The sequence below is a fragment of the Oncorhynchus masou genome, chromosome 10 (assembly GCF_036934945.1).
Source record: "Oncorhynchus masou masou isolate Uvic2021 chromosome 10, UVic_Omas_1.1, whole genome shotgun sequence".
NCBI classification, from domain to species: domain Eukaryota; kingdom Metazoa; phylum Chordata; class Actinopteri; order Salmoniformes; family Salmonidae; genus Oncorhynchus; species Oncorhynchus masou.
In genome coordinates this window covers 14009109-14081197 of record NC_088221.1, presented here as the reverse complement: position 1 = coordinate 14081197, position 72089 = coordinate 14009109, and the positions used below count along the sequence as shown (strand labels likewise).

The 72089-nt window shown below is 42.1% G+C and overlaps 1 protein-coding gene across 2 annotated transcripts; it reads left to right on the top strand.

Moving 5' to 3' along the window:
• The first annotated feature begins 23412 nt into the window (after nucleotides 1-23412).
• On the top strand, nucleotides 23413-71644 carry LOC135547183 (potassium voltage-gated channel subfamily H member 7-like). Of its 2 annotated transcripts, XM_064975941.1 has the most exons (15): nucleotides 23413-23780; nucleotides 24229-24459; nucleotides 34446-34601; nucleotides 38049-38504; nucleotides 39251-39465; nucleotides 42281-42706; nucleotides 56452-56851; nucleotides 56988-57187; nucleotides 58246-58498; nucleotides 63971-64176; nucleotides 66095-66191; nucleotides 66340-66564; nucleotides 67955-68111; nucleotides 69583-69819; nucleotides 69974-71644. In XM_064975941.1, the coding sequence occupies exons 1-15, from the start codon at nucleotides 23705-23707 to the stop codon at nucleotides 70230-70232; spliced, it is 3594 nt and encodes a 1197-aa protein (XP_064832013.1). In that variant the 5' UTR covers nucleotides 23413-23704; the 3' UTR covers nucleotides 70233-71644. The 2 variants fall into 2 exon arrangements, with proteins under 2 accessions (XP_064832013.1, XP_064832012.1); XM_064975940.1 differs by lacking the exons at nucleotides 58246-58498; nucleotides 63971-64176; nucleotides 66095-66191; ... (2 more) ...; nucleotides 69583-69819; nucleotides 69974-71644 and adding an exon at nucleotides 57337-57390.
• Nucleotides 71645-72089: the final 445 nt, after the last annotated feature.

Below are 72089 nucleotides of genomic sequence, written 5' to 3'. Positions count from 1 at the left end.
GCTTTACGTTTTTATTGCTAACCTGTCTCACAAAATCCTGGGGCTCCTTGAGCATCCTAACAATTCACTACAGTCTGAAGCTACTGATCTGCACACCAATGTCAAAGTTGTCTGCAGCATGTATTGGTGTGTTGAACAACTGTTATAAGTGATGCTGAATTCGAAAAGCTTTGGGAGGCATGTCAGGAGCTAGGCCACGAGCATACCAGCCAAAATGCAAGTATGTAGCACAGTGGGTCAGCATGATGGTGGACACTGAGAGGGAGTGTAAACATGTTTTTCAGCACTTTGGATGCGATACTGGGGAAATGTCATCACAATTTAGCGAAGGAAATAATAAACTGGAGGAAGCTCTGTGTGCCATGGATCCCGAGAGCCCAAACTCTTTTGGATGTGAACAAGGTTAAGTCATTGTTGGATCTACCCAAAACGTAACCAGGGAAAGCAGGAGTTCATTGTGGCTTGCAAACGGAATCACATGGACCTCACTCATTGTTCTTCGATGGTTACGGTGTGTGCTGTTGTAATGAGTGCATCTTGGCCTTCTTCGTGGAGCTTCTCTTCAACGTGGTGTGCTTTCTTGTGCATATAATGACAGTTGTGTATATGACTGCGTTTCAAGTTGGCCTACATTTTTGTACATTCTGTATGTCGCAGTAGTATCAGACCAATACAATGTGTAGCCTACTAAAAGAAGAAGTAGGCAAATGTTCATTCTTATCATTCATTTGCATTCACACACAGTCATAATGTGATGTCAATACTATGAAAATGACACAGCCTATTTTTTGGCCCCTCCCTGCTCTCTTGCTATTGTGTGTTGGTGTGTGCGTGTGTGGCGTGCGTGCGTGCGTTGCTCTCTGAATGGTCGTTTTCTTTCATTCGCAACAGATTCAAATTGGTAATGTAGAACATAGAATATGCACTTAGTTTGATTGTTTGCTTTTCTGAAAGTCTCCCACGGAAAATATTGCACACCTGGAGAAGTGGTGGCTTGGCGTACTGTAGGTTACGCTCATTAAGGAGTGTCAAACATTGGACAGAAATGTAGCTTATGGACTGGGGAAGCCAGAAAAAAAAGGTCATATTACAACCTGTGTTGTGATAATTGTCTTGTTTGCTCTATAACCTGTTAGTTCATATGCCTTGACAAAGTGATATACAGGCCTAAGGCCAAGACAATAAGAAGACACAGTGGCAGAAGAAATTCAACCACACCTTTGTTTCATCACAAAACCGGAGAGCATCCTCTGTCTGGTGGAGTTCACAAACCATATTGCATGTAACAAACAGTTACATGACCTACAGCATGGTCAAGCAAGTTAATGTTTCCAACATTTTCGGACCACTAAACAACTATTGATTTTAGAACCACAGAGAGTTATCGCATGTCACAAAGAAAACAGGAGCTTCCTCCACTGTTCCAGCACCATTTCAACTTCAACATTTCAACATCATCAAATCACCTCGTCTTAGTCTAATACAGTGTCAACAAAAATATATCAAAAACAATTTTAGTCCAATCAGAGTAAACTATATATGATGTGGCTGTCCATGGTTCTAACTTCTGTGTGTGTGTTTGTATGCACACACGTTCGTGCAACTGGAAAAAACATCTGGACTCACCCTACTTGTAGAGAAATGCCAATGCCATCCTCCTTTCTTTCATGTTGATGGAACAGTCTATCACTCTGTCATACAGTACACACGTTTATTTTTTGTTTTCCTACGCTACCTGGATAAAAATGCTTGCTTGCTAGCCTAACTTCCATTCATGGGCAACGTTAGCTAGTTAACATTAGCCTTCTACATCTTGCTACATATTGGACTTCCATCCTCTCAGGGCAGGGGCACAACAATGTATAAATGAATGGTTAGATCAGAAACGGAGTTATAATCATTGGCCAGTACGGAGAATTAAAAAAAAATCCAAATCTCATCTCCTTCCATGGCTAATTTAGTAAATGGACAATTTTAGCTTTCTTGCTAGCCACCGGAGGACAACGACACAACGAGATGCAACAATTAAAGTTGTTTCTGTCAATGATGTACAGTATGCTCTTGATGCGATTTGATAGGATTGATGCCAAATCCAAACTGCCTTCCCTTGACAGCTTTTTTTGGTGTGCCAGGACCACTCACAGTTGATCTGACTCAGTTTAGCTCAACACTGATTGTCTATAATTTTACACTTTTCTTTATCAAGGTTGGCCAAATGCTTGCAGGCTTCCCTTGCATTCAATGCAACTGGCAGCAACAATGTCATATTCGCTAGGACCAGACAGCATCAGATAGATGGCCTACACATACAGTGCATTCGGGAAAGTGACTTTTTTTTTGTTTGTTTTTTTGTGTGACTTTTTCCACATTTTGTTACATTACAGCCCTATTCTAAAATTAATTTCAAAAAACTTTTTTTTATTTATATTTGGCACATTTACAGTATGTCTCGTGGTGCACATATCTATCATTTACATTTAAGTCATTTAGCAGACGCTCTTATCCAGAGCGACTTACAAATTGGATCTGGTTTTATTATACACGATATGATCAAAAGTATGTGGACTCCTGCTCATTAATATGGAATTGGTCCTCCCTTTGCTGCTAACAGCCTCCACTCTTCTGGAAAGGATTTCCACTAGATGCTGGAATATTGCTGCGGGGACTTGCTTCCATTCAGCCACAAGTGCCTTAGTGTGGTTGGCACGGATGTTAGGCAATTAGGCCTGGCTCGCAGTCATCGTTCCAATTCATCCCAAAGCTGTTTGATGGGGTTGAGGTCAGGACTCTGTGCAGACCACTCAAGTTCTTCCACACAATCTCAACACACCATTTCTGTATGGACCTCACTTTGTTTCACACTGGCATTGTCATGCTGAAACAAAAAAGGGCCTTCCCCTAACTTTTGCCACAATGTTGAATGCACAGAATTGTCTAGAATGTCATTGTATGTCATTGTATGCTGTAGCATTAAGATTTCCCTTCACTGGAACTAAGGAGCCTAACCCGAACAATGAAAAATAGCCCCAGGCCATTATTCATCCTCCACCAAACTTTACAGTTGGCACTATGCATTGTGTGGGTAATATTCTCCTGGCATCCACCAAACCTAGATTTGTCCGCAGGACTGACTGATGGTAAAGCGAGATTCATCACTCCTGAGAATGTGTTTCCACTGCTCCAGAGTCTAATGGCGGCAAGCTTTACACCAACCCACCCGATGCTTGTCATTGCGCCATGGAAACCAATTTCATGAAAATCCCGACAAACAGTTATTGTGCTGCCGTTGCTTCCAGAGGCATTTTGGAACTCGGTAGTTAGTGTTGCAACAGTGGACAGATCATTTTTAGCACTCGGCCGGCCTGTTCTGTGAGCTTGTGTGTGGCCTACCACTTCGCGGCTGAGCCGTTGTTGCTCCTCGTCGTTTCCACTTCCCAATAACAGCATTTACAGTTGACCGGGGCAGCTCTAGCAGGGGAGAAATGTGACAAATTGACTTGGAAAGGTGGGATCCTATGACGGTGCCACGTTGGAAGTCACTGAGCTCTTCATTAAGGCCATTCTACTGCCAATGTTTGTCTATGGAGATTGGATGGCTGTGATCTCAATTTTATACACCTGTCAGCAACGGGTGTGGCTGAAATGGACTTCCCTTTAAATTTGTGGTTTTGGCTATCTAGTTTTATACAGTGCCTTGCGAAAGTATTCGGCCTCCTTGAACTTTGCGACCTTTTGCCACATTTCAGGCTTCAAACATTAAGATATAAAACTGTATTTTTTTTGTGAAGAATCAACAACAAGTGGGACACATTCATGAAGTGGAACGACAGTAATTGGATATTTCAAACTTTTTTAACAAATCAAAAACTGAAAAATTGGGCGTGCAAAATTATTCAGCCCTTTACTTTCAGTGCAGCAAACTCTCTCCAGAAGATCAGTGAGGATCTCTGAATGATCCAATGTTGACCTAAATGACTAATGATGATAAATACAATCCACCTGTGTGTAATCAAGTCTCCGTAAAAATGCACCTGCACTGTGATAGTCTCAGAGGTCCGTTAAAGCGCAGAGAGCATCATGAAGAACAAGGAACACACCAGGCAGGTCCGAGATACTGTTGTAAAGAAGTTTAAAGCCGGATTTGGATACAAAAAGATTTCCCAAGCTTTAAACATCCCAAGGAGCACTGTGCAAGCGATAATATTGAAATGGAAGGAGTATCAGACCACTGCAAATCTACCACGACCTGGCCGTCCCTCTAAACTTTCAGCTCATACAAGGAGAAGACTAATCAGAGATGCAGCCAAGTGGCCCATGATCACTCTGGATGAACTGCAGAGATCTACAGCTGAGGTGGGAGACTCTGTCCATAGGACAACAATCAGTCGTATATTGCACAAATCTGGCCTTTATGGAAGAGTGGCAAGAAGAAAGCCATTTCTTAAAGATATCCATAAAAAGTGGAAGATATCCAAACATGTGGAAGAAGGTGCTCTGGTCAGATGAAACCAAAATTGAACTTTTTGGCAACAATGCAAAACGTTATGTTTGGCGTAAAAGCAACACAGCTCATCACCCTGACCACACCATCCCCACTGTCAAACATGGTGGTGGCAGCATCATGGTTTGGGCCTGCTTTTCTTCAGCAGGGACAGGGAAGATGGTTAAAATTGATGAGAAGATGGATGGAGCCAAATACAGGACCATTCTGGAAGAATACCTGATGGAGTCTGCAAAAGACCTGAGACTGGGACGGAGATTAGTCTTCCAACAAGACAATGATCCAAAACATAAAGCAAAATCTACAATGGAATGGTTCAAAAATAAACATATCCAGGTGTTAGAATGGCCAAGTCAAAGTCCAGACCTGAATCCAATCGAAAATCTGTGGAAAGAACTGAAAACTGCTGTTCACAAATGCTCTCCATCCAACCTCACTGAGCTCGAGCTGTTTTGCAAGGAGGAATGGGAAAAAATTTCAGTCTCTCGATGTGCAAAACTGATAGAGACATACCCCAAGCGACTTACAGCTGTAATCGCAGCAAAAGGTGGCGCTACAAAGTATTAACTTAAGAGGGCTGAATAATTTTGCAGGGCCAATTTTTCAGTTTTTGATTTGTTAAAAAAGTTTGAAACATCCAATAAATGTCGTTCCACTTCATGATTGTGTCCCATTTGTTGTTGATTCTTCACAAAAAAATACAGTTTTATATCTTTATGTTTGAAGCCTGAAATGTGGCAAAAGGTCGCAAAGTTCAAGGGGGCTAGCACTGGAGTAATGTGATCAAATGTTTTGGTTCTAGTCAGGATTCTAGCAGCCATATTTAGCACTAACTGAAGTTTATTTAGTGCTTTATCCGGGTAGCCAGAAAATAGAGCATTGCAGTAGTCTAACCTAGAAGTAACAAAGCATGGATGAATTTTTCTGCATTTTTGGACAGAAAATGTCAGAATTTTGCAATGTTACATAAATGGAAAAAAGCTGTCCTTGAAATGGTCTTGATATGTTCGTCAAAAGAGAGATCAGGGTCCAGAGTAAAGCTTAGGTCCTTCACAGTTGAGTCAACTGTACAACCATCAAGATTAATTGTCAGATTCAACAGATCTCTTTGTTTCTTGGGACCTAGAACAAGCATCTCTGTTTTGTCCGAGTTTAAGTAGAAAGTTTGCAGCCATCCACTTCCTGATGTAACACAGGCTTCCAGCGAGGGCAATTTTGGGGCTTCACCATGTTTCATTGAAATGTACAGCTGTGTGTCATCCACATAGCAGTGAACGTTAACATTATGTTTTCGAATTACATCCCTAAGAGGTAAAATATATAGTGAAAACAATAGTGGTCCTGAAATGGAACCGTGAGGAACACCAACATTTGCAGTTGATTTGTCAGAGGACAAACCATCCACAGAGACAAACTGATATCTTTCCGGCAGATAAGATCTAAACCAGGCCAGAACTTGCCCGTGTAGACCAATTTGGGTTTGCAATCTCTCCAAAAGAATGTGGTGATCGATGGTATCAAAAGCAGCACTAAGGTCTAGGAGCACGAGGACAGATGCAGAGCCTCGGTCTGACGCCATTAAAGGGTAATTTACCACCTTCACAAGTGCAGTCTCAGTGCTATGATGGGGTCTGAAACCAGACTGAAGGCAGTGAGTTGCTGCGCAATAGCTTTTTCTACAACTTTTGATAGGAATGGGAGATTCGATATCGGCCGATAGTTTTTTTTATATTTTCTGGGTCAGGGTTTGGCTTTTTCAAGAGAGGCTTTATAACTACCACTTTTAGTGGGTTTGCTACACATCCGGTGGATAGAGAGCCATTTATTATGTTCAACAAAGGAGGGCCAAGCACAGGAAGCAGCTCTTTCAGTAGTTTAGTTGGAATAGGGTCCAGTATGCAGCTTGAAGGTTTAGAGGCCATGATTATTTTCATCATTGTGTCAAGAGATAGAGTACTAAAACACTTGAGTGGCTCCCTTGATCCTAGGTGTCACGAATCTCGCCGAAGATGGTGCCTCTTCCTGTTCGGGTGGCGCTCGGCGGTCGTCGTCGCCGGCCTATTAGCTGCCATCGATTCCCTTTCGGTTTGTTTCTGTTTATTGGGTACACCTGTTTTGAGTTAGTGTTTGTTTGTAGGCTATTTAAGGGCGCTGGGCCCGCTGGGTATTTCCTGTTATCTGGTGTATGAGTGTAATCAGTATTTTTCCGGACAGTTTTAGTCCGTTGTATTTTGGGACTTCATGCGCCCTGGTGTTTTGCATGTCGTGGCTCCACAGTCTATGGAATAAATAAAATATCCACGAACTGAATGCTCTCTGCGCTTGACTCCTCCACTCACCACTGTTAGAAGTTGTAACACTAGGTCCTGGCAGAGTTGTGCAGACTCGGGACAACTGAGCTTTGGAGGAATACACAGATTTAAAGAAGAGCCTGTAATTTGCTTTCTAATGATTATGATCTTTTCCTCAAAGAAGTTCATGAATGTATTACTGCTGAAGTGAAAGCCATCCTCTCTTGGGGAATGCTGCTTTTTAGTTAGCTTTGCGACAGTATCAAAAATAAATGTAGGATTGTTCTTATCTTCCTCAATTAAGTTGGAAAAATAGGATGATCGAGCAGCAGTGAGGGCTCTTCGCTACTGCACGGTACTGTCTTTCCACGCTAGTCGGAAAACATCCAGTTTGGTGTGGCACCATTTCCATTCCAATTTTCTTGAAGCTTGCTTCCGAGCTCGGGTATTTTCTGTATACCAGGAAGCTAGTTTCTTATGACAAATGTTTTTCGTTTTTAGGGGTGCAACTGCATCTAGGGTATTGCGCAAGGTTAAATTGAGTTCCTCAGTTAGGTGGTTAACTGATTTTCTTTCCTCTGATGTCCTTGGGTAGGCAGTGGGTGTCTGGAAGGGCATCAAGGAATCTTTGGGTTGTCTGAGAATTTATAGCATGACTTTTGATGTTTCTTGGCTGGGGTCTGAGCAGATTATTTGTTGCGATTGCAGATGTAATAAAATGGTGGTCCGATAGTCCAGGATTATGAGGAAAAACATTAAGATCCACAACATTTATTCCATGGGACAAAACGAGGTCCAGAGTATGACTGTGGCAGTGAGTAGGTCCAGAGTATGACTGTGGCAGTGAGTAGGTCCAGAGTATGACTGTGGCAGTGAGTAGGTCCGGAGACATGTAGATCCGGAGACATGTTGGACAAAACCCACTGAGTCTGATGGCTCGAAAGCCTTTTGGAGTGGATCTGTGGACTTTCCATGTGAATATTGAAGTCTCCAAAAATGTGAATATTATCTGCTGACAAGGCCTGACAGGAATTCAGGGAACTCAGTGAGGAATGCTGTATATGGCCCAGGAGGCCTGTAAACAGTAGCTATAAAAAGTAATTGAGTAGGCTGCATAGATTTCATGACTAGAAGCTCAAAAGACAAACGTTTTTGTTTTTTTTGTAAATTGAAATTTGCCTTCGTAAATGTTAGCAACACCTCCGCCTTTGCGGGATGCGCGGGGGATATGGTTACTAGTGTAACCAGGAGGTGAGGCCTCATTTAACACAGTAAATTCATCAGGCTTAAGCCATGTTTCAGTCAGGCCAATCATATCAAGATTATGATCAGTGATTAGTTCATTGACTATAATTGCCTTTGAAGTGAGGGATCTAACATTAAGTAGCTCTATTTTGAGATGTGAGGTATCCCGATCTCTTTCAATAATGGCAGGAATGGAGGAGGTCTTTATCCTAGTGAGATTGCTAAGGCGAACACCGCCATGTTTAGTTTTGACCAACCTAGGTCGAGGCACAGACACGGTCTCAATAGGGATAGCTGAGCTGACTGCACTAACTGTGCGAGTGGCAGACTCCACTAAGCTGGCAGGCTGGCTGGCTAACAGTCTATTTCATTGTGGAGCTAGGGGAGTTAGAGCCCTGTCTATGTTCGTAGATAAGATGAGAGCACCCGTCCAGATAGGATAGAGTCCGTCACTCCTCAACAGGCCAGGCTTGGTCCTGTTTGTGGGTGAGTCCCCAGAAAGAGGGCCAATTATCTACAAATTCTATCTTTTGGGAGGGACAGAAAACAGTTTTCAACCAGCGATTGAATTACTCGATGCTGACACATCTTTCTAGCTGATTTACACGGTGAAGCTATGTTGAGCTTGGTGACCTCTGACTGTTTCATCCTAACATTGTTGGTGCCGACATGGATAACAATCTCCCTATACTCTCTACACTCGCCAGTTTTAGCTTTAGCCAGCACCATCTTCAGATTAGCCTTAACGTCGGTAGCCCTGCTCCCTGGTAAACAGTGGATTATCGCTGGATGATTAGTTTTAAGTCTAATACTGCGGGTAATGGAGTCGCCAATGACTAGGGTTTTCAATTTGTCAGAGCTAATGGTGGGAGGCTTTGGCATATCAGACCCCGTAACGGGAGGAGCAGAGACCAGAGAAGGCTCGGCCTCTGATTCTGGGTTGGCGCCCCCCCCCCCCCTTGGGTTGTGCCGTGGCGGAGATCTTTGTGGGCTGTACTCAGCCTTGTCTCAGGATGGTAAGATGGTGGTTGAAGATATCCCTCTAGTGGTGTGGGGGCTGTGCTTTGGAAAAGTGGGTGGGGTTATATCCTTCCTGTTTGGCTCTGGCCGGGGGTGTCCTCAGATGGGGCCACAGTGTCTCCTGACCCCTCCTGTCTCAGCCTCCAGTATTTATGCTGCAGTAGTTTATGTGTCGGGGGGCTAGGGTCCGTTTGTTATATCTGGAGTACTTTTCCTGTCCTATTCAGTGTCCTGTGTGAATTTAAGTGTGCTCTCTCTAATTCTCTCTTTCTCTCTTTCTTTCTCTCTCTCGGAGGACCTGAGCCCTAGGACCATGCCTCAGGACTACCTGACATGATGACTCCTTGCTTTCCCCAGTCCACCTGGCCGTGCTGCTGCTCCAGTTTCAACTGTTCTGCCTTATTATTGTTGGACCATGCTGGTCATTTATGAATATTTGAACATCTTGGCCATGTTCTGTTATAATCTCGACCCGGCACAGCCAGAAGAGGACTGGCCACCCCACATAGCCTGGTTCCTCTGTAGGTTTCTTCCTAGGTTTTGGCCTTTCTAGGGAGTTTTTCCTAGCCACCGTGCTTCTACACCTGCATTGCTTGCTGTTTGAGGTTTTAGGCTGGGTCTCTGTACAGCACTTTGAGATATCAGCTGATGTACGAAGGGCTATATAAATACATTTGATTTGATTTGACTCACTGCCCAATGGGGAGAACCGGTTGAAAGTTTCTGTCATGAATGAGCGACACCGGTTGAGCATTCCTACCGCATTTCCCTCCAGAAGCCATGAGAAAGTTGTCCGGCTGCGGGGACCGTGCGACGGGATTTATTCAACTATCTGTACTTACTGGTGGCACAGACGCTGTTTCATCCTTTCCTACACTGAAATGACCCTTGCCTAATGATTGCGTCTGAAGCTGGGCTTGCTGCACAGCTATCCTCGCCGTAAGTGTATCGTTCTCCTGTATATTATGAGTACAGCGACTGCAATTAGAAGGCATCATGTTAATGTTACTACTTAGCTTCGACGAACCATGTCCAGATAAAGCGTCCGGAGTGAAAAAGTTGAATGAAAAAAAGTTGAGTGAGGGGAAAAACTAAAAATATAAACGTAATTAAAAAGTAAAAACCGTAAAGTTGTCAGGTAGCTAAGTAAGGTTAGCAACACAACGCACATCGGCACGTTAACAAGTCTGCTTCAGAATGCTGCAGAATGCTTTGGTAGCCATGCTGGTTAAGTGTCTTTGAATTCTAAATAAATCACAGACAGTGTCACCAGCAAAACACCACCACACCTCCTCCTCCTCCATGATTCACAGTGGGAACCACACATGCAGAAATCATCCGTTCACCTACTCTGTCTCAACAAGATACGGTGGTTGGAACCAAACATCTCAAATTTGGACTCACCAGACCAAAGGACAGATTTCCACCGGTCTAATGTCCATTGCTCGTGTTTCTTGGCCCAAGCAAGTCTCTTCTTATTATTTGTGTCCTTTAGTAGTGGTTTCTTTGCAGGATTCGTCCATGAAGGCCTGATTCATGCATTCTCCTCTGAGCAGTTGATGTTGAGATGTGTCTGTTACTCGTGAACTCTGTGAAGCATTTATTTGGGCTGCAATTTCTGAGGCTGGTAACTCTAAAGCAGAGGTACCTCTGGGTCTTCCTTTCCTGTAGCAATCCTCATGAGAGCTAGTGTCATCATAGAGCTTAATGGTTTTTGTGACTGAAATTTTCCGCATTGACTGACCTTCATGTCTTAAAGTAATGATGGACTGTTGTTTCTCTTTGCTTATTTGAGCTGTTCTTGCCATAATATGGACTTGGTATTTTACCAAATAGGGCTATCTTCTTTATACCACCCCTACCTTGTCACAACACAACTGATTTGCTCAAACACATTAAGAAGGAAAGAAATTCCACAAATGAACTTTTAACAAGGCACACTTGTTAACTGAAATGCACTCCAGGTGACTACCTCATGAACCTAGTTGAGAGAATGGCTAGAGGGTGCAAAGCTGTCATCAATGCAAAGGGTGGCTACTTTGGTAACTTTCAAATATGTTTTTTTAATACTTATTTGGTTTCTTCCCCATGTCAGCATTAATGTCATTGTTTTTCATGTCCAGATGCTGCCCTGTCCTGTTTCATGTATGTTTATTAATTAAATGTTCACTCCCTGTACTTGTGTTCACTCCCTGTGCTTCTCGTCTCCAAGAATCTGCCCTTAAAATTTCTTGTGGATCAAATCCCGTTAGCGGGATCGATTTGACAACATCCAGTGAAATGGCAGAGCGCTAAATTAAAAAAAAATATATATTCTAAATATTTTGCTTTCATACATTCAGAAGTGCAATACACCAAATTAAAGCTTAACTTCTTGTTAATGTCAGATTTCAAAAAGGCTTTACGGCGAAATCAAACCACGCGATTATCTGAGGACAGCACCCCATCAAACAAACACATGACAATCATATTTCAACCCGCCAGGTGCGACAGAAAACTAAAAAATAACGATATAATTCATGCCTTACCTTTGAAGAGCTTCTTCTGTTGGCACTCCAATATGTCCCATAAACATCACAACTGGTCCTTTTGTTTGATTAATTCCGTCGGTTATATCCCCAAAATGTCCATTTATTTGGCTTGTTTGATTCAGAAAAACACTGGTTCCAACTCACCCAACATGACAGCACATTATCTAATAAGTTACCTGTAATCTTGATCCAAACATTTCAAACAACATTCCTAATACAACTTTAGGTATTTTATACCGTAAATAATCGATCAAATTTAAGACGGAATAAACCGTGTTCAATAGCGGATAAAATGAAAGGCTCTTATGCCTCAGTCGGCTCGATGGGCTTCTACGCTAGGTGGGATGCCGGATGGTGCCCTTGGAGAGAGGGGGGGGGGGGCGTAATGTCACGCCTGCTCCCACTCCCTCTCCCTGCCAGGCTGCCCATCATTACAGACACCTGTCACATTCATTATGCGCATCAGCGCTTAATTGAACTCACCTGTACTCCTTCACGTTTTGATTACCTTCCCTATATCTGTCTGTTCCCCTGTTTCTTCAGCGTGTCAGCATGAATGTTGTGTTTTTCATCGCTGTCCTATTTCATGTCTGTTTATTAATGAAATGTTCACTCCCTGTACTTGCTTCTCGTCTCCAAGCGTCTGTCCTTACAGAAATGTTCATAGTGACGTACAGTCAGTGGCAACCTGTCATTCAGGATAGGTGGGGCAGTAATGTGTTGGATTTGTCACAAACATAACACTTATATTCAGGACAGAAAGTTAATTTCTTTGCCAGATTTTTTGCAGTATTACTTTAGTGCCGTGTTGCAAACAGGATGCATGTTTTGAAATATTTTTATTCTGTACAGGCTTCTTTCTTTTTGCTCTGTCAATTAGGTTAGTATTGTGGAGTAACTACAATGTTGTTGATCCTTCCTCAGTTTTCTCCTCTCATAGCCATTAAACTCTGAAACTGTTTGAAAGTCACCATTGGCCTCATGGTGAAATCCCTAAGCAGTTTCCTTCCTCTCCAGCAACTGAGTTAGGAAGAATGCCTGTATCTTTGTAGTAACTCGATTTGTTGATACACCAACTAAAGTGTAATTAATAATTTCACCATACTCAAAGGGATATTCAATGTCTTAAAAAAAAACGGATCTACCAATAGGTGACCTTCTTTTCAAGGCGTTGGAAAACCTCTCGTCTTTGTAGTTGAATACAATTATCTATAAGGTTCCTCAACTGAGGGACCTTACAGATAATTGTATTTGTGGGGTAGAGAGATGAGGTAGTCATGAAGAAATCATATTAAACACTACAATTGCACACAGAGTGAGTCTATGCAACTTATTATGTGACTTGTCAAGCACATTTTTACTCCTGAACTTATTTAGGCTTGCCATAGGGTCCTATTTAGGCTTGCCACAGGGTCCTGTGTGGCTCAGTCGGTAGAGCATGGCACTTGCAACGCCAAGCGTCGTGGGTTCGTTTCCCACTGGGGCCACCCATATGCAAAAGTGGCCCCAGCCGACTTGTAAGTCGCTTTGGACAAAAGCGTCTGCTAAATGGGATATATTATAACAAAGGGGTTAAATTCGTAATGACTCAAGACATTTCAGCTTTTCATTTTTAATCCATTTGTGAACATTTCAAAAAACATAATTCCACTTTGACATTATTGGGTAGGTCAGTGACAAAAAAAAACTCAATTTAATCCAAATTTCAATTCAGGCTGTAACACAAAATGCAGAAAAACTAAAGGGGTGTGAATACTTTCTCAATGCACTGTAGAATACACAACCAAAGAAGCCAGGTGTGCCAGATATATAAAGAGGAGAATTGTGGTAAGAATGTGCACGAGAAGCTGTCCAAATTGCTCATTTCTGAAGATGCTATGATCAATTATTGTGAAATTTCATCTTTAAACATGTAAAATGTACATGCACACGTGTATACTCATGGATATGAGCTGACTAAAAATCTATACAATGATGTTCAGCCCGACTTTAATGTGGGATAAGACGGATCCCTTTGAGCAAAGTTGTATTCTATAAATCAGCTAGTTCTTTCAGTTCAGTCTGGATTTTAAATCATTGTTGCTGCGATGTGAATATGTCCATGAACAGAGTACCTGATCTTTAATCATTCTAAATGTATATGCTCATATTTTCCACAAGAGGGCAGCATACAACATTTCATAAATCAGGACGTTCAACATCGATAGTCTACTCTGAACTCTCCAAAAGAGTATAACATGTTGCATTACAAAAAAGTTAACATTTGAAAGAGCGTCTTCATCCAATCTAACCTTACTGTTCAGACATGCCAAACGGTAAGATTGTCATAGATGAATATTGTTGAATCAAAAACCCAACTAAATAGGTTAAAATTATGCCTTAAAAATTAAACAGAATCACACAAAAACAAGTAGCTGTGACAGAGTGTGTACTTGAACATCACGCTGCCTCAAGGCACCTACAGGCTCCTGCCCTCTGGGCCATTCTGGCTTGGACAAGGGCTTACTTATGCTTATCAAAAAACGAGATCTAAATAAACATAAACAAAACAAGCATATATCGACATATTATAAGGAACATAGAACCAGTTATGCATTTAGGTAAGTAGGTTGAGAACTTTGGAGTGTGAGGTAACATTCTTTTAAAGATAGCAATAATAAATTGTTCTCTTGAGGCAATATTCTTCTTTTTTTTAATAACGAAATCAGGTTGAATTACAATTTGATCACCGTGCCAGGAGTGAATGGATATGAGGCAGCTAAAATTAAAACGATAAACGGAGCTTCCATTGGGCTGTTCCAACAACTGATGTCTGAATAGGGGCTGGTCCAACAACTGATGTTTGAATAGGGGCTGTTCCAACAACTGATGTCAGAATAGGGGCTGTGCACATTTTAACAAACAGATCTTTTGTCTGGTCTTGGAATATGAGTTATTAAGTAATTACGCAGCTCATTTTCATTCAATAAAGGGTACCTGGTGAATTAGATTGCGTCAAATGAGAGTTCCTCACCATTCCTGGAACACCTTAAATGATGCTGCATGAATTTCCAATCACTATGGATGACCTTTCTGTAACTAATGCCGTGCTGAGGTCTGATATACAGTATCTTAGGGGACAATTTACAGTAGAGGAAAACTCCAAGTGAATCCAGGGTGTTGATTAAAGACGCTTACTGTAGGCCAGCCATATTACTGAACAATTACAGTATTTTCCCCTTGCAAAGGAATGGCCCTCGCCAGGATATGTTTGACCATAAATGTTCAATTACTGTTATTTGAGGTGTCGCAGTTTCCCCTCTGTACATGCAGTGTACTGTAGCTGTAAGCTGATGTCATTTCTCCTCAACACATTCTACTCAAGTGCAAGATAATGTCAGTTAAAAGATGAGTTTCACATAATCAAATTTTTTGGTGAACGTGAATGTGGAAAGATAGCTTAAGGAAAGAGACTGACGTAAATGTGGCTGCTTAATTGAAGCATAACATCATTTGAGAGGGTAGAGAAGGGCTTTATGTGTTGGCAGTCCTCCAGAGAAGCTCTGCTGTGCAGACAGACAACCCACAAAGAGAGACCCCGGTGTGGGCCGTGTCAAGCAGACAGAGCTGGAGGAGAGGGGCTTGCCTGTGCCTGCCGAATACAGTGTAATGCACTTATGTGATAAAGACACAAAGAGAGCTGTATGATGTAAGGGGATACGCTTTCACGTGGTTGTTGCTTCCTATTGTATCAAACTGCAATAACAAGCTACATTTCAGTGCTGCCAGCCGCTGAGTTTCCCGCAGTTCAAATGACTTGAAAATAGTTGGCATTACAGTTGTTTCATTCTGATCCTAAGCCTCCATATTTGCAGGACCGATGTGAAGTCTGGCCAATGTGTTATGAAGAGATGCTTTTAGAACTATGGGAAGTCAATTTACATAGGGGAAAAAAAAGTCAGGCAGGGATCCATTGGGGTACAGCAGTTTCCATGGAAACGTCTGATCAAGCAGACCGGATGGGTCTAGCAGCAATGAGGTAATCACTCCATTGAGGCCTGCCAACAGTTTGACAACAGTGGTAATGAGCGGGTTCCCTTCTAAACTTCCCAAAAGGATGCTAACCGTTTTGAGCTATTCCATATCCTGTGACAGCCGTATCAAGAAATCTCCCAAAGAGAAAAAGACAGAAAACTAACAGTTGCTTTCATCCACAATGAGTATGTCCAGCTGGTTTTTATAATGGCTGGTTTAGTGAGTGGCAGGATGAAATCATATTCCTCACCTGTCTGTGTAACGTCATAACTGTTCTATCGGCTGTGTTCTAATGCTACTGTAGATAAATAACAATGCGTGTGCTTTTATAGGTGGTGCCTTTATAAGTGGTTTCATATGAATACAGTTTCAATATTATATTCTGAATATATTCCATGTAAAACACTTCCTTGCTCCACCTCTCTTTCTCTCTGATCATATGCCCTTTTTGTCTTCTCTTTGTCTCCTACCGTAATGGTTTTGAGGCAAAGATTTTCATTGTGCAAAACAAGTTAATTATTTATGATGGAAAATTGGTACTTTGAAAAACAGCTCAAGGATGGTACCTTTAGCATTCCATTGAAAATGGCGGAGCGATGCCCCTGGGTAAATGATCAACAATCTGGTGTTATTAGAGGCCTGGAAAGCGATTTCCATCCGATAAATAGGGGCACTTATAGCTGGATCAGCTCAGTGTGAAACTATTACGAGACCATTTGGAAATTGATAGAAGGTTTTAAAGTGAATTCTCAAACTAGAAGGATTCACATCTGCTCCGTGATTATTTGCTGGAGTCCAATTAAGCCAGTGATGCAGACAGAAGCGAGACGTCCTACGTAAGCACGTGCCTTTTGTTTCATCATGATACACTTTTTTTTAAATATTACTTTCTTAATTTGCTGAATGGTCATCCATCTGAACCATGTAAAAAAAAAAATATATATATATATATTGTAACCAAACTGAATTTGATTGGCTGTCACCGAGCATTTCAATTCCTGCTTATGTTTTCTAAGTGTTGTGTATTTCTAGGGTGTGAGTCCTGGATGGGTGCCACCAGCCAACTAATGTTGTTACAGTGTTACACTGGAGATAATAGAAGGATGTGTAGCTTAGAGTGAGGAGCCTGCAGTCCCAGCGTGGACAGTGACAGTAGACAACGCCAGCAGTTCACCGTAGGGCATTGCCCTATTTGTTGGTTGACATCAGGGTGAATTATCACTCTTGGCCTACAGTGTACCCTGCCTGCCTGCGTACTGCTCTATTCTCACGGGACCCAGCAGCAGTTTCCTACAGATAGAGGCACTAGGGACACATGGTGCCACATTTATCACCCTGCAAATTAATGGAAAAATAGGAAGTGAGGCGAGGTCTCAAAGCAAGCTGTGGACTGAGCAGGATAATTGGGAGGCTTTCACCGCAGCATGCATTCTCATTATGCCTTAGTGATGCATCATCTACTACTGTACCACCTCAATCTAACTCAATTAGGACTTGACAATCGATGAATGAGCTCATCGTTTTCTTTTTGAAAGCAGATATGTCCTTAAAACTCCGTTCACACAGTATATAACTTTAAAATGTTGCCCAAGATGTTTCTAACAGGGTGGATATTCCCGGTGACTGGTAGAGTTCATCAGTGTTTTCTCTTGTGTTGAATGTGCTCTGGGTTTGATTTGTGTTTGTCTGCTTGCTTCAGGTAATGAGCTGATTGAGCACACCTGTTCCCCTCCCTATAATTGAGGAGCATAACGGTGCGCGTTGGGCGAAAGTCGAGCCATATCAAGTTGCAATGCCAGTTGCTGTAAGGTTGAGTTGTATTGTTGATGGCCAAAGCTATAATACTGTATATTACTTTTGAGTGACCTGACCAAATTCACATAGAAATGTGTGTTATATACTGTCATCAGTCTAAGAATCGGTAGATCTGTTCTATTTGAGTTATGTCTATGCTTCACGTTCTTAAGTTTCTGTTTGGGTGTTTTACTTTCAGTTTTGTATAACAGCTGAAAATACAATATTTTTCATTATGGAAAATATATTTCACAGCAGTTTAGATGGAACAATAATTCTCTATAGGGAGTATGTAGATGTACTGTAATTGTGGTGCCAGGACAACATCTCCCTCAAGGTCAGCAAACAAATGAGTTGATTCTTGATTTCAGGAAGCAGAGGAGGGAACATGCCCAATCCACATCAACGGGACTGCAATCGAGAGAGTCAGCAGTTTTAAGTTCCTCTGCGTCCACATCAGAGGACTTGACATGGAACAACAACACCACCACTCATCTCAAGAGGGCTCAGCAGGGTCAATACTCACGTGCACACCCACGTATACATTCACAACTGCTGCTACCAGACTCATCATGATTGCTAAATACTGCACAATTTTAACACTTGCCCCCCAATACCCCCTTATTCAAAACAAAATATTTTACGATGAAGTGTGCCTTCCTGTATTACGGTAAAATGTTTATTCTATTCTACTGAGACATTTACTATGTTCCTATTCTTTTCTTCTTATTGTTGCGTCGTCGAAGGAACCTGCAAGTAAGCATTTCTTTGGACTTTTCAACCCTGTTTACATGTATATCCTACTACTAGTCAAGTTTTGTGTATAAACATACCTCAACCACTCCTGTACCCCTCACATTGATTGAGGTACTGGCACTGACCTGTATATACAGTTGATACAGTATATACAGTCAGACGTTTACGTGCACTTAGGTTGGAGTCATTAAAACTCATTTTTCAACCACTCCACAAATTTCTTGTTAATTAACAAACTATAGTTTTGGCAAGTCGGTTAGGACATCTGCTTTGTACATGACACAAGTCATTTTCCAACAATTGTTTACAGATGGATTATTTCATCATAATTCACTGTATCAAAATTCCAGTGGGTCAGAAGTTTTCATACACTAAATTGACTGTGCCTTTAAACAACTTGGAAAATTCCAGAAAATTATGTCATGGCTTTAGAAGCTTCTGATAGGCTAATTGACATCATTTGAGTCAATTGTAGGTGTACCTGTGGATATATTACAAGGCCTACCTACAAGTCTGGTTCATCCTTGGGAGCAATTTCCAAATGCCTGAAAGTGCCATATTCATCTGTACAAACAATAGTACACAAATATAAACACCATGGGACCATGCAGCCGTTATACCGCTCAGGAAGGAGACGCGTTCTGTCTCCAAGAGATGAACGCACTTTGGTGCGAGAAATGCAAATCAATCCCAGAACAACAGCAAAGGACCTTGTGAAGATGCTGGAGGAAACGGGTACAATTTTATTTTAAGAATGTGATGAAAGAAATAAAAGCTGAAAGAAATCATTCTCTCTACTATTATTTTGACATTTCAAATTCTTAAAATAAAGTGGTGATCCTAACTGAGCCAAGACAGGGACTTTTTACTCTGATTAAATGTCAGGAATTGTGAAAAACAGCGTTTAAATGTATTTGGCTAAGGTGTATGTAAACTTCCGACTTCAAATGTGCTTGCATTCTCATGTTTCTAACTCGCATCATCGTTCTTGTTCGTTTTTTTATTTTATTCTATTATCTTTATTGTAATTGTCACGGCATTACTGGGAAAGAGCTCTCAAGGTAAGAATGTCACTGTACTGTGTTCCACCTGTATCCTGCGCAGGTGGCTAAACTTTGAAACTTGTATAACACAACTTGAAACTTTACCTAGCCGCAACTTGGCTTCTCTCAGCAAGATTCTTGTGCAACAGGCAACAATTTGCGGTACGGCCTTCAACACCTAACCCGGGATAGAGTCATTGAAACTGTAATCACTCATTTATAACACTGTCATAAACTATATATATTTTTAACTCTGTTTAGTGTGATCCGTTTCCATGGCCTTGTATCTAGTTGTAGTCCTGGTTGACACTCCTCTTTCCGACAGTTACAACTGGCATAGTATCAGCTACAGGAATAGTATTTTGTGTAAACCCTGCTACACGTTACACGCTCAACCTCAACCCTCTAGGAGATTAGAGGATGCTTTTAGTCACATGAAATGGCCACAGGTGTGAGTCAGCTCTTGTTGTTCATTCTGTTTTTCTTTTTATCTCATTCATTGCAGATGGTTCTGGCTGCTTGCAGGATGCGGGGTATAAGCACTGCACTCTATTTTGTGTTTTGCGCCGGTGGATTATTCTCCAAGATGGGACAGTAATGGTTTATATGGACAATGAGTAAAGCCCTCTGCTGCACTGTGTTACCAGGGTCGCCCTAATCAGTGTGTGTGTGTGTGTGTGTGTGAGAGAGAGAGACAGGAGAGCAGCAGGGGCAGGCACTGCAGGGGACAGAGATGCAGTCCCTGCCTGCCGTGAGAGCTGGATTAGGCACTGGCTGCTGTTTTCAAATTGCTCTAAATTCTCTGAGATTAAGGGGAAAAATGAATGAACAGTGACAGTCTGTCATGGGGGGGGGGGGGAATGCTTAATATCAAAGCAGCCATGCAATATCCAGAACACATCCATAAAAACCCATATACAGTATACATGGGATCCTGTTTGAAGATCTACAAATATAAATGCAACAAGCATGAACAGTGCTGGGTACAGCCTTTTCTTTATCATCAGGAGGTTTACATTGCTTTGCTCACTTTCAAGGTTTAAAGAGCACCCTTTGGGCTGACGATCAATGTCCTTAGCTGAATGATGCTAACCATATTCCTATGCAGCCTTCCACTACAGGCTGTTAGTGGGGCTTTTAATGCCAGTCTTAATGTCAGACTACTCCAGACTGCATAGTGAACCACATGGGAACAATAGATCAGAGTAACCACAACCCTGCAATGTCATAGTCGAGGACCTAGGGATGTGTGTGCAGCATCACACGAGGAAGAATAGTCATGTCATTTCGCTTACTGGCAGTATCTGTTTGTCAATGTTATAAGCCCCAATACCTCTACTCCCGTAGTATTGTTAAGTCTCTGACATCTCTCAAGCAGTATAGACAGTACAGACAGTACATTTTCTTCTGCAGTGCATCATATGCATCATATCCTTTTAATGACAGTTACTTAGTTAATGGGGCAATCTGGGATTTAAAAAAAAATATGCATGTACCAATCCCAGATTACTCCATTTATATACTAATTAGTAATACTAATTAGACTAATTAGGACTTCAGTAACCAGCAGTCATTAGAGACATCAAACCACCGCTGGTATGTAGGTGCTCTTACCATGTCATGGTTTGCAATCAAAGTGAGCTCCAGCCATCATAGGCACTGCTGGAGCTATTTCCAGTCTTTCACACTCAGGATGCTGACTGCTGAGAGGTGAGGGACCAGATTGGAGGATCTGTAATGTCCATACCCAAGGGCACTAGGGCCTCGGTGGGAGACTGCTTACCTTGTGTGGAACACTCAAACAAGATCAGTAAATATCACCCCTCACCCACCCGTCGGTTCTCCTCTGCCGTGAACACTCAGCATATTTGATCATATATACACACACCCGTGACTAAGATATGTGCACTAGTCATATTCTTGCACCATCTCTAGAGCAAATACAAGTTGTTTTGTAGTGTCTTGTACTGTTCTAAGAATGAATCCGTTTCAACATAACAAATTCAGCTTTAATTGTACAACAGTACGGATAACATCAAAACACACGCCATGTTTTTTTTAAATTATTTTATAACTCATAACTTGATTGTGAGTGAATGATGACCAGGCCTGGTACATATCTGCAGGGTCCCCGTGTAACTGTAGAATGAGTAATGGGTGAGGCCTTGCGATTCCCTTAATGTAACTGTGATTGAATAAAAGCCCACAGATACAGCTTTAAAGCCAGAGGAAGGCTGTGTTTTCCTGTAACCCACACCAACAGCTCTGCTTAGCCATGGTGGAACCACCACGCCTTGCAGAGATCACAACACATCAGGTCAAATCAAAAATACACATTTTTATTCACTCTGGGTCTATAAATATATTTTGCCAGAACCCAAAATATGGCTTAATTGAGACTTGTGAAGAACTCTCACTGCTTTTTTTTTTTAATCCCTGAGAAACTAACTTTCACAAAGAAGCTGTGCCTTTTACTGGTCTTGGGAAAAAGGAGTGCTCAGCTGTTAACGTGACCAATAGCATTACAATAACTAATAGTTTACGCAGCTGCATATCGTTTACAGGATAATAATACAGGTAACAGACAAAATAAAGGAAACACCAACATAAAGTGGCTTAAATAGGGCGTTGGGCCACCATGAGCCAGAACAGCTTCAATGCACATTGGCATAGATTATACAAGTGTCTGGAACTCTATTGCAGGGATACAACAGCATTCTTCCATGAGAAATTCCATAATTTGGTGTTTGTTGATGGTGGTGGAAAACTCTGTCTCAAGCGCCGCTCCAGAATCTCCCATAAGTGTTCAATTGGGTTGACTGGTTACTGAGACGACCAGGGCATATTGTTTACATCATGTTCATGCTCATCAAACCATTCAGTGACCACTCGGGCCCTGTGGATGGAGGCATTGCCATCCTATAGGGGGGCATTGCCATGCTAGCCAAAATAATGGCCTGCCCAGAAGTTTTAAACATGACCCTAAGCATGATGGGTTGTTAATTGCTTCATTAACGCAGGATCAACACCTGTGTGGAAGCAAGTGTTGACGTGATTTTTTCGGCTACTTGTAGGTGTCTTGCATGTGCCATATTGGGCATTTGCATGCAGTTCAAATACTCTGATTTACATGCCAGAATGAGATTAAAATAGCCCTCTAAAAAAGAACGCTGGAAGACAAAATATGATGCAAGATTTTACACACCACAAGTAAACGCGTTTAATGAAAGGAGGCATTTAAAAAAGAAGGGGACAGTGCAGTACACATGCCATTTATTGAATATGTTGTTTTATTGGAGAAGATGTGGTGCGCTCCTACTGAAATATATGAACAGATGTTGCAGGACAGTAAGAAGGGCTTTTCATTCTGCACACATTTGCATTTGTTTACACAGAGATTAGCAGAGCTGCCGATTGGTCATTTAGGGATTTCACGAGTTCAAATATAACACTCATTGAGTACATTTGAATTGTTTTGCTACACATTAAGACACAACAATGCAAATTGAAAAAAAACGCCAAAAACAGCGTTAAAGGGTATTTTGTATAAGGAAATCTAGCGTCTGAAACTTCAGCACCATGGACAAGTCATCGTGTGCTTTAACAGCATAGGCTTCTCACGAGCTGTTACAGAACGCGTTCATGTTGTCATTTCGAAATGGTAAAGCTCAAGCTGCCCAGTAATGGCATAACAAATACTGTGGATAAAGTACATATTTCATTTCTCGTTGTGGCTTCATTATTTTTGTACTTATGAACTCACTGAGCAAAGCCATTTTCATGAATATATAGCCTATACTGTCCATGGATGATATAACATATATAGTCTACGTAAATAAAAACCACGTGGCTCAAAGATGCCAAGGTTAGCGCTATCAGGGATCTTTAGGACGTCCTTATCCTAAACCCTACTCTTACCGTAACTGAACCCTAATCCTAACCTTAACCATTTTAGATTTCAACTTCAAAATTGGCAGGGATGACGTCCCAAAGATCACAGATAGCAAGGACAAAATATGTAACTCATAGCGCACATATTACCTACGCACTGAACACGACATACTGTATGTGCAGGTCGAGATTGCTTGACTGTAGTTTCTCAGCACTGCAAATTAACCTTACCCGAGGTGGCAGCGCTGTGCACTAAACCCTTAGGGGGGTAACGTCACTCCCCCTGGCATATCAGCCTCTGTCCTCTATTCTTGTCCACCACATCGCCACAGAGAACGTCAACATCGCATCCATCTTCAACTAGAAATGGTTTACAAACTATATCTGACCAAAGCAGAAATCCTCCCCGATTCCGTACGCATCGGCAAGGAGTCATTCCTATGCTCTGGTATGCATGCTGGCTGAAGTGTATTCTAGTGAATTTGGGAAAGGTCATTTAAAGTGCAAGGTGAGTGCGCCGAGAATGATTTGTGACAAAGGAAATATCAGCAAGAGGCAACAACAGTAAATTCAGGGTCTCATTGCAAACGCGCCTTTACACAAGAGCACGGAATAACAATGCCTGTACGAAGAGGTCATGTTGCGCCACAAAATACATTTCTTGGGATAATAATACGGAAATTCGAGGGACAGAGTAAGTATAACATCCCTGGTATCCTCGTGCTAATCTAAAGTGTTGTTCTTGGCGTTGTGGCGCGTGTGTTTTATTAGTCTGTTTGTAAAAGTGGGCATAAAGTTAGGTTTTTAAAAGCTGTTGGGTCGTATGAATTAACGTTCATATTTATCCAATTAAGAATGGGTTTGTTCATTTAAAGAATGCGTTAGAGGAACACATCAAGCAGTGTCAAAAATGTATTCTGTTATGCTCTAGTCTTAGTCAATAGATGTTCTCAGAAATCAAGTGCTATTTTACAACTTCTCGACAGTTATTTCAATTTATACCACATTTATATTAATGATATCAAATACTGGACTGTCTTCAATTGACAAATACTCTTAAAATGTTCATAAACCTCAAATATAGACACCACAAACCAATTGGTTTGATAGCATTGTGGTTTTTTGTTTCCTTTTTCTTGCAGATAGGAAATTTGTCATAGCCAATGCCCGGGTGCAGAACTGTGCAATCATCTACTGTAACGATGGCTTCTGTGAGATGACTGGCTACTCCAGACCGGACGTCATGCAGAAGCCGTGCACCTGTGAATTCCTCCACGGCGAGCACACTGACACACATGCCATCAGCCAGGTGGACCAGGCTCTGATGGGCTCAGAGGAGCGCAAGGTGGAAATCACATATCATCGCAAAGATGGTGAGTCAGTCAACCGGGCCAGCGACAGAGAGGTGGCCTTATACACTAGGTGTGACACGCTGTCTCTGAGAAATCATAAGCTACAGTCCCACCACAAGACGTACACCTCAATGTGAGTCCCAAATGGCACTGTATTCTCTTAATAGTGCACTACTTTGGACAAGAGCCCTTTGGGTTTTCGTGCACTATAAAGGGAATATGGTGCCGTTTGAGATGCAGCCTTGTTTTGATTATATGTGCTGATATCCTACTCGAGAGAATCGGTGAACACAGCAGAGATGAGGTTATGCAGTTTTGACAGTGCACTTGACAATGAGAAGTAATGAGAGATTTTCCTTCAATTAAGAAAGGTACTCCATTGACCTGTGCGATAAATGTCGCTATTCATGTGGATGGAGCAAACAGCATTTATAGGCAATTAGCATTTATAGGAAAGTACTACCAATATCCATATTTCCTGTCTATGTAGAATGCGGATCTTCCTTTGCATTTACTGGACAGTGCTACTTATGGAAAATATTGTATTTAACTACCAACAATAACAATTTAGGTCTTAAACCATTATGGATATCATTGTTTTGATGAGGTATGATGTGAGAGTTTCAGTAAATGTTATTATATTCTAAGCGAGGAAGCAAGATAACCTTTGACAATGATATCTGGCTTGATTTCTTTTTTTTTAAATTGCCATTGCGTAATGGAGGTGTAATCAGTGGCTTGGCAGACAATGCCAGAAGGCTGAACATTCCAATTTATTGAAACCTTGGCATTGGAGAGGTATTATGTGATATACAGCATCTAGGAGCATGAACCAGCATATTATCAATTTCCAATTGTATGCATAGTAGAGACTGTCCGTGGCAATAGGGTAGTTTGTACCTTCTCTTGGTCCTAGTCGTCACTAAGACACATGCAGCAGAGCGAGTGGATCTTGACTCTGACAAGGTCAATGGGGATTGGTCAGCTGCCGTGGCACAGTAGGGAGTAGTGTGTTGTCTGTGACTGACAGAGGACAGGAAAGTGCTGTCTCAGTTCACTCTGGTCTAGAGCACAATATGCTGCGACTCACCTGCCTTCCTCCAAGGCTGTTCCAGACGATTGTAATGACGATACAAATAGCTAACAGCGAATCAATGTCGTCTTGTTTCACAATGACAATAAATCAATGAGTGACTGCAGTATTTGCATGCCGTTCTGTGAAATATGTCAAGAGTGGCGAGACGGGCCAGGCCCAGTCACAACCCTTATAGAGATATCTATGAGAGTCTGAACAAAACAATTCATCCAGTAATCAATGTACCATCATCAGACTGGAACCAGGGCTGAATCCCAAATAGGACCCTATTCCCTACATACTGCACTACTTTGGACCAGAGCCTTATGGGAATAGGGTGCCATTTGGGATGCCGCACCAGCTTCAAAAGGTGGGCCTTTCTGTTTTCCTCTCAATTAGATTTAACTGTCGGTTCCGAGTTTTTCCCCATAGAGATCCTATTCTAATTCCTAAATCTATTGTTTTTCCTGAGCACACGAACTGAGCAAGAAACGGACATGTGAGCTACTGTATTGAGCTTCATCCTTGTGAGGGGTGACACCAGGTTTCATTCTAACTGTACTATGCATTATGTCTATGAGGCATTGTTATTCCAGCATATGTTCAAGGTCCTTGACTCCTCGAGATGTAATCCGAAAAGCAGATGTGGCTATTATCTTGTCTATCCTCGTTTTGACTGTTCTCGTGAGGACCTTCGGTCCTCTTTGGGTTCCATTTTCTTGAGCCACTATCTCCACATGGGTTTAGTGTTTTTTTTTAAGCTTGACTCCAGACATGATATGAACCGTGTTCAGTGCAGCCAGCAGTGCTGTGAAGTCGCGGTGAATTAAAAGGAAGTTGCTGCTCAATGACATACATCTAAAAATGTAATGCCACCTCCTGCCATTGTCAGGCAGTGCGCTTTCTGGTCAGTATAATTCACCCCTCAAAGGCATTGCAGTGTCGCTCCTCTTTTCAAGGGATAGTATATGATGACAGGCAGGCAGGTCGTATTTTTTTGTTCTCACGGCAATAAAGAGCGTTTAACCCAACTTTTTCTCTGCCGTTCACTATATATGTACATCGTGAAAAATGACTGTACATTCACTGGAAAATCCAAATAGTTCCATTTTTTTAACCTTCCAGCAGCAGCAGTCATTAGCCTTGACATATTTCTGCTAATCACGTGGGAATCAGAGCCAGATGCTCCTCGAGTAAGTCGAATAGATTGTTTTAGAATCCTGGAGAAAGACAACAACACAAAGTACCCGAGGGAGCCATTGGTGAGGAGTACCTCTCTGAAGAGCAGGGTTTTAAGGTCACTTTAGTCTCCGTGTAGTTCTGTATAAACTCAATGTGTCAATCATGGTTAATAAGGAATGGGAGCAGAGTAAAAGCCATACGACACATTCAAACTTAATCATTACACTCGCTCTCCCTCCCTCCCGTGCCTCGAGACAGGACTCTTAATACTCCTCAGATGAGTCTAGAGTGAGGCGCAGAGCTCATGAATAAAGATGTCAAGGATGACACTGCGGTGACTGGGAGTGAGCAGCTTACCGCGTAAATGCATTACAGGGCTATGGAAGGGCACAATCCACAGGCTCCCGTAGATGGGAACACAAATGCAAGATTCATGACATCCTTGCGAGCAATGGGCCTATCGACGTGAGTTGTTTGTCGACCCCATTTTGCTAAAGCATTTAGCTAAAGCCTATCACATTTCACCGAGTGGTAATGACATTAGACACAATAGGGCTGAACCAGTGTTGACAACATAGAGGAATAGTTGAGCATAAGGATGGATAGGCGATAGTGTCACGGCATAGGAAATAGGGGAAGTGTGTCTGGCCAATATTAAATCATGACTCACAACTCAATGGTGTTAGACCTCAGGTGCTCCCTCTTGCTTGCTCACTCTCGGTCTACAGGAGTGCGATACTATCAAATGAATCATAGTCATGCAGACATGTTCGTATAAAACTGCAGATGGGAATAGTCATGCTTAATATAAGCATCTCTAATTTGGTTTTCATACTGTGTCATGATCCCATTGTGGAGGGGGGGTGAGGTCTTGAAATGCCCGGTGACGACATCATCAGCAACACATCGCTAGCTCTTTGCCCTGCAAAAAGCTGAAAAGTGAAGCTGTTCATGCGTATGCTTCGGAAAGGACAATCAAGAACACAGCGAGATACACATCCAAAACCGTCGCCACAGGCACATTATCGTTCATCTCGGTGTTGAACAGTAAATAGTTGTGAGAGGAGATAAATCCGGAATCACAACGCCTTCCCTCTCAAAGAAGATTCATAATCAACGAGATAAATACCTTCCTTTGCTGGGCTTTGTAAAACGGCCCTATTCCGAGGGGTGTAATAGTATCTTGGAACTGAATGAGTGAGTACAAAGGGAAGCTGACACTGAGCAACACGCTGAAGTTAAATACATAACAGTCCCAGCATAGCTAGCCATGCTGCTGAGGTATGCGTGGGTGCAGAGTTTCAAAGGTGACTCCCCTTTGAGGAGCTGGAGGGCCGTCTCCCCCCTGCTGCAGGGTGATGGGGAGGGTGGGGACGACAGGGGGGGACACAGGGCACTCACAGTTGGCTGCTTCAAGAGACCTGGATGGCTGCGCTCAAAAAGAGGTGCATGCATTTGTTATTGATCTTAGCCTCTTTGGTTACTCCCAGTATGTTGCAAAGGGCATTTAGTGTTTGCCAAGGTCAGACGTTTATTAGAAAGAACCCATTCTATCAGAATAAAGATTGGATTGAATTAAAACATATCAGGTTTGAATTAGATTAGTAGATTTCGCAGAAGTCTTCGATAGAATGGGCCTGATATAAATGCTGTTCTATCCAGGCTCTCTGTAATTATCATCTGACAAAAAGCTAATTAACACAGAGTACAGTGGGTAGCAGATGGAGTATTGAACATCACAAACACACGCTTTGGCCAGTCGCCCTACATATCCACATATGAATTCATATCTCCATTTCATGGGGGACCCTCTTGAATCCAATCCAACGGCCACCAAACCATCTGTTTTACTTCCAATTAGCTTTTGCCAGCAATTAGCAATTTCAGCCCATTGGATGACAAATATCAGCTAGCTGGCTAGCTAGCAAAACACATACAGTAAGATGCACTTGAAATTGGTGTTCATCTTGATGACTTAGAGGACACTGATTAAAGATGAAAGTAGGCCATGATGACTAGCTTAGGGCTGTCTCAACGGAGGCGAGATATGGCCACATGGCCAACAGACCCCAAACAAAGGGTTTGTATGCCTTCCCTCCCCTTACACATTCCCCTCTCGATTGGCTGTGCCCCTTGTGTGGTTGTGTATGGCCTCCGCAACACAGCCCTGCAACAACCACGTCACATTGTATTAGCACGATAACTGCGGAGAGTGTCATGACTCATGTATCGCCTGCTCCGTCTGGAACTGCTGTTTTTCTCTCTCTACATGTTGGGATTCATAGCGAACCCCAAAAAATGAAGATCCGTGTTAAATGTTTTTTTTAATATGGGAATGTTTCTCCCCTCGTTGCACTAGCATAGCATTTAACCTTAAGACGCGTCTGCTGAACAAAATAACGTGTGCCTATATCAATTTAGTTTCGACTAATGCGACGTGCCCATAAAGATCCGAAACAGTATGGGTGCGTGCTTAAGGTCCTGTGTTTAAGGGGTGGGAAGTACTGCTCGTAACTAACTGTCCTAGGGCCCCGCCCTTCTAAAAGTACCTTTAGACTTCTCTTTCTCGCCAGAGTGCTTCCGTACAGAGAAGTATTTCCAAGACGAAGAGATCACACAGCTGTAGACCTTTAGCAATCAATAATGGCTCGATGTGCAGCCATCTTTTCAATTATTGATGGTGGAAATAGAATCTAATGGAATTTCCATCATCTTGAAATGGGAACTGATATCCATACAGCACTTGTGTCTATGTATTCACACGGGCCCAATACCTCTACGGGACTGGCAAGACATTGACCTTGTGCAGTCATTGGTAAGGAATGACATCTATTTGTATCCATACTTGAAAAGCATTGAAAGGAAAATGATAGTTTGCAATGCCAAGGTGATGTACGGTCATCATGTGTATAGTATGCAAAGTAACACAAATTCAGATATACAATTTCTACAGTCTACAATTTAGACTTCACTATTGTCAACACATTGAATATATATAGTTATTTAAGAATCAATTTCCCTTATCAGTTATGTCTCTGCAGACTTTTGGAAAAAAATTGAAATTCGAAGACTATCAAATCTTTCAGTTACCACATTATTTCCCGAAGCCTCATATCTGTGCATCTTAGGAATCACACAATTGCTTTGCCCGCTGAGCTTATGCATTCATAGTCAGCTTGATAAAAGCTTTTTCCATGACAGGTGTATTATCCTTAAAGGCCACAATATCAGTATGATCTGCATTTCTCTGTGGCCTGGAATCTGACATTCAATGGGACCAGAAGGTAAAAGCGCTGGAAATCTCATTTGACCTTCTGCCAGTCTGAAGACAGTGATCATGCTTCGGGACTGAGGCAGCTCCTTAGGGACTGAAGGGGCTGCTAGATTGACACTTGAAGGGAAACTTGAACCCACCTACTGAAATTAATGATAGACATCCAATCACTAGGAGAGACACTAATGTACACTATTAGACCTTTGTATTCTCCTGAACCTGCCACTTTCAATTATCCCAACCTGCCTGCAAATTATTACCAACTCACACAGGGAGGAGGTGGTAACTGGGTCGTATTCATTAGTGCACACTATATTTCGTGTTGGACAAGTTCAGTTAGTCCCTCCTTGTTTCAGCCCTTTGTTTGCCATTTGGTACCTAGTGAATACAACCCGGTACGCAACTAATAATGCAATTGTTTAGGATATGTATAGCACTGAATAAGACGTCTTGAACCATAGGTCAAATGCACCACTAAATGCTCTTATTGCACATTTCCCAGTGCTTCTCAGTGTGATTTACCACCAACCTGAGAGGTGCACATAGTGTACGCAACACTGTTTATCCTGGCCGCTTTCCACAATCATGCACGTGGTCTGATGTGATCCGTGTACTGGCAGAGGGAATGAACTGGGGAATTCTCCATTCAATCAACACACCAGAGTCTGTCTGCCATAACAATCCTTCCTAATGACAATGAAAGGTGTGAATAGTCCCCTGACCACATGAAACCAGGACTAGGAAATGATTGGCCTGTTTCACTCCCGAGTTCTATTTGCTTGTACCTTATTTCTAGAGTAAGCATGTGTGTGTGTGTGTGTGCATTTGTGTGTATGTTAACATCATATTATAACGTTAAACCATCTTGTATTGTGACAGAATAATCTTGAGATCACATGACTAGGCCGGATATGTCATCAGAAGTATCTAACATGATGATTCGGATTCTTACATTCATCACCCAGGTGGAGGTAAAAAAAAAAAAAAAAGAGGATGTTGGCTATTATACACCTGCGTAGGTGACTTTCAGCAGGAGACGGGGTGAGGAGGCACCCAAATAGCTCAGCCTTTTAGCGGGGTATTGTTTTCCCATCTGGTAAGTTAAATCAATTCCCAAACATGCTGCCACAGAATCATTCTGGTTCTCCTCTTTCTTGCCACATTTTCTTTACTCTCCTCACACAGCAGCTAGTTTCCACAGATCTAAAACGTGACGCAGTGTGAAACATTAATGTATGCCAACTAACAGACACAAGATCCGTGTATGCACTGAATCATTTATTGCTGAGATAGATGTCCAAGGAGATGAATGGGGGTAATTTCCGTCATGTAATTGTGGGGGAAACCTAAATGCAGTTAACTAAAATCGATGAATGATTTATGATTAAAAGCAATGACAATGAGCAGTATTGATAGCAGAGGAGATGAGTGAGGAGTTTCATACAACGGACATTGTAACCCATACCAGATGAAGGCGCTTCCCTTATCACCAGTTCACCACAATTACAAGAATTATGGTTACGTGGTTGCCTTACCGAGCTACTGTAAGTTGAATGCGCGGACTTTAAGTCGCTCTGGATAAGGAGTGTCTGCTAAATGTACAAAATACAAATCCAATAGAAATGTTTAAATGTTTTTCACAGTTTTGGACATAAAATATTGTTGTGAAGAATGGCCATGCCATGGGGGCTCCTATTAAATCCTGACATGTAAATGCAGTCCAACAGAGGATTGTTATGTTTAATCAGACAGACAGCCTACTGCCGATGAATGTGACTGGCAGTGTGGATGTGAGATCCAGCTCTGAGGAGATTACTGTGAACACTGGTAACGTGTCCTCTGCTGGCCTGGCTGGTAGACGGTGAGAGACGCATTTGCATAGGGGCGGATGGGCATCTTTTGATCTTCTTTGCGTATTGCTTATTACTGCACATCGGGTGCTCTTCCGAGAAGGGCAGCAGATGTGCGGCTTGTTTTTACGAGGGCATTGAGACTCTGGGAGAAATGGAGTCCCACTGATGAGAGGATTTATTTCTCTCTGGCATTGGTGCTTCTACTCTGCATGACTCTGAATTAGTCTAAACCCGCTTTTTACAATTCAATGATAATGCTGATGGCATTATAATGCAGTGGGAGATATAGGTTTATGGAGATATAGGGTTATGGAGATATAGGGTTATGGAGGCTGCACTAAGAGATTAGGGCTGGAAAATCATCAGTTGATCTAATGACAGATTTAGCCACCAGATAAATCGGCATCATCAGTACCAAGGCTATATTAATTTTTAAACCATGTATAGGCAACAGGAGACCACCCTCAACCTCCTGGCCCTCCATTTGCTGACGACAATGTGCGCTTGTGAAATTATTTAGTTTGCAATAAGGACTGCGGTGGTCCGTGTTTGCTGTGATCTAGTGTACTATAAAGAAAGATGCCTCTCCTATTCTTACCACCCTGCCCAGCCATATTCAAGGTGCCTAGGGGTTCTGATGGGTCTAACCTTGATTTGCATTATGATAACATGCAGTATCTACAGTATTTGACTTTTTAATGTGTAGAGTATTGCTTACTAGGTGTTGTCCAATGAATTCTGCAACCACTCCCTCTTCAAATCAGGGTTGATTTAGAAAAAGCTGTTCAAAAAGAGTACTTTGCATTATCATGTCTTTGTACTCCCTGACGAAGGCCCTGCAGCCGAAACACGCCAGCGTTTTTAATCTTTGTTTCCATTGAACATGCCATACACATAAAGGCCTTTTAATGAATTATATGAAGAGCGCCTTGGCCCTCCTTTCTTTTTGAAGGAATGCCTCCTATTGAAATGATATAGCCGCACAAACATATATAGTTTCTACGTGTTTATATGGAAGGACCCTTAACATTTCAGTATGTATTTCTGCTTACGACGCTTTCTGAGAAGCTTGTTTGGTATCCTTTGAAATAAGCGAGCAACACAATTCTCCTGACATTGATGCCCTACCGAGGCCTCGGGGAAGCTGGCCTAACATATTGCACAGGCTCTAAATAGATTGGAGGACCCTAAGGAACCAAAACCCATTTTTCCTGTATCACCATTTTTGTTGGTAATTAGGTAGTAGTGCAGCTTTAGCATATGTGTTATAACTAATTGACACAGAATTCAGCCGAGTTGAGGTAACTGGAAGAGAACAGTCAATCTCACTTAAAAAGGTGCTTGATGGCGTTGTCAACTTTTTCTTCCTATATTATTACAGCATGGCTCAGCTATAGCATGACAAGCATTCAGGCTGGCAGATTGTTGTTGTTTTGATGTAGTGTCTCCAGCAGTGCTGAAGTCATTTGCAATCTGTTAAAACTCTCTTGACCCTATTAAGTTCTGGTGTGGATATTCTAATGGTTTTTAGGGGTTTGCGCGATAATTCAAGTACAACATATTTAGTAATACTATTACCGAACATAATACTGATTTGCTGATGAGATGATTAAGCTTTGATGAAATGTTGCATTCCATGTTTTGCATATACTATGTTGTAGCCTAAATGCTTCCGTTTCCTTAGAACACATATTCACTGGGTGGGGGTCAGTTTCTTTTTCTTGCTCCATTCTGCCTGGAGAAATTCATCCCAAGGTACTGATTCTTCTATAATCCAGTCAGTGCATTCCAGATATTTGCCATGTTATGGGCACAAGAAAGAGACTTTTTGTCTCAAATGGCGGCCTATTCCCTAGTGCGCTACTTGTGACCGGGGAACGCAGCCAAGATCTTGATATTGGATTTTTCTTCCTCTTGAGGAGGCAGCTCAGCGGTAGTGGGTCTGGCATGACCCAGTAGAAACCCTGGGAGTTGACTCTGTTCCAAGCGTAGTCCTGTCCTCCTATGTGTCCATTGTAAATGATACCCTTTTTCGCTGTATACAGTAGTGCACTGCTTTTGACCAGAGCCCAATGAATCCTAGTCAAAAGTAGTGCACTATAAAGGGTATATGGTGCCATTTGGGCACATTGTATGTGCAATGTCAAGCTCTGGCCTGTGTGCTGAGTCCAGAATAAAGCACACTACTTATAAGGTGCCCTCTTGACCAGTCTGTGTCCATGTCGAATCAGCAAACTGCCTTACTATCATAAAGCTAGGGAATTCATGTTGAACACTTAGCACTAAGAGAGGTGCTAGCATCGTGGCATTACGATATCAATATTGCTAGAGGAAAAATAATAATTGGAATGATAATCATCTCTCTAAGTATTGCCATCTAGGGGTCGAAATTATTTTTTGCAGGACATTATTTTCCTCTCTGCTCAGAGAGCGGAGGATGCCATGGGTTCCCACACTATATTATTATTATTATTATTATTATTAAATTGGAGCGTTCTCAGGTAGAGTAGCAGGCATCCATCTTAGAATGGATTAGAAGTTATACTGTTGTGGAGCTCAACTGTGGAAGGAGAAGATGAGGAGCATTAGCTTTTAGACATGACAGGTTTATTATTTCTTACAGGGACGGACTTCCAGTGCCACACTCACATAATCCCGGTGAAGAACGAGGAAGGCGTAGTGATGTTGTTCATTCTAAACTTTGATTACGTACTTGAGGAAGGAAGCAGCGACTCGACAGAGAAGCTGAATCACTCATCCCCGGAAAGAACTGATTCCAGTGAGTATCCGCATTCCTGCCCTGTGAATGTCTACTGGTAATGTGGATATCCCTTTTTTTGTAACGAAATGTCATGTTTCACCCAAAATTGAACCCTATTTCCTAGAAAATGCACTACTTTTGACCCTGGTCAAAAAGTAGTGCACTATATAGGGAATAGGGTGTCATTTAGGAGACTACCTATGTAATGATGTAAGACTAGATCTGGGGGAGCTCATCACATAGGGAGTCCTAACTGACTTTGCAGTCCACTAATAGAAGTGCCTTCCTTCCAGTTCCCAAAGACACACTCCTCTTCTATCGCAGGGCAATTACACATATGGATACTACTAATTGCAATTATTCATGCTCATCCTCATCTACAAGAGGCTAATTAGGCAAGTTGTAGAAATTCAACCCAGGTTCCTGGAACAAATGTAACTTAAAGTAAATGTCCAATGTTTCCAGATTTGTTTGACAAACATAATGAATAATATAGGTAGCAATGTTTGAGGTGGGGGTTTTTTAAGTGTTTTTTTCACCAATTTCTGCTTTGGCTGTGAGTATGAATATAGGACGAGGCATTGCCATTATTTGGGTATGAGTTAACAGAATATGAACTTTTCAAAGTGTTGTTTACTGGACAGTCATTTTATCATCTGGAAGACAGCACACTAGATTGTGTTTCTCTTGAATAGATTTTTATTTCACTATTTATTTGGACTCTGTCATTGTGGAATTTTGCCATCTCTTTATTTAGCTTCGTCTGTGCTTATTTTTAGATCGGGAACAAAGCAGTGGTATTTGAACTGGGGGCTGTGTCTCTTTACCATCTCCTCCACTGCTGTGTGTCAGAGGGTGTAAATGTCAACAAGACATCTCTGCTTGCTCCTGATTCTGGAGGTGCCGAGCATCTCCTCTCACTGAGCAAGGCAGAGCCATCCGCACGGTTCAGTAGGAATCCTGAACACTGCACTGCACCCAAGGCGGTGGGGTGGGGGGTGGGGGGCGGTGCACGTGTCCACTGTGTGTGTCGTGTGTGTGTCTTCTGTGTGTGCATTATCTTTGTGTGTGTTTGTGTGTGTGTGTGTGTGTGTGCGTGTGTGTGTGTGTGTGTGTGTGTGTGTGTGTGTGTGTGTGTGTGTGTGTGTGTGTGTGTGTGTGTGTGTGTGTGTGTGTGTGTGTGTGTGTGTGTGTGCGTGTGTGTGTGTGTTCATAACACCACTGATCAGAGCGGATTGCTTGATTTTCATACTAAAGGTCTTTACTGGGGGGGGATCAAACGCCACAGAAAGAAGGAAAAGATAAGCATGTTGGGGGATCGATCAGTAGCTTCCTCACCGACAGGCATCGGCTTGCTGTTATTGGCCTCATACAAATATGCTTCCCTCTGCAAAGTGATTTTGGGGGCAATGGGGGACTAATTATGAACCCGTGCATACTGTCTCCAGGTATCATAGCAACTAGCACAATCGTATGAGTGAAGGCAAGAATAATCCCTTCTTCACAGTCTGCATACAGAACCCCCTTCTCAGCAAAAATAGAAGTACAAAATTACAGAGAAAAGAGATGCATTGGACCGTATGAAAATGAATCTTTCCTCCGTGCTATTTATAGGGGAAATGACGGCGGTATAGATTCACATAAACTACAATACGTTATTTGAATTCAGGACTTCATTGTCAGCTAAATTCACTGGGTGCATCCAATAGATGTTCTGCCTCTCTGAACCATTTCATTCTAATTTCATACTGAGTTATTGCGACGGATTAATAGCTGCTGTATGGAATAGAAAATGAATGTGTTTAGAGTAAATGACGCCTAGAAGGCTTATGGGTATAAAAGAGAAAGACCTCCACATGCTCTCTCTTTCTTCCCAATGGAAATAAATACTCTACAGTAGTGGGGCTGAAATGAGAAAGCATATTCTAAATTGAATTCTCTGTCTTCTTGCTTCTGTATTGCTTCTATATCCTGTTCCTTTGACATTTCTACAAAACACACAGGAACTGTGTTCTACATTTTGACATAAGCAGGAGTAAAACACTAAAACAGCCATTATTAATTCAGAAGGATCAAGTGCTCTCTGCCCTACCATTCATAAATCAACAGCTTCTACCTGCATTCATACCAAGCCATTGCAGGGGGATGAAAACAAAGCGTGTGTCAGCTGGTGAAGGAGGCCATGTCTGGTGATGCTGGGTTTACAGATCGATGTAGTTTATATACAGATGAAATAAGTGAGAGGAGAAAAGCTGTAATGAATCCAGTAGGCTACTACGTAGGCTTGCCAAATTCCGGTAACTTCCGCACATTTTTCCCCCAATATCCTGGTTGTAGTTTCCGGATTTCCTTCTAATTTCCTTTTGATTCCGGAAATCTTCCATCTGGGATTTCCTGAAGACCTGAGAATTTTGGAAAAGCTACCAGAACTTTGCAACCCTAACTCTATACTACTGGAACTCGAAGTTCACCTGAAATATGCAGCCCCTCTACATTCCTCTGGCATCTCATATGAGTGTAAAGACACCTACAGTAGAGATGCTGAGGCAGGTATTCCTATGTCCATTTAAAAAAAAAACAGGTCTAAATTGCAGACTTCCTGCAATTGGGGCTATTTCAGAGGCCTGTCCAGGGGCCCTGTTGAGAGTGATGGCTTTATTGTGTATTAGGGTTGTAACATAAGTACATGTGGTTGGGGAAAGGAAACAGATGGCAGTGACACGATGCAAGGAGGGTGCTGAACGATGGCTGCCTCATATTTATGAGTGAGCCTGGGGCTCACTTTCACCACTTCTATTGTTAATGAACCCAAACTACAGTTCCCTCACTGGTTTATATGTGCCTGTGTGTCACTCTGAAGACGTTACTGCACAGTGGACACACATGAGGCACACATGAGATACTGGACATAACATCTCTGTTAAATTAAGGAAGGAGATTAACTTTCCGCCTAGTGTTTTCACTTATGACCTTGAACGCGGTATGATACATTGTGATACCCTGCGGTATATGCCAATACATAGTGTCCACGTATCCACACTTTTAATTCATTAATCCTCAAATAAGAAAGAACACTATGACAGGCATTACAGCAGTATACACGCTATGCACTATGGGTAAAGGGTCGATCAAGGTTATCCAGTCACGCACCATTGAATGCCATTGGATTAGAGGTTGATTCTCCGGCTTTCTGCTTCCTCTATTTGATCATGAACACATAAGGTAATCCAATTATAGAATTCCACACAATCAGAGAAATGAAAGTGCACCTTCCAGCTCAAAGAACAGTAATGAGATTGGCATTCATTGAAAATGTGACTGAATTGACTAAATAATTGTTGCTATTGCTTATGCTTTAGATCTTTGACATGTTATGTTATACAGTCAAAATCATACTTTCTCATCATTTAATCATTTGATTGTTTGGTGCAGGAATAAACACGTCCAACATTTTCTGTTGTTTAGGAAAGGGACGATTCTTCCGATTCCGACAGGCTGCCTTGAGTCTGGTCTCCAACAAACAGTCTCTTCCACAAGAAGACCCAGATGCCGTCGTGGTGGACTCCCCCTCCCCCAAACAGAACGAGGACTCTGTGGCTCTGACCAACTTCCAGTCGCCCCCGACCGAGGACAACTGCAGCCCCACCGATGCCAACGACACACGGGCCCTCATCAGCTCCAGCCACCACTCCTCCCAGGCCAGTGTGCATGGACCCGGACCCCTGGACCACTCCTCTCCCAAGCAGCACCCGTGGGACAGGCTGTACCAGACGGAGGCGCACCAGTCCACCACCTGCCTCGCACACACCATCTCCAGAGGCAGCATCAGTGGGAGCAGCATGAGGCGAGCGTCCTCCGTCCACGACATAGAAGGATTCAGCAACTCCAAGAGCATGTTCAGGGACCGACACGCGAGTGAAGGTAAAGTAGGACAATGAAATGTCTAGCGAAAGCTTTGTGGTCCCTAGATTTCGAATGGGGACAGAGCTATTGTCATCTTTGTGTCTTGTGAGTACTCCATGCTCAGGAATTGTGTATTACAGCATACTATCACGGATCCATGCCAACAATATCTGCATCCACAGTACTATTTCTATCTTCTCTCTTCCTCTCGCCACTTTGATGCTGCTTTTAGACAATGGTCGCTATATCAGAGGTAACGATGTGTTCACTGACCATGCTTGTTGTGCATTGGACTGTTTGAAGCATGTGTCCGAATCAAGCCAATTGACCACGAGTGATGATGATTTCTCCCTGAAATTCTACCCTCAACGAAGCGCTGCACTTGACAATGTGTTGTGACTTAGACAGTTGAGTGTTTTTTGTCATGTCAGCTTTTTTAAATGTCTTTGAATGATTGATCAACACCTCCTGAATGAAAGCCTGCTGCCTCCACTGATTGCTAATATTGCCATCCCCACCCAACCCAACACCTGCATGAAAGAAAGCTATTTTGCTTTCTGGGGTCGGAATCAGTGGTCACTATGCTCTGTCTGCTTCCCATCAGTTTCCCTGATCACCAACCATCATCAAATGTGTGATGTTTGGCTCACTGCTACAGTTTTGACCTCTGTCCAGGTACTACTCAATGTCCTTTACTAGAGCTGTGCTATACTGTATTACCACCTCTCTACAGTCAATTTCTTTGGGTTGTCTTTACGTTCCAGGTCCGTTCAATCATCTCAAGTCCAGTTTGCTGGGCTCCACCTCTGAATCCAACATCAACAAGTACAGCACCATCAACAAGATCCCGCTGATTGCGCTCAACTTCACGGAACGGAATAACGAAAATAAGGCACACTCTCCCCCATCGTCAGAAAACACTATCATAGCACCCAAGGTTAAGGACAGAACGCACAACGTCACTGAGAAAGTCACACAGGTGAGACAATTCATGTTACATTATGCGTACGAGCCACAAAATAAGCCATTTACCAAATGAATGCCAGACACATTGCTACCGATATTATTCATTATGTTTGTACAAATGGCTGCTTTTGAATCATATATTTCCACACTGTTTGACATTGGTACTAATGCAATGAATTGGAGAAACAATCTCATCAATGAATAGTGTGAAATTTGCTCTGTGGAAAAACAAGTCCAGCAGTGTAATACAGTATGCAGTAGAATCGCTCCTGCTTGTTCCCTCAACAAGTAAGCGTTGTATAGTGACTGTCCTCTCATTACCGTCAGTGTCAAACCGTCAGCACAGGCTGTAGGGTAGAGCACCAAGCTTTCCCGTGCAACCAGACCTTCTTTGACAGGCGAAAACAGAGCACTCCTCCTGACAATGACATTCTATAGAAGAGACGAGCCATTCTCACTCATAAGTACAGCCATCATCCGACTGAACTCTCTGAATTCTCTGGGTTGCACTACCTTGAATTGGCCATTCGGTGGGTGGGTTTTTCACATTAGATACGGTAGATGTCGAGATGCATGGGAGAATCCATAATTCATCTTGTAGATGTACTGAGGTAACATAAAACAAAGGCCTCTGTCCTCATCAGATAGAAGGTCTCTCTTTGCAGCCTGTCAGAGCTCATTAAGATCCAAAGGAGAGAAAAGCCACATACTAACTGGACATTATAAACTGGGTGGTTTGAGCCCTGAATGCTGATTGGCTGACAGCCATGGTATATCAGACCGTATCAAATCAAATCAAAAAGTGTTGACCTTACCGTGAAATGCTTACTTACAAGCACTTAACCAACAGTGCAGTTCAAGAAGAGTTAATAAAATATTTACCAAATAAACTAAAGTAAAAAATTGTGGGGTACCGAGTCAGTGTGCAGGGGTACAGATTAGTTGAGGTTATTTGTACATGCAGGTAGGGGTGAAGTGACTATGCATAGATAATGAACAGCGAGTAGCAGCAGTGTACAAAACAAATGGGGGGGTCAATGTAAATAGTCCGGTGGCCATTTGATTAATTGTTGGGGGTAGAAGCTATTAAGGAGCCTTTTGGTCCTAGACTTGGCGCTCCGGTACTGCTTGCCATCGGTAGCAGAGAAAACAGTCTATGACTCGGGTGACTGGAGTCTCTGACAATTTTATGGGCTTTCCTCTGACACCACCTATTATATAGGTCCTTGATGGCAGGAAGCCTGGCCCCAGTGATGTACTGGGCCGTACGCACTACCCTCTGTAGCGCCTTACGGTCAGATGCTGAGCAGTTGCCATACCAGGCGGTGATGCAACCAATCAGGATGCTCTTGATAGTGCAGCTGTATAACTTTTTGAGGATCTGGGGACCCATGCCAAATCTTTTCAGTCTCCTGAGGGGAAAAGGTTTTGTTGTGCCCTCTTCTCGACTGTCTTGGTGTGTTTGGACCATGATAGTTCATTGGTGATGTGGAAACTCTTGCCCCCCTACAGCCCTGTTGATGTTAATGGGGGCCTGTCCGGCCCACCTTTCCTGTGGTCCGCGATCAGCTCCTTTGTCTTGCTCACATTGAGGGAGAGGTTATGGTCCTGGTCCTGTTGTCAGTGATCAGGCCTATCGCTGTTGTGTCGTCAGCAAACTTGATGGTGTTGAAGTCGTGTTTGGTCACGCTGTCGGTGAACAGGGAGTACAGGAGTGGACTAAGTACACACCCCTGAGGGGCGTGGCCGATGTATTGTTGCCTACCCTTACCACCTGTAGGCGGACCGTCAGGATGTCCAGGATCCAGTTGCAGAGGGAGGTGTTTAGTCCCAGAGTCCTTAGCTTAGTGATGACCTTCGTGTGAACTATGGTGTTGAACGCTGAGTTGGTAACCAGTTTATAATAAAAATAAAGCACTTCGGGGGGTTGTGATATATGGCCAATATATCTCAGCTAAGGACTGTGTCCAAGCACTCTGCGGTGCGTCGTGCTTAAGAACAGCCCTTAGCCGTGGTATATTGGCCATATACCACACCCTCTCGGGTATTACTGTTTAATTAGATTACAACATTGCTTAGATAGCCAAAATAAGCCCCAGAGTCAGAGTCCAACCATGGAGAGAAGCTAACCCAGAAGCCGTTGAGCAATGGACACTGTCTGTTGTATTTCTACCATTGTTATTAACAGAGTACTGCGAAAGCTTTTGTAAAAGCTACTATTTTCAAAAAATGTATTGCTATGATATGTAACCTGATTATCCTCCCTCAATTCTATCATTAAATCAAATTGCATTTTCAAAATGATCTACCCCTAAAAAGTCTATACGCGAATTTACTACCGGAATGTTAGACGGCAAAGGCAGTGATTCTGTAGCCTGGTTGCCTTCGCTGTTCAGCAATTACAATCCACTCCTTGTAATTTGCCAAAGACAGGAGTGGAATGTTAGCTAAAAAGACTGTTACCCAGACTTGGGATCCTGTGGAACACATTTGATATTGGGAATCCTATTATTCCTTCCCAAGATGGTGGCAATCATCCTGTCTGTCAAATGAGAGGAGAGGACTTGTCCTAATAGAGTTGGACTGTGCCTCACTTACTCTCAGCTGAATCATAGCGGCTGTTGTCCTTGAGCCAGGTACATTACCTCGATTGCTCCGGCAATAGCCAGCTACTGAGATAAGGGAGTTAAAAGCTGCCTCGGATAGATTATTATATTGCCACTTAGAGAAATGTTTGACACTCAAATCTACAAAGTAAAACTTTTTGCCCGAATTTGTTTCAATTAGTGCTCTTGGTGATTGCTGTCCCCTCCTCTCTGCCACTACAGGTACTGTCACTGGGTGCTGATGTCCTTCCAGAATACAAGCTCCAGACTCCACGCATGGACAGATTCACCATCCTCCACTACAGTCCCTTCAAAGCTATGTGGGACTGGCTCATCCTGCTGCTGGTCATCTATACAGCCATCCTCACACCCTACTCTGCTGCTTTCTTACTCAATGACCGCGAGGAGCAAATGAGGCGCGAGTGTGGATACTCCTGCAATCCCCTGAACGTGGTGGATTTCATGGTGGACATCATGTTCATCGTTGACATCGTTATCAACTTCCGGACCACATATGTGAACCTAAACGAGGAAGTCGTCAGCCAACCAGGGAAGATCGCCATTCACTATTTCAAAGGCTGGTTCCTTATAGACATGGTGGCTGCGATCCCCTTTGACCTGCTTATCTTCGGTTCAGGATCAGATGAAGTAAGTCATCCCTAATGCATATCTTTCCCTGTTTTCCTCTCTGGGAGGTTTATTGCATATCACTTCAGCAGTGCTTCCACTCTTTTCCCATTTATTAAGCTCAGACTTATGCCCGTGGGCTACTTCTTAAAGGCTGAATTTTTCTGTCTCGGCCCTGAAAGGATTACTGTATTAAATTGCATGTTGTTGTTGTTGTTTTTTTCTGAATGGCCGTCGTTTCAAAATCCATTTACGTGGATTAATGGCTTCAATGATGCATTTAAATGAGGAGCGAGCCAGCCGAGCCCAGCAGTGCTGTGTGCACAGCTGACATACAGATGTGAAAGGCCCATTGGCAGGCAGGCCCACAGGGCAGGATTAAGCAATCATAGGCCCCAGGGCTTTGGATTTTTATGCCCCCCCACCACCCCCGACACACCCTAATTTTCTGTAAACAAATCTGCGCACCAAGTTGGGTGGTAAATTTACGGTTGAAGATGAAGCTCCTTTATAGTAAAGCCGTAACATTTGCGATGTGGCACAGGCTTCTGTTGAGCAGAGGCGTTTCTAGGATTTCTAGACATGGGGAAAGAATTGTAGGAGGGTTGGGATTTTTTTGGTGACTTTTTATAAATGCATTTCATTTACATGGCAGAAGACATTAGTAGAATACTTTCTTATACCACACAAATGAATGACATGAGTGGCTACTCTGACACTGACAAACTGAGATCAATACAAACGATCTGGTCTTGAATTAAAACAATAGCCCAGGCCAATGAAGGGACACACAGATTTTACAATATTAGGAGGAAATAAATGAATGAATATATATAAAGGTAGGGCCGTGGAAAAGCAACAAAAAAAAGTAGGGACGTGGATCAGAAAACTACTCAGTATCTGGTGCGACCACCATTTTCCTCATGCAGCATCTCCTTTGCATTGATCAGGCTATTGATTGATCAGGCTATTGATTGTGGCCTGTGGGATGTTGTCCCAGTCCTTTTCAATGGCTTTGTGAAGTTGCTGGATATTGGCGGGAACTGGAACACGCTGTCGTACACATCGATCCAGAGCATCACAAACATGCTCAATGGGTGACATTGTCTTGTGAGTATGCAGGCCATGGAAGAACTGGGACATTTTCAGCTTCCAGGAATTGTGTACAGATCCTTGCGACATGGGGCCGTGCATTATCATGCTGAAACATGAGATGATGGTGGCAGATGAATGGCACGACAATGGGCATCAGGATCTCGTCACGGTATCTCTGTGCATTCAAATTGCCATCGATAAAATGCAATTGTGTTTATTGTCCATAGCTTATGCCTGCCCAACCCATAACCCCACCGTGGGGCACTCTGTTCACAACGTTGACGTCAGCAAGCCGCTCGCCCACACGACGTCATACATGCTGTGTGCCATCTGCCCGGTAGAGTTGAAACCGGGATTCATCCGTGAAGAGCACACTTCTTCAGCATGCCACTGGCCAACGAAGGTGAGCATTTGCCCACTGAAGTCGGTTACGACGGCGAACTGCAGTCAGGTCAAAACCCTGGTAAGGACAACAAGCAAGCAGATGAGCTTCCTTGAGACGGTTTCTGAACGTTTGTGCAGAAATTCTACGGTTGTGCAAACCCGCAGATTCATTAGCTGTCCGAGTGGCTGGTCTCAGATGATACTGCAGGTGAAGAAGCCGGGTGTGAAGGTCCTGGGTTGGCATGATTACACGTGGTCTGCGGTTGTGAAGCAAGTTTGATGTACTGCCAAATTCTGTAAAATGACATTTCAGGCAGCTTATGGTAGAGAAATGAACTCGCCAATTGCATGCTCTCTCAAAACTTCAGACATCTGTGGCATTGGGTTGTGAGACAAAACGACACATTTTAGAGTGGACTTTTATTGTCCCCAGCACAAGATGCACCTGTGTAATGATCATGCTGTTTAATCAGCTTCTTGATATGCTACATCAGTCAGGTGGATGGATTATCATGGCAAAGGAGAAATGCTCACTAACAGGGATGTAAACGAATTTGTGCATAACATTTGAGAGAACTAAGCTATTTGTGCGTATGGAACATTTCTGGAACCTTTTATTTCAGCTCATGAAACAGAGGACCAACACTTTACATGTTGCACTTATATTTTTTTTCAGTATATATACAGCGCATCGGAAAGTATTCAGCCCCCTTCCTCTTTTCCACATTTTGTTACGTTACAGCCTTACTCTAAAATGGATACAATCAATCTTTTCCTACAGGCAATACCCCATAATGACAAAGTGAAAACAGGGTTTTAGAAATTTGGAGGCACAGATCTGGGGAAGGGTACCAAAAAATGTTTTCACCATTGAAGGTCCCCAAGAACACAGTGGCCTCCTTCCTTCTTAAATGGAAGAAGTTTGGGACCACCAATACTCTTCCTGGAGCTGGCTGCCCAACCAAACTGGGCAATCGGGGAGAAGGGCCTTGGTCAGGAAGGTGACCAAGAACCCGATGGTCATACTGACAGATCTCCATAGTTCCTCTGTGGAGATGGGAGAACCTTCCAGAAGGACAACCATCACTGCAGTACTCCACCAATTAGGCCTTTATGGTAGTGGCCAGACAGAAGCCACTCCTTAGTAAAAGGCACAACAGCCTGCTTGGAGTTTGCCTAAAGGCACCTAAAGGACTCAGACCATGAGAAACAAGATTCTCTAGTCTGATGAAACCAAGATTTAACGTTATGGCCTGAATGCCAAGCGTCACATCTGGAGAAAACCTGGCACCATCCCTACGGTGAAGCATGGTGGTGACAGCATCATGCTGTGGGGATATTTTTCAGGGACTGGGAGACTAATCAGGATCGAGGGAAAGATGAACAGATGCAAGTACAGAGAGATCCTTGATGAAAACCTGCTCCAGAGTTCTCAGGACCTCAGACAGGACAAAGACCCTAAACACACAGCCAAGACAACACAGGAGTGGCTTCGGGACAAGTCTCTGAAAGTCCTTGAGTGGCCCAGTTAGAGCCCAGACTTTAACCCAATCGAATATCTCTGGAGAGACCTGAAAATAGCTGTGCAGCAATGCTCCCCATCCAACCTGACAGAGCTTGGGAGGATCTGCAGAGAAGAATGGGAGAAACTCCCTAAATACAGGTGTGCCAAGCTTGTAGCGTCATACCCAAGAAGACTCTAAGCTGTAATTTCTGCCAAAAGTGCTTTAACAAAGTACTGAGTAAAGGATTTGAATACTAATGTAAATGTGATATTTCAGTCTCTTTTTTAAAATAAATGTGCTAACCTGTTTTTGCTTTGTCATTATGGGGTATTGCGCGTAGGGAAAAAAACAATTTAATACATTTTAGAATAAGGCTGTAACAAAATGTAACAAAATGTGGAAAAGGTCAAGGGGTCTGAATAGTTTCCGAATGCACTGTATATACCTACGTAAGCTACTAAATAAACTTTTCAGTGTCACACTGACTCCCCCAATGATGAAGATGAAGCCATAGGCTACTCACCGGTGATGGTCGCTGCACTCCTCGTGGCAATAGCTTATCTCAAGATGAGCTACTTTAAAAAACAGTGCTGCTGTTCGCTCAAAATTGGGAGTTGTTTTGAGGACTTTTGTTCTGTTATTGGTTCTACAGACAGATTAGTCTTCTCTTTTCAGCAGTAGGCATTTGCTTTACAAACTGTACTTTTTTCTGGTGATTGTAGCCTAGAGGTTAAGATTGTTGGGCCAATAACCAAAAGGTCGTTGGATCGAATTCCTGAGTCGACTAGGTGATAATCTGACGTTGTCCCAGCAAATCCCTCTAGATAAGAGTGTCTGTTAAATTACTAAAATGTTAATGTATGTATTTAGACATTTTTAAAAGGCAAACTGACAGCTGAAACCAACCATAGAAATATAGTCCACAGATAGCAGTTCCCATTCAAGTCAGGAATGGCAGCCATTGCAACTGTAGTGTACCCATGAGTTTAACAGTCAAAATGCCAGGGTAAGAAGTTCCAAAACACTTCTATGGATTATATGTCTATGGCCACAATGCAACAAGCTGTTCTATATTTGGCTGGCATGCTGCCCAAATTGCTGCCTTATTGACGGTAGGCATACTGGTAACTGCCAAAATAAAATAAATCAGTAAATGAGGGATACAAAGTATATGTTATGGTGTGGGGGTGCATATTCCTGCCATGGTTTAGCTCCACTTGTAGAGTCTGTGCCAAGGCACTTTGAAACTGTTCTGGCAGCTCATAGTGGCCCAACACCCTATTAAAACACATTATGTTGGTGTTTTCTTTATTTTAGCAGTTACATGTATGTGATTGTGATAAAACTTAATTCACAGTTGTTTTTTGAATCTATTGATTCTCTGTGGCTAAATTATGCTTTCTGGTGTATTTTGAACATTGAGAGTGGGCTCCTGTGGGCTTTGGTCCAGGGGCTTCCCTGTAAGCCCCTGCATTAATCCAGCCCTGGGCAGGCCGGCATGTTTGCTTGTTTGTTAATGAGGGAATATCCTTTCAGTGCTTTATCATGCTCTGTTGGCACACCCATAGAAATAAGAATGAATAGAACAGGCGTTCCCATTCAAGTCAATGATGGCATAATGGGTAGATTGGTGGCCATGTGAGTCTACCCATTGGAGCAAAGCAGAAAGTAAAACCAGGAAGTGTACCCATCAATCTGTGCTGTGATTTGTTGAATCCTTGGTTGAAGATTACAATGTTAAGACAACGAGGTTCTAATCTCCCCTAACCCTTTGCAATTCATGAGACCAGCGTTGCTAGTTAGTTATTTTCTAACGCTTACGCGTGGAATTATTATATTGTCTTAATTTCTTTCTTTTTTTCACATGGGTTGAATCAACTCAAATGACATTACAAAAAAATGCATTCCATTGCATGAGCCACGTCACTTAACATAATTTGAATGAACATTCTACATTACCATCGGAATTATTACATCACAATGCCAGACAGCCATTGCGAGTGTACCTATGAGTTTACCAGTCAAATTTCTAGGGTTAGAGGTTCCAAGCCCATTCTATTTAGTCTTATTTCTATGGGTTCACCAGAACACGAGAGAGAGACAGCTTGTGATTCATTTCTAAAGCATAATCACCTATTCCACCTCTACTACTGATTCAGCTCCCGAGTGGTGCAGCGGTCTAAGGCACTGCATTTCAGTGCAAGAGGTGTCACTACAGATCCTGGTTCGATTCCAGGCTGTATTACAACCGGCCGGTATTGGGCGGTGCACAATTGGCCCAGCGTCGTCTGAGTTAGGTTTTGGCCAGGGTAGGCCGTCATTGTAAATAAGAATTTGTTCTTAACTTGCCTATTTATATAAAAGTTAAGTATATGTGTATATATATATTTAAAGTCAGTCAGTGAATATTGACAACAAATCAAAATAAAAACCGGTGCCGAGTCATTGTTTAATTTCAGCATGTCACAATTTAATTTAATACAAAATCATTCAAATTTCAGTTTAGCCACATTGTCTTCTATGCTACCAATGTTTGTCTCACTTTTTCCTTTCAAAATGTACATATTTCTTCCTGATTTAAAGACACAGATGTTTTCATGTACTGTATGTGTTGGATGAAACTGCAACATGCCTATGAAACCGGTTGTTCAGTCTGTGTTTAGGGGTAATTGGTGACCATTTTTATCAGTTTGCTTTATTGAGCTATTTTATCACAACCTGCAAGTGTTAATGGATTCACATCTTTGCCCTTTCGAAGCAGATTTGGTGTCTAACAGAATGATCAGGGAGCTTCATAACCAAGCCAGCAGGCTCCCGCGCTGTGTTTAAGGTTTCTCTTATGCTTTAGCTGCTTAGGTGTAAATCATAGTCCACAGCTGAGACGCAGTACTCCAGCATCCCATTGTGACATAGCTATTCTACACATTTTGTCATCGGGCGTAGAGTAAATGTAACAATTTTATAACAAATATAATGCAATTTTATTCATTTTGCCATGGGGCAGAGAGAAAAAGTTGCAGTCTTACAGATAATTCTATCAATTTTGGCATGAGGTGGATATTATTTTTGCAGTTTAAAGCGAATTTCCTGCTTTTATACACATTTTGCCATAACTTATACCATGTCAATATGCAGTGGTGGAAAACGTACCCAATTGTCATACTTGAGTAAAAGTAGAGATACCTTTTAATAGAAAGTTACTCAAGTAAAAGTGAAAGTCACCCAGTAAAATACTACTTGAGTCAAAGTATTTGGTTTTAAATATACTTTAAGTAAATGTAATTGCTAAAATATACTTAACTATCAAAAGTAAAAGTATAAATCATTTCATATGTCTTATATTAAGCAAAGCAGACAGCAACATTTTCTTGTTTCAAAAATGTATGGAAAGCCAGGGGCACACTCCAACACTCAGACATTATTTACAAAAGATGCATTTGTGTTTAGTGAGTCCGCCAGAACATAAGCAGAAGGGATGACTACATGTTCTCTTGATGAAGTGCGTGAATTTCACAATTTTTTCTGTTCTGCTAAGCATTCAAAATGTAACGGAGTACTTTGGGTTGTCAGGGGAAATGTATGGAGTAAAAAGTACAAGATTTTCTTTTGGAATGTAGTAAAAGTGTAGTAAAAGTAAAAGTAGTCAAACACATAAAAAGTAAAGTACAGATATTTCTAAAACTAGTACCCGCAAAACACCAGTCTCAATGTCAACAGTGAAGAGGTGACTCCGGGATGCTGGCATTCTAGGCAGAGTTGCAAAGAAAAAGTCATATCTCAGACTGGCCAATAAAAAGTAAAGATTAAGATCTGCAAAATAACACAGGCACTGGACAGAGGAACTCTCTTCCCGGAGTCGCCTCTTCACTGTTGACGTTGAGACTGGTGTTTTGTGGGTACTATTTAATGAAGCTGATAGTTGAGATCTTATGAGGTGTCTGTTTCTCAAACTAGACACTATAATGTACTTGTCCTCTTGCTTTGTTGTGCACCGAGGCCTCTCATTTCTCGTTCTATTCTGGTTAAAGCCAGTTTGCGCTGTTCTGTGAAGGGAGTAGTACACAGCGTTGTACCAGATCTTCCGTTTCTTGGCCATTTCTCACATGGAATAGCCTCCATTTCTCAGAACAAGAATAGACTGATGTGTTTCAGAAGAAAGTTCTTTGTTTCTGGCCATTTTGAGCCTGTAATCAAACCCACATATTCTGATGCTCCAGATACTCGACTAGTCTAAAGAAGGCCAGTTTTATTGCTTCTTTAGGACAACAGTTTTCAGCTGTGCTAACATAATTGCAAAAGGGTTTTCTAATGATCAATTAGCCTTTTAAAATTATAAACTTGGGTTAGCTAACACAATGTTTGATTGGAACATAGAGTGATGGTTTTTGATAATGGGCCTCTGGACGCCTATGCAGATATTCCATAAAAAATCTGCCGTTTCCAGCTACAATAGTCATTTACAACATTACCAATGTCTACGCTGTATTTCTGATCAATTTGATGTTATTTTAATGGACAAAAAAAAATAGCTTTTCATTAAAAAACAAGGACATTTCTAAGTGACCCCAAACTTTTGAATGGTAGTGTATATATATCCACACACCATGCATTCGGAAAGTATTCAGAGCCCTTCACTAATTCCACATTTTGTTACGTTACAGCCTTATTCTAAAATCGATTAAATAAATACATCTACACGCAATACCCCATGATGACAAAGTTAAAACAGGTTTTTAGAATGTTTTGCTAATTTATTAAAGATAATGTCCCTTTAGAGAATTTGGCAGTATGTCCAACTGGCTTCACAACCGCAGACCCCGTGTAACCACGCCAACCCAGGACCTCCACAATCCAGCTTCTTCACCTGCGGGATCCTCTGAGACCAGCCACCCAGAAAGCTGATGAATCTGTGGAGTATTTATCTCTGTAATAAAGCCCTTTTGTGGGGAAGACCTCATTCTGATTGGCTGGGCCTGGCTCCCCAGTGGGTGGGCCGATGCCCTCCCAGGCCCACCCATGGCTGCCCCCCTGCCCAGTCATGTGAAATCTATATACTAGGGCCTAATTTATTTATTTGAATTTACTGATTTCCTCATATGAACTGTAACTCAGTAAAATCTTTGATATTGTTGCATGTTGCATTGTGTGTTTTGGCCTGACTTGCACTCCTTGACGAGCTATTCAAATGGCGCTTTAGAGGGCATGTTAATATAGAGTCTATTTTATGTTGGTAAAGGACTTGTTGTGCTATTACATCAGAGTGGTCTTGTAGATTAGACATAACATAGTCAACTTAAATCCAGGACACTCAAATTAATATTATATGTTATGTGGTTTCATAAGATAGAAGGTTACTTAAGGCAAAAGGAGGGTGGATGGATGGGTCTATAGCAAACCAAAGGTTGCACGTTTGAATCTCATCACAGACAACTTTAGCATTTGAACAACTTTGCAACTCGGCTACTTACTACTTAAATAGCTACTTTGCAACTACTAGCATGTTAGCTATCTTTTCCCCTAACCCTAACTTTAACCCTTTAACCTAACTCCTTAACCTTAAACCTAACCTTACCCCCTAGTGCTAGTTAACGTTACCTCAGACCACGTTGATTATATAAGCCCTATGTGGAGCTAGATCGGGGATGGGCAACTGGCGGCCTGCGGGCTGCACACCTTTTGAAGCTCCTTCCCCCCCCAAAAGAACTTGTTGCAAGTGCATCAGCAGTTTTTCCTCTTTATGTCAGTAATTTATAGCCATGAAATTAGCCCATGTCAGATAAATAAAATGTAGATTGGTAAGTTAGTCTAGTGGCCAAAAAGCTTTCAGTGGAAAAAAACAGATGTACAGTCTAGAAAAGATAATGGACCAATATCATTTTAAATAATATAATCAGCTAGACAGTGAGTGGAACTGAAAATTCCAAAAACATTTTGGTATTAAGTTTCAGCAAAAGAACATGGCAAAAAGCATAGAATTGGAGGAAATTATCAATGTTTTCAATTGTACCTGTTTCACATATTGCCCTGCAGCCATTTCTCACTGCAGCTTCAACTCTGAAATCTAAGGCCATTTAGCAAACATACTCCCTCAGCCACACCACGGGCTCAGCCACACATAGAGCACTAGTCAAACATTTGGACACACCTACTTATTCAAGGGTTTTTATTTATTTAGACTATTTTCTACATCATAGAATAATAGTGAAGACATCAAAACTATGAAGTAACACATATGGAATCATGTAGTAACCATAAATGTATTAATTATATTTTACATTCTTCAAAGTAGCCACCCTTTACCTTGATGACAGCTTTGCACACTCTTGGCATTCTCTCAACCAGCTTCACCTGGAATGCTTTTCCAACATTCTTGAAAGAGTTCCGGCATATGCTGAGCACTTGTTGGCTGCCTTTCCATCACTCTGTGTTTCAACTCATCCCTAATTGGGTTGAGGTCAGGTGATTGTGGAGGCCAGGTCATCTGATGCAGCACTCCATCACTCTCCTTCTTGGTCAAATAGCCCTTACACAGCCTGGAGATATGTTGGGTCATTGTCCTGTTGAAAAACAAAAAAAACACATTAAGTGCAAACCAGATAGGATGGCGTATCACTGCAGAATGCTGTGGTAAACATGCTGGTTAAGTGTGCTTTGAATTCTAAATAAATCAGACAGTGTCACCAGAAAAGCACCGTCACACCACCTCCTCCATGCGTCACGGTGGGAACCACACATGCGGAGATCATCCGTTCACCTACTCTGCTTCTAGCAAAGACACAGTGGTTGGAACCAAAAATCTTTAATTTGGACTCACGAGACCAAAGAACAGGTTTCCTTTGGTCTAATGTCCATTGCTCATATATCTTGGCCCAAGAAAATCTCTTCTTATTATTGATATCCTTTAGTAATGGTTTCTTTGCAGCAAATCGGCCTAATTCACATTGTCTCCTCTGGACAGTTGATGTTGAGATGTCTGTTACTTGAACTCTGTGAAGCATTTATTTGGGCTGCAATTTGAGGCTGGTAACACTAATGAACTTATCCTTTGCAGCAGAGGTAACTCTGGGTCTTCCTTTCCCGTGGCAGTCCTCATGAGAGGCAGTTTCATCATAGCGCCTGATGGTTTTTGCAACAGCACTTGAAGAAATGTTAAAAGTTCTTGAAATTTTCCAGATTGACTGACCTTCATGGCTTAAAGTAATGATGGAATGTCATTTCTCTTTGCTTATTTGAGCTGTTCTGAAAATATTATGGACTTCTGTATAACACCAATACCTTGTCACAACACAACTGATTGGCTCAAACGCATTAAGAAGAGAAGAAATTCCACAAATGAACGTTTAACAAGGCATACCTGTTAATTGAAATGCATTACAGATGATTACCTCATGAAGCTGGTTGAGAGAATGCCAAGAGTATGCAAAGCTGTCATCAAGGCAAAGGGTGGCCACTTAGAAGAATCTCAAATATATTTTGATTTCTTTAACACTTTTTTGGTTTCTACATGGTTCTATACAGTTGAAGTCAGAAGTTTACATACACCTTAGCCAAATATATTTAAACTCAGTTTTTCATAATTCCTGACATTTAATCCTAGTAACAATTCCCTGTTTTAGGTCAGTTAGGATCAATCAATCAATAAAATGTATTTATAACGCCCTTCTTACATCAGCTGATGTCAAAGTGCTATACAGAAACCCAGCCTAAAACGCCAAACAGCAACAATGGAGGTGTAGGTGGCTAGAAAATACTCCCTAGAAAGGCCAGAAACTAGGCAGAAACCTAGAGAGGAACCACGCTATGAGGGGTGGCCAGTCCTCTTCTGGCTGTGCCGGATGGAGATTATAGCAGAACATGGCCAAGATGTACAAATGTTCATAGATGACCAGCAGGGTCAAATAATAATAATCCCAGTGGTTGTCGAGGGTGCAACAGGTCAGCACCCCAGGAGTAAATGTCAGTTGGCTTTTCATAGCCGATCATTCAGAGTATCTCTACTGCTCCTGCTGTCTCTTGAGAGTTGAAAACAGCAGGTCTGGGACAGGTAGCACATCCGATGAACAGGTCAGGGTTCCATAGCCACAGGCAGAACAGTTGAAACTAGAGCAGCAGCACGGCCAGGTGGACTGGGGACAGCAAGGTGTCATCAGGCCAGGTAGTACTGAGGCATGGTCCTAGGGCTCAGGTCCTCCGAGAAAGAAAGAAAGAAAGAATAAGAGAGAGCATACTTAAATTCACACAGGACACCAGATAAGACAGGAGAAATATTCCAGATATAACAGACTGACCCTAGCTCCCCGACACAAACTACTGCAGCATAAATACTGGAGGCTGCGACAGGAGGGGACGGGAGACACTGTGGTCCTGTCCGACGATACCCCCGGACAGGGCCAGACAGGCAGGATATAACCCCACCCACTTTGCCAAAGCACAGCCCCCAGACCACTAGAGGGATATCTTCAACCACCAACTTACCATCCTGAGACAAGGCCGAGTATAGACCACAAAGATCTCCCTCACGGCACAACCCAAGGAAGAGGCACCAACCCGGATCACCACTTTATTTTAAGAATGTGAAATGTCAGAATAATAGTAGAGAATTATTTATTTCAGGTTTTCTTTCTTTCATCACATTCCCAGTGGGTCAGAAGTTTACATACACTCAATTAATATTTGGTAGCATTGCTTTTAAATTGATTAACTTGGGTCAAACGTTTTGGGTAGCCTTCTACAAGCGTCCCACAGTAAGTTGGGTGAATTTTGGCAAATTCCTCCTGACAGCTGGTGTAACTGAGTCAAGTTTGTAGGCCTCCTTGCTCTCACAAGCTTTTTCAGTTCTGCCCACACATTTTCAATAGGATTGAGGTCAGGGCTTTGTGATGGCCACTGCAATACCTTGACTTTGTTGTCCTTAAACCATTTTGCCACAAAGTGTGGTAGTATGCTTGGGGTCATTGTCCATTTGCGACCAAGCTTTAACTTCCTGACTGATGTCTTGAAATGTTGCTTCAATATATCCACATAATTTTCCTACCTCATGATGCCATAAATTTTGAGAAGTGCACCAGTCCCTCCTGCAGCAAAGCACCCCCACAACATGATGCTGCCACCCCCGTGCTTCACGGTTGGGATGGTATTCTTGAACTTGCAGGCCTCCCCATTTACTTCCAAACATAACGATGGTCATTGTGGCCCAACAGTTCTATTTTTGTTTCATCAGACCAGAGGACATTTCTCCAAAAAGTACGATATTTGTTCCCATGTGCAGTTGCAAACCATAGTCTGGCTTTTTATGGCGGTTTTGGAGCAATGGCTTCTTCCTTGCTGAGTTGCCTTTCAAGCTATGTTGATATAGGACTCGTTTTACTGTGGATATAGATACTTTTGTACCTCTTTCCTCCAGCATCTTCACAAGGTCCTTTGCTGTTGTTCTCAGATTGATTTGCACTTTTCGCACCAAAGTTGGTTCATCTCTAGGAGACAGAGCGTATCTCCTTCCTGAGCGTTATGATGGCTGCGTGGTCCCATGGTGTTCATACTTGCGTACTATTGTTTGTACAGATGAACGTGGTACATTCAGGCATTTGGAAATTACTCCCAAGGATGAACCAGACTTATGGAGGTCTCAAAAACAAATCTGAGGTTTTGGCTGATTTCTTTTGATTTTCCCATGATGTCAAGCCAATAGGCACTGAGTTTGAAGGTAGGCCATGAAATACATCCACAGGTACACCTCCAATTGACTCAAATGATGTCAATTAGCCTATCAGAAGCTTCTAAAGCCATGACATAATTTTCTGGAATATTCCAAGCTGTTTAAAGGCACAGTCAACTTAGTGTATGTAAACTTCTGACCCACTGGAATTGTGATACAGTGTATTATAAGTGAAATAATCTGTCTCTAAACAATTGTTGGAAATTGTACTTGTGTCATGCACAAAGTAGATGTCCTAACCGACATGCCAAAACTATAGTTTGTTAACAAGAAATGTGTGGAGTGGTTGAAAAACAAGTTTTAATGACTCCTGAGACAAGGCCGAGTATTTAAACTTCCGACTTCAACTGTATGTGTTATTTACTAGTTTATGTTTTCACTATTATTATACAATGTAGAAAATAGTAAAAATAAAGAAAAACCCTTGAATGAGTAGGTGTGTCCACCCTTTTGACTGGTACTGTACATAAGAATCACTGTCAGTTTTATCTGTTAAAGAGCCTCTGAAAATAACCAAACGCAGCTACTAGCCTCACTTTCCAGGGCCAAATTATAATTGTCAGGTAAATAAATGATCTCCTTGGAGGTGACAATTGTAAAATGTTGCAAGAGCCATTGTTGATGAGACAGAGCGAGCAGCCACCTCCCTGGGACTTGTTCATTGTGTTACTTCTCTCCTGCCCAGACATCAATATAGCAGATTTTATCTGCGTGCTCTTTGTTTCACAGTTCTGTGTTAGTACGACATTGACCAGAGCCATTACATAGAAAGTCGGCAAGATTAAGAATCTTTTAATTGTACTGTTGAGAGGAGTCTAGAGAAAACTCACTACTAATGTTGATGAAGTGACGTTGACTCTTTTTTTGGTCAAACATCTGTTGGTACTGGCTGAGTGCTGAAATATATTTCCAATGCACCTTTGTGATATCAAATACAGTAAATCACTACCAACTTTGCATAAAATGTATTATTCGTATTTGACAAGGAACATGTTTCACAACATCTGATCATGTCACTCTTATTACTGGAGACCTTGCTAATAATGTACCATCTCTTGTCTCTTTAGACCACCACTCTGATTGGCCTATTGAAGACAGCCCGACTTCTGCGATTGGTGCGTGTTGCCCGGAAACTGGACCGTTACTCTGAGTACGGAGCGGCTGTACTCATCCTACTCATGTGTATCTTTGCACTCATCGCTCACTGGCTAGCTTGCATATGGTACGCCATTGGCAATGTGGAGAAGCCTTACCTGGAGCACAACATTGGTTGGCTCGACAATCTTGGGGTATCCATTGGCAAGAGGTATAACTTCAGTGACCCTAACTCTGGGCCCTCCATCAAGGACAAATACGTCACCGCACTTTACTTCACTTTCAGCAGTCTAACCAGCGTGGGCTTTGGGAATGTCTCCCCAAATACCAACTCAGAAAAGATCTTCTCTATCTGTGTCATGCTGATCGGCTGTGAGTCTGATACTTCCTATTTCCTTTTACTTAGTTCATTCTCAACATTCCGAGCAGCTAACATTCACAAGATTCTTTGTGCTTATGGATAGCACAAAGGACTGGTGACTTTTACTTTTGTCTGTGTGTTGTGCAGCCCTCATGTATGCCAGCATCTTCGGTAACGTGTCAGCTATCATCCAGCGGCTCTACTCAGGCACGGCCAGGTACCACACCCAGATGCTCCGGGTTCGAGAGTTTATCCGCTTCCACCAGATCCCCAACCCGCTAAAGCAGCGGCTGGAGGAGTATTTCCAACACTCCTGGACCTACACGAATGGCATCGACATGAACACGGTAAACAGAAAAACCTCAATTTGTCATACCGACATAGTTCAATCCTCTTTCTTGAAATGTGATCCTCATGCAAAATGCTTTTTTTTTAAAAACAACTTTTTTTCATTTCTGCTTTTCAAATGGAATAACATCTACGCTGGTAAGAGCAGGAGGTACATATGTGAAAGTATGAATTGTAACCATTTCCATGTTAAGCTTAATTGCTTTACGTTTTTGTTTGGCTTTTAAATCATAATATTCTGCTCGCAAAACATATCGTACTTGCCCATGTGTAGACAGTAGACAACCATCAACACCATAATCCATCATCATCATTTTTCTATTCAGTTTTTGAGTGAGGTGTTTGAGTTTCCATACCATCTCCTGTGTAGCAACAGCCCAACGCTGAGCTTCCACATGCATTGCCAGATTACAATTACCCGAGTGCTTTGAGCTGAGGCCAAGGGCATATGTCACAGATTGGCTTTATTTGTGTCCCCATTAGCTTTTACAGAAGCAACAGCTACTCATCCTGGGGTCCACAAAAAAACACAAAACATGACAATTAACAAAACACTGATAGACAAGGACAGTCACACAAACACAACGATATACAGACAAAACAAAAACAAATAAAACAAATAAAAAGTCTGCATGTGGATGCATGAGCTTGCTTGAAGGATACAGTAATGCTTTTTCCTTTTCAAGTACAGCATACTATAGAAAACCTTTTGACAACTTACTGCATCTTTCAATGTGAAAAAGGTCCTAACTGCCTGTGTTTTATAGTATTTGCATTTGCATCACTGAAACACTGTTGTGGGGAAACGGGAATAGTTTAGCCCAGAATAATTTGCATGTATTGAAGAGGTAAGTATATTCTGTTATTGTTTTTGTCACAACCGGTAGCCTATTTTAAATTCCAGGAGATAAAAACATATTGAAATACTAACCATTTGAGAAGGGTGATAATAACAATGACAACATACTATACATGTGAAACACTGTTTCCTTACTCCTGAGGTGAACCCACGGTGGTTGCGTTCTATAATTGTTTAATTTTTCTACAAATACTCTAGGTGTTAAAAGGCTTCCCTGAGTGTCTGCAGGCAGATATCTGCCTCCACCTCAACCAGGCTCTGTTGGAGAGCTGTAAGGCCTTCCACGGAGCCACCAAGGGCTGCCTGAGAGCCCTGGCCATGCGCTTCCAGACCACCCACGCCCCCCCAGGGGACACCCTGGTCCACAGCGGAGATGTCCTCACTGCACTTTACTTCCTGTCTCGGGGCTCCATAGAGATCCTGAAAGATGACATTGTGGTAGCCATTCTGGGTAAATGCATGTGAACTATAGAAACTGGTGTTTTTTTCCTGGTCATCTGGTCAGGAGAAATGAAATGATATGCTATTATTAGGCAGGGCTCCAGACTGCGACCATTTAGTCACATTTTGCAACCCTTTGACTTGACTGTGAGAGTACAATTCTTAATTGGTTGCATTGGTACGAGCTGCAAATTCTATCTGCTCACTAAAAATGTTCTGTTTTTTTGGGATTTTTAACCGTTGAAGTGAGGAGGGCCTCAGCTTTCTGTATCACAACCGGCCGTGATTGGGAGTCCCGTAGGGCGGTGCACAATTGGTCCAGCGTCGTCCAGGCTTGGCTGGTGTAGGCCGTCATTGTAAATAAGAATTTGTTCTGAACTAACTTACCTAGTTAAATAAAGGTGAAATAAAAAAATTACATTTTAAACAAAGCCGTTTCATTTAAGGACCAACAAATTGAAAGCTGTGCCATTTAGATGGCAAAATAGATTTTTGATGTACTGATTCTATGGCACGTTGTTTATGAACTGTTATGCAAGACAACGCCGGATTCAAAATTTAGCATTTTTCAATTTCAATTATTATACAAAGCTCTTCCAACCAATAGAATGTTTTATATATATAGTTGAAGTCGGAAGTTTACATACACTTAGGTTGGAATCATTAAAACTTGTTTTTCAACCATATCCACAATTTCTTGTTAACAAACTATAGGTTTGGCAAGTCAGCTAGGACATCTACTTTGTACATGACACAAGTAATTTTTCCAATAATTGTTTACAGACAGATTATTTCACTTATAATTCACTGTATCATAATTCCAGCTGTGTACTACTCCCTTCACAGACTGGCTCTCACCAGAACAGAAAGAGGAGTGGGAGGCCCAACTGAGCAGTCTGAGATATGGCTTTTTCTTTGCAACTCTGCCTAGAAGGCCAGCATCCCAGAGTCGTTTCTTTTCTGTTGACGTTGAGACTGGTGTTTTGCGGATACTATTTAATGAAGCTGCCAGCTGAGGACTTGTGAGGCGTTTTATTGCTTCTTCAATCAGGACAACAGTTTTCAGCTGTGCTAACATAATTGCAAAATTATTTTCTAATGATCAATTTGTTTTTTTAATTATCAACTTGGATTAGCTAACACCACGTGCCATTGGAACACAGGAGTGATGGTTGCTGATAATGGGCCTCTGTACGCCTATGTAGATATTCCATTAAAAATCAGCCGTTTCCAGCTACAATAGTCATTTACAACATTAACAATGTCTACACTGTATTTCTGATCAATTTGATGTTATTTTAATGGGCCAAAAATGTGCTTTTCTTTCAAAAACAAGGACATTTCTAAGAGACCCCAAACTTTTGAATGGTAGTGTATGTGTGTAATATATATATATATATATATATATATATATATATATATAAGCAACAAAATACATAGGGATTGGACGTGATGCAGACAATTACATTGATGGAAGCTACAATTTATCTGCAATATTAAAGCTGATCTACCCCCTACAATCTTAATTTTTTAAATAAAATTAACTTATTTTATTTCGCATTTGTTTAACCCCTTTTCCCCCAAATTTGGTATCTAATTGGTAGTTACAGTCTTGTCCCATCGCTGCAACTCACTGCAACTCCCTTACGGACTCAGGAGAGGCGAAGGTTGAGAGCCGTGCGTCCTCCGAAACACAACCCAGCCCAGCCAAGCCGCACTGCTTCTTGACACAATGTCCGCTTAGCCCGGAATCCAGCCACACCAACGTGCTGGAGGAAACACCGTACACCTGGCGACCGTGTCAGCGTGCATTGTCAGCGCGCCTGGTCCGCCACCGGAGCCGCTAGTGCACGATGGGACAAGAACGTCTCTGCCGGCCAAACCCTCCCCTAACCCGGACGGCGCTGGGCCAATTGTGCGCTGTCCCATGAGTCTCCCGGTCGCGGCCGGCTGCGACAGACTACTGCGCCACCCATTCAATTTACTGTTAGATTAATCAATTACACAGCTAATGAGGAGCATATTATATTTAGCGATCTAGTTAATGAGTTGGGTTTCCACTTCCTCAGATGGTGAATTTTACCTAAATAATTAGCCTATGTGATGTGAGTACACAAAGAAAGATATAAGCAAATGAATCTATTGAACAAAGGAGTCAAATTCTGGAGCCCTATTTTGAAATGGCAACAGTGGCCTAATTGTCATCCCCAAAATTCATGAAAATCACTGGTTGCTCATCAAAATAATGTAGCCATAGTGGAGGAAGGAAGCAAACCCATATCGCTGGCATGACAGGTAAACACCGTACACATCACGCCAATAGGGTCAACTCACTTGGTGGGAATTGTAAGGTGGCATACTGTATATAGCAAGAATCACTACACTGTCCCCTCCAAACAGGAAGGCAAGTAATCCTGCTTTGAATACTCAACCCCCTCACACGTACAGTCGGGGCTGTGCCTCCCTATGACTCATGCCCACCATTTCCCTTCTTACATCAATGCAGCAAAAGGTGGGTTCGGAAAAGCAAACCCATGTCGCTGGCATGAAAGGCAAACGCCCTACGCATCGCACCGATTGGGTTAACCCACAAAGTGGGAATCGTAACGTGGCTCATATAGCGAGGATCAATACAATATCTTGAATGATGCATTCCTGCTGCTTGGACATGTCTTGTCCTGTAGATAACAGGTGTCAAATGCATTTTATGGAGGGCCGAGTGTCTCCTGTTTTTTGTTATTGGCTTTCAATATGTGTTCAATTGAGACCTAGACAACCAGGTGAGGGGAGTTCCTAACTAATCAGTGAACTTGACTTGATCCATCAAGTACAACGGGGGGAGTGAAAACACGCAGCACATGGCCCTCCGTGGACCGAGTTTGACACCTGTGTGTTAGATGAAACAACTTATTTCTTGAATCAAACTATTTAAGTATCACTGTGAATGATTTTATCATGGGCTGGTGCCACCAGGGGAATGGTTAGTTCGGAGCCCTGTTAGGGCCAGGGGTGGGGTTTTCTGACCATGTGATCTGAGCAGGAAAAACTCCAGGCTCTATACATGCTGATTGGAAGACAGCTAATGCTGATTGCTAGCTTTTTTTAAAGCATGTTTTGGCATGTTTGCTGGATGGGTTGAATTGAATTATTGATTTGAATTATTCCGTCCTAGCCAGTGTAGGGTTTCGTGCTCATATGATATTTGGCAATGTGTAGAGCTAGATGTCAACTCAGGCAGAGATACACAGTGTCAGCTCCCAGAGGAAAGATGGCTGGTTATTTAAACACCGATCCACTGCAGCAGACCTGCAGTGGGAGTTGTCCAAATCTGACAACTGACTGCAACAATGTGTTCTGTCTGATCTACCCGGACTCGTAAGCGTAAACACCTGAATGTATTTCATATCAACTGCCTTATCGTATTCTCTTATTATTCTTAAACAATAATAGTGACTAGAGAAGTTACGTAAACCTCCATTCCGAAGGTCTTGTCATGTTTTTTTAAAATTTGATTTGATTGAACCTTTTATTTTAACAGGGAAGACAAATTGAGACCTCGGTCTCTTTTCACACTTGCGCTCTGTATATGTAGGTACAGTGTTATTGCATTAGAGTTGTTCATCTGACAGAATGGAGGCTCTGACATTTATATTAAGTGGCTCCGCGTGAGACTGTTTGGCAACTTCAAAGAGCAAAGTGAAACAGCTGTCATTGCATAGCACCACTGCTCTTTTAATAGCTGCAAAAGGGAAGGGACACAACAGAGGCATAGGAGAGGCATAAGAAACCAAACAAGGAGGAGATATTATCTGATTGTCAACCGTTCTTAGCAGTATTGTCTTATAGGTTATAGGTATAGTGTTTCACCTATATGCATTTGGCAGTAAAAGGAAAAATAAAATATTACAAATTTGTGATGGTAAAACGTTGGTGTTAATCTAACCGACTATAACCAGATGTAAAGTATTTACAAAATATAATGGAGCAATATCATTTAAAATCAGACCATCTTTGAGAACCGACAATCACCATAATCAAAACTAAACAGTCAGGTAGAATCTAAATTTACAAAACTGTCATGGCATGTGGCCCCCATCGATTTTGTTACAATGTTTGAGTCACTCAGATAGCATAAGAACACGGCATAAGCCAGGGCAAAATGTGTACAATTGAAAATTAGCTACCATTGCTAAAAACAAAATCATAGGGGGAAGCACTGAGGTAATATTGGTTAGTAGTTATTAAAATGGCCTACACATGAGATTAGTAAGGAATTGTTTTCCATACAGTAATATCACACTTGAAACCCACTGACTACCAGGTTTTGCAGGCTAAGCCTAGATTAAATTGAGCATCTTTCATCACATGAAAGATGTGACATAATAAGGTCAGAACCAGGCCAAAGCTGCTGTGTAATACAAAACCAATCATATGAATTACACTGGAAGATGCATATCTCAAAGATCCGCATATTTGGAAACAATACATTGATATATCACAGCAACCTTCCAAAAGCCAAATGAAATGAATTCTGCCACTAGAGCATATCTGCCCAGGGAACACTTTTTAAGAAAGTAAAACGGCAATGAGCCATAGGGAAATCAATTTGTATGCATAATGTATGCTTTTGAGAACCAAAACCCTCCAAAAATGACGATTGTTTGTATGCTAATATTCCATTGAAGACTATTGTTCCATTGTAACCCCTGTGCAAAGCCCTGGTGTGAGAGCTATGTGTAGGCTTCCATGTTGGAGGTGCCTGGTCCCTGCTGAGTTGGAACACTAAGGCTCAAGACCACTCCTCATAAGTCACTTAAAGCCACACAGCAGTCCAACCTATTGCATCTCATTCACACAAAATGCTGCACAGGGGTTGACATTTATTAAGAATTGACACCACTGAAAGGTATCTTAAGATGCCCTTTAAGGCCAGGCACCACACCCTAATAGGCCAAAATATTTTTTGGGTTTAATTTTGTTATTAAGACACTCCAGGACCGGACTTACACATGTTACGACATATAGTCCCGTTTTAAACATTCTCTATGAAATGAGCTTTTTAAATGATACGTGATTCATTGTAAGGAGCTTTGAAATGATGGATGTCCATTTAAAAGTGTTTACATTATGACATTTGGTGAAGGTAGAATGATACACTAACAAAAATATACAACCGACGGTTGGACAGACAGAATAGGCACTCTACTTTTCGTATCCTCAAAAGGCAAACCCAGACATAACGTCCTTCTCGTATACCAGTCCAATCCATTAGTCTACACACAGACAGACACAGAGCAATTCTCCTAATCTTCTGAGATTATATGGCCATCCTTTATTCGCTGAGACTACCACCAGCTCTCCTGATGTCTGGTGTATTCTCCAGATAATTCTCTCTAAGAAGAACCTAACCTCATCTACAATCTCTCTCTCTCTCTCGCTCTCTCTCTCTCTCTCTCTCTCTCTCTCTCTCTACACTCACCAGGAAAGAATGACATCTTTGGAGAAATGATCCATCTGTACGCCAAACCTGGAAAGTCCAATGCGGACGTCAGAGCCCTGAGTTACTGTGACCTGCATACCATACAGAGAGATGATCTCTTAGAGGTGCTTGACATGTACCCTGAGTTTGCCGATTTCTTCCTGACAAATCTGGAGCTGACGTTCAACCTCCGAGATGGGAATGGCAAGGTATATCGACGCTGACCAAAAACATAAACACGACATGCAACAATTTCAACGATTTTACTGAGTAACAGTTCATATAAGGAAATCAGTCAATTTAAATGAATTATTTAGGCCCTAATCTATGGATTTCAAATGTCTGAGAACACAGATATGCATCTGTTGGTCACAGATACCTTAAACAAAGGTAGGAGCATGGATCAGTAAACCAGTCAGTACCTAGTTGGCCCACCATTTGCCTCATGCAGCGTGACATCTCCTTCACAAAGAGTTGATCAGGCTGTTGATTGTGGCCTGTGGAATGTTGTCCAATTCCTCTTCAATGGCTGTGCGAAGTTGCTGGATATTGGCGGGAACTGGAACACGCTGTCGATCCAGAGCATCCCAAACATGCTCAATGGGTGACAGGTCTGGTGTGTATGCAGGCCATGGAAGAACTGGGACATTTTCAGCTTCCAGGAACTGTGTACAGGCCGTGCATTATCATGCTGAAACATGAGGTGATGGTGGCGGATGAATGGCACGACAAGGGGCCGCAGGATCTCTTCACGGTATCTCTGTGCATTCAAATTGCCATCAATAAAATGCAATTGTGTTAGTTGTCCATAGTTTATGCCTGCCCATACCATAATCCCACCACCAACATGGGGCACCCTGTTCCCAACGTTGACATCAGCAAACCGCTCGCCCACACGACACCATACACATTGTCTGCCATCTGCCCGGTAGAGTTGAAACCGGGATTCATTCATGAAGAGCACACTTCTCCAGTGTGCCAGTGGCCATTGAAAGTGAACATTTTCCCATTGAAGCCAGTTACGACGCCAAACTGCAGTCAGGTCTAGACCCTGATGAGGACGACGAGCCCTCAGATGAGCTTCCCTGAGATGATTTCTGTGCAGAAATTCTCTGTTTGTGCAAAAACCCACAGTTTCATCAGCTGTCCGGATGGCTCTGCAGGTGAAGAAGCCGGATGTGGAGGTCCTGGGCTGGCGTGGTTACACTTGGTCTGCGGTTGTGAGGCATGCTGGACGTACTGCCAAATTCTCTAAAACAATGTTGAGGCAGCTTATGCTAGGGAAATAAACATAAAATGATCTGGCACCAGCTGTGGTGGACATTCCTGCAGTCAGCATGCCAATTGCATGCTCCTTCAAAACTTCAGACATCTGTTGCATTGTGTTGTGTGAGAAAACTGCACATTTTAGAGTGGCTTTTTATTGTCCCCAGCACAAGGGACACCTGTGTAATGATCATACTGTTTAATCAGCTTCCTGATATGCCACATCTGTTAGGTGGATGGATTATCTTGGCAAAGGAGAAAGGCTCGCTAACAGGGATGAAAACTAATTTGTGCACACATTTTGAGAGAAATAAGCTTTTTGTGCATATGGAAAATAATTTATTTCAGCTCATGAAACATGGGACCAACACTTTGCATGTTGCGCTTATGTTTTTGTACGTCAGACGGTGCACATGGTCATAACACTAGCCTGTTGGGTCCTCTGTTGAAACTGTATGGTCAATAAACATACATTATTCTGTAGCATATTCTGACAATGAAATAGGCCTGACTATAACAAAAAATATATAAGATTTACCATATGAGATTGTGTTAAACAAAACGTTATATAATCTATAATAATATTTTAAAAGCCCACTCCCTGTATTCTTAGGTATTTCTTAACTATATGTTCGGAAAGGTCATTGCATGACGATGACAAGTATGCGTTATGACGTTATGTTAATGTATATGTTGAGGGTATGTGACTACATTGACATAACTTTGTATTCATTTACTATGCTCACGGCCATCGCTATTAAATAGAGATGTTACATTGTGGCTTTAATTAGATGTTGCTGGAGCAAATTATGTCATATTTGTTTGTATGATATTACATTAGCGATGTTCCCATCGTTGCAGGCCGCGTATTCTCACGCTAGTGACTCAGATACAGAGGAAGACGTTAAGAGCACAAAGATCACAAGAAGGATCTCCTTCACACCACATCCAACTAAAGGCGAGTTCTGTATCCACACTTTGCACGAGCACTTGCTCTTGTCATTTTTCACTGAGCAGCTCTCTGTCCCAGAGGAGTTCAGTGCTTTCTCTCTGTAATATTAGAGCACGGTGTGTTCCACTGCCTCGTCTTGATTACAATTCCACAGGGGGAAGCAACAAGGAAACAGAAAATGACTCCAGAAGGGAGAGGGAGTCCTACTTGTGCCTAAAGAGAACTTCAGTTGACCTGAAACACTCAGGGAAGGAGGAGCAGATGTCCATGGGCTCGGCCATCCAGGGGTGTCCCTCGGTGGAAGACCTTGCACTGGGGCTCGACTCCAATCCCCCTGGGGACATCATGGAGAGAACTCCCTCTTTTGACGATAACATTGGTGAGCAGCAATACAATCATAACCCTTTCTGTGCTCACACAGTAACACCCAAGTCTATTGTTGGAGCACGGGAACTAAATGTCCCTGCATCGTCAGATTGTTCTACTCATACTACCTTCTAGAATGATCTACAGCTCATTAGCGGCTTTCAAATTAGCCGTGGGGTACGGCCTGTACGGTCCCTTTGCCACGTGCTGTTAGGGTCAATGATTGGGCCCCTGAGTTCTAAGAGGGATGACTTCATATCAGTTGGGAGATGGCCACCGCTGTAAAACATGCCTTTTAAGAGGATCATAGAACCTCATCCACTTACCCCCCCCCCCCAACAGTGTCTTGTCATAGGCATACTGTTAAAATAGGCCTCCGATGTGGTCATTGCCTCGGCTACATGGTGACGAAAGGTACCACGTTACCGTACAGCCAAAAACACCCCACAATGTCAAGTGGGAGGGTCTAAGACAGAGTATCCAGAAACAGTGAGGCAGTAAATGCACCTGTGTAGGAGGCTAAGAGCGAAGACACAAAGACAATATAGGCCTATCAATCAAATCCCACCCCACTGTAAATCCCTGAGTAGAGCCATGTGCGTGGAGCTGAAATGTGTACCAAAACGAGTCTCAGTGGAGCTGTTTCTTTCACCAGCTTAAGTCACAGGCATCCTGCACTGCTTTCGCACAGATGCTCGCACTCCAAATGTGCACGGTACGTCCTAGTTAGTTCTCATCCCGGAAGGTGAATACCTTATAAACATTAGGCCATTCATAGAACAATGTGAGCCAATTGGAATAGTCATCATTGCGAATTCTATGTATGACTTAGTCAGTGACACACTGTTCTGTGTGTTGTAAAGACACGTGGGTAACATTGATTTTTCTCCATCAGAGCATGGAAATCAATTGCTGTTCTCCTACAGACAGTCATCTACAGTCACCTCAGGTAAATACTGTAGGCCTATTTCTTACAATAGAGACCACAGAAAAAGGAGTGTGTATTTCAGTCTGGGCATCCCAAAGGCCCCTGCTACAACAGATAAACGTGATTAAAGTTCATTATCAGCCTGTCAGTTCTTTCAAATCATTAGAAAAAGGCTGCTCTTACCCACACCAGCATTAATCAGTGTATACAGCACGTATTACCAGTGTGTTTAGCAGAGATAACACCAGAGTTAGCCCGAATGTCCCACCACGGCACAGAAAGCCATTGTCTCCTGAAACACTAGCTAGACTAATAAATTACAAACACAAGGAACAACCCACAGAAGCTTTTCACCCAAAGATGAATAGAATAGTTGTTCTATTTTCAATGGTTGGATGGTTTAGTGATTACCAGGCACCTGTGCTCTGACCCACATGTGAGCTTATAAAGGATGTGTGTTTCCCTCCCTTGCCAGATCTGTGCAATGACAGATGGGTCTGCGAGAAGCCCCGAGACTACCTGGATGAGTCAGCACAATTGCAGGACCTGAGGGGCGAGGACGGCGATGCCAGTGAAATCACATACGGAGAGGTGGAGCAACGCTTAGATCAGCTCGAAGAGCACTTGAACAGGTAGGCCTACTGTACTGCACTCTTTTTGGCCATCTCTGACATCTACAATGTAATGTCAAACATTCATGAACAACTAACTTCACTCCAGCTATAAAGACCAATAAAAAGATGTGAGAGCCAGTAGGGACCTTGAAATCTTGATTGTTGACATGCAAAACATATTGGGGCTGTACCAACAGTGGACTAATGAAAAAATATATATATATATAGTTTGAGTATAATTTTCCTATAAGTATTTTGTGCACTAGTAGACCGCATTTTCTACTAGCCTGGTCTGAAAAGTAGCCTGGTCGGAAATCTGCCATGTGATAATGGAAAAGACAACATTTCATCTGGATCTCGGGCTGGCACATTTTCTACTAGCCTGGTCTGAAAAGTACTAGCCTGGTCTGAAGAGTACTAGCCTCGGGCTAGCGAGCTAGCTTAATTTCCATCCAAGTCAACATTACATGTACATGGACTACTTGTTCCATGTGCATTAATACAGTACATTTGAACCCCCTTTATTTCCTGAGACAGACAAACAGGTTGAGTGGAGAGATAACACACCTGCAGCCAGCAGGCTGCCAAGAGTAGACAGTCAAACAGCAGGTGGTACAGTATTTTTAGCAGGAATTATCACAGAATAGGAGACAACGCATTGGAGGGCTCCTGCATCCGGGTGGACCATTTTTCTGTCTCCAAAAAGACTCACATTATCCAGTGCACTCTTTCTGACCCTGGGTTTTACCCAACCATTAGCAGCTATCGTTTGTGTGGTTTTAGCAACATGTCTCCACCATTTAGGCTCTATTTCAGCGGTAGCCTAATGACCATCGTTCTAAGGGGGGAGCAGCGCTAAAATAATTGCCAATTGCTGGTCTCCTCAACACAGCCATTATATTACACTAAACGAAACACGGTTGTCTGTTATTTGAATGGTAGAGAATCCGTCTTCCCGTATGTGTCAAGAGTGACGGCCTGCTGAACAAATGATGAAGGCATTTTACTAAGCATGTGCATAATGGCACTATTTCTGATTGACGGATGGCTGCTAAGGGCAATTAAAGTGATTAATCAGCATTAACACAGATAATGCTCTATATATAGCAGCAGGAGGAAATGCATCCATTATGACAACCGGTAATGTGTGAATGTGAGTTAGCCAGACATTGTTACCCCACCCTTACTGAATATTCATTATGACTCCTAGAGAGAGAATCGGTAGGACTATTAGACATAGAGAGCAGATAGAACATGTTCCCAAGCCTTTTGATTGAATTGACAACATGACGATCCTGTAGTGTCAACATAGATCACAAGCGCCCCCTAGTGCTAGAATTTGACACATACAACAACTGTACAATAAAAAACAAAACAACGATAGCCTAGAGGCAGTATGGTTATTGATTGGTGTTGAACTTGTCTTCCATTAGCCTCCAGTCCCTATAACCAAGAGTAGCCGTTCATTTTCTGCATTCTGTGTTTGCAGGCTGGAGTCCCAGATGACATCAGATATTCAGACCATCCTGCAGCTCCTGCAGAGGCAGTCCACACTGGGACCTCCTGCCTACAGCACTGTGACTGCTAGTCCAGATTATCAAAGGCCAGGTGTTATGGTCCAGCCAATCGCTGCTTTGACCAGCAGCCATTGCTTCAGCCATTCGTCATCACAAGTACGTACTGAACTGTTGATTTCCACAGAACAAACAGACAATGGAAATCAAGGACTCAGACTTTTTAAACACGGAATGGATATCATTTTTGAAAAGTGATGACCAGCTCCAAGGATTCTGAGGCACTTTCTAATGGTCAAAGCACACACTTACGATGAAATGTGTGTGTGTGTGTGTGTGTTTGCTGTTATTTCTTTTACATTATCAGAGTCCTGAACTCAACTTGGAGAGGAGTCATCAGGAATCCAAAGACTCGCTGTCAGGCTTGGCTTACATGGATGATTCACCCATAGAGGACAGCCTTACAGTACTGCTTGTACAAAGAAACACACAGAACAAACATGCAGGACATCAGCATTCCAAATCTCTCTTTCTTCCTATTGAGGACTCCTCTCCACTATCAGACTCATCTCCCAACACAGGACTCCATAGGCCAGTCTCAGACCCAGGACCTCCAAGGCCATAGAGCAAGATCTCTTATTTTAATTTTGCCTGTCTTCTCTGAAGTGTGACTCAGGGTTTCATTCTCTCTTAATTGCATTGCAATATGTGAAGTATCTTGTAGTTTTCCTCCTGAAATGATTTGCATGACAGATTGTTTTCGTTGCATGGTAGCTTTGATTCAGACCTCTGACAGGCAAGTGTGATTTTGGTAGGTTTACAAGGCAGGACATTTATTTTCACCATAGTATGTTTCTTCTTTTTTTTGCACTGCTTATTTGAACCACAAGTAGCTGTATGATAAAGACATTGTCCATATACTCCAGACTTTGTTTTAGATTGCAGTTTATTTTACTAAATGATTATGCATACATAGTATTACATGTTATGTAGCACATGGAGCTAATGTTAGCTTATCAATAGGCCCAGGAAATATAGATGGTGTATTGTGCCTATAACTAAATCCAAAAATCAAATCAGTAGCTTTATGTAGCCTCACTCTGCTCATTCTCAACATAAACTCACTCACATCGTTTTCCAATGTATTCTGCTCTCATAGTAAATGCACATGAATACAATCTTATAGGAAAGACATGTACAAATATGTAAATGTATTTTTATTTATTAAGGAATACATTAAAGGATGGGGTGCAAATGTTAGTGCTAGCATATGTTTGTCCTGAAGCTATGGGAGCAATAAAATGAAACTGAAGCATTTACTTTTGAAGAACTTCCAATTGGTTGACCTTTTTTCTAAAGATTTGGTCCACCATATCTTTTCGTGGGGGAAATGTATTTTGCACTAAAAGCTGCTTGAATATTCAGCAATGCAATTATTTTGTGCATGCATTTTACAATCCATTTTCAATGGTGTACTGTAGTATTTACAGCAGGGGATAACAAATGCCCTTGTTCTCTCTTCAATATAAATGAATGAAGACAAGACAGTATACTTGCATGTCCAAAGCACTAAAACGTTCAAGCGATGGAAGGATTTAGGTTCCATGATTACTGTATTATAATTATAGAATGAGTGTGTCACATTAAGTCCATTTCCAAACAAGGACACATATAACAAAGTAGCAGACAGTAAACGTATAATCACAATATTACAACTAATGAATGTTTATTTTTACATTTCCTGAAATGAGTAGCCTAGGTATTGCATGGAAAGTAAATGCGTGGTAAAGTCCTTAGTAATCTTTTGCATAAATTTGGCCTGATTCACACAAACTAGGGGGATAAAGAAACAATTAGTTGGTCTATTTTTTAAATTATGTTTTTGATGCATTTTCAACATGTCATGCTTTTTACACTCCACTACAAGTAATTGGAATGTTTCTGCGCTGAAGTGATTACAGACACAATGTGAAGAGTACAATTGATTTAGCTAATTACCTTGCCTATTTCAAGAAATAAAAAGTATATTTAATACAATGTCAAGTGTACCAAGTCTTTTATATTATCATTTTTTTCATGGATGGTCGTCATCAATGCACATCAACCAACCTGTTGTAAAGCATTAACTCTTCATATTGATGACGCTAATGCACAGGAATTCAGAACATAATGCAATGTTTTTCAATGTTTTTCAAGGAACTCACAGGTAGGCCCTATTTGGCAAGACAACAAAAGGCCTGCAACATAAAATCCATGGAACTGTTTATTGGCCTGGACAGATAAACAGTCAGTTTGGAGACTGAAGTCGCTCAGTGCACTTCAGAGGTTTTAAAATCAAAAGGACCAAGATATCAAAAGTTTAGGATATTTTCAGAAGACAGGTAAAAACATAAAGGTTTAAAATGCTAAAAACTTGTCTACCAAATATGGACAGCATTCATACCTTCCTCTTCAAACACATTATTCCCCAGTCTGAACTTCC

Excerpts from the sequence above, each read along its gene's own strand:
- LOC135547183 (XM_064975941.1), top strand. The coding sequence starts at position 23,705 with ATGCCTGTACGAAGAGGTCATGTTGCGCCACAAAATACATTTCTTGGG. Across the intron at positions 57,188-58,245 it reads ATGGCATCGACATGAACACG|GTGTTAAAAGGCTTCCCTGA; the intron begins GTAAACAGAAAA and ends CAAATACTCTAG. Across the intron at positions 68,112-69,582 it reads CTCGAAGAGCACTTGAACAG|GCTGGAGTCCCAGATGACAT; the intron begins GTAGGCCTACTG and ends CTGTGTTTGCAG.